This window comes from Lacerta agilis, chromosome 1 (assembly GCF_009819535.1).
Source record: "Lacerta agilis isolate rLacAgi1 chromosome 1, rLacAgi1.pri, whole genome shotgun sequence".
Taxonomy (NCBI): Eukaryota; Metazoa; Chordata; class Lepidosauria; order Squamata; family Lacertidae; genus Lacerta; species Lacerta agilis.
Genome location: NC_046312.1, coordinates 5,081,899 through 5,142,846, shown reverse-complemented (window position 1 = coordinate 5,142,846; position 60,948 = coordinate 5,081,899). Strand labels below are relative to the sequence as shown.

At 45.8% G+C, this 60,948-nt stretch overlaps 4 protein-coding genes across 7 annotated transcripts; 2 read left to right on the top strand and 2 right to left on the bottom strand.

Annotated features, from left to right (window-relative positions):
* Positions 1-3,314: 3,314 nt before the first annotated feature.
* Positions 3,315-7,414, bottom strand: LOC117060345. The gene is made up of 9 exons (XM_033172562.1): positions 6,940-7,414; positions 6,600-6,828; positions 6,271-6,501; positions 5,993-6,182; positions 5,815-5,961; positions 5,101-5,327; positions 4,855-4,982; positions 3,691-3,962; positions 3,315-3,475 (listed from the first exon to the last, which is right to left on the bottom strand). Exons 1-9 carry the CDS (start codon positions 7,379-7,381, stop codon positions 3,374-3,376), a joined length of 1,968 nt encoding a protein of 655 aa, XP_033028453.1. The 5' UTR covers positions 7,382-7,414; the 3' UTR covers positions 3,315-3,373.
* A 2,082-nt stretch (positions 7,415-9,496) lies between these two features.
* Positions 9,497-18,558, top strand: CNIH1 (cornichon family AMPA receptor auxiliary protein 1). Of its 2 annotated transcripts, XM_033165758.1 has the most exons (6): positions 9,497-9,694; positions 11,448-11,516; positions 11,759-11,806; positions 15,316-15,428; positions 16,528-16,671; positions 17,611-18,558. In XM_033165758.1, the coding sequence occupies exons 1-6, from the start codon at positions 9,614-9,616 to the stop codon at positions 17,636-17,638; spliced, it is 483 nt and encodes a 160-aa protein (XP_033021649.1). In that variant the 5' UTR covers positions 9,497-9,613; the 3' UTR covers positions 17,639-18,558. The 2 variants fall into 2 exon arrangements, with proteins under 2 accessions (XP_033021649.1, XP_033021738.1); XM_033165847.1 differs by lacking the exon at positions 11,759-11,806 and having other exon boundaries at positions 9,501-9,694.
* Positions 18,559-20,640: 2,082 nt separating this feature from the next.
* CDKN3 (cyclin dependent kinase inhibitor 3) lies at positions 20,641-30,252 on the bottom strand. 3 transcript variants are annotated; one of them, XM_033165547.1, is made up of 8 exons: positions 30,159-30,252; positions 27,543-27,610; positions 25,181-25,233; positions 24,902-24,946; positions 23,975-24,197; positions 23,135-23,166; positions 21,743-21,843; positions 20,641-20,825 (listed from the first exon to the last, which is right to left on the bottom strand). In XM_033165547.1, exons 1-8 carry the CDS (start codon positions 30,180-30,182, stop codon positions 20,742-20,744), a joined length of 630 nt encoding a protein of 209 aa, XP_033021438.1. In that variant the 5' UTR covers positions 30,183-30,252; the 3' UTR covers positions 20,641-20,741. The 3 variants fall into 3 exon arrangements, with proteins under 3 accessions (XP_033021438.1, XP_033021351.1, XP_033021520.1); XM_033165460.1 differs by having other exon boundaries at positions 21,743-21,846; positions 30,159-30,249; XM_033165629.1 differs by having other exon boundaries at positions 21,743-21,846; positions 27,563-27,610; positions 30,159-30,245.
* Positions 30,253-49,689: 19,437 nt separating this feature from the next.
* LOC117056075 (peptidyl-prolyl cis-trans isomerase FKBP2-like) lies at positions 49,690-50,246 on the top strand. Its single transcript, XM_033166180.1, has one exon. It carries the CDS (start codon positions 49,709-49,711, stop codon positions 50,135-50,137), a length of 429 nt encoding a protein of 142 aa, XP_033022071.1. The 5' UTR covers positions 49,690-49,708; the 3' UTR covers positions 50,138-50,246.
* The last annotated feature ends 10,702 nt before the right edge of the window (positions 50,247-60,948 follow it).

Sequence of the window (60,948 nt, the reverse complement as noted above, 5' to 3'; positions counted from 1 at the left end):
TACCCAGCTCTACCTCTCTTTCAAAACAGAACCAGTGAAGGCGGTGAAGGTCCTGTGTGAGTGTCTGGAGGCGGTTGGAGGATGGATGGCGGATAACAGATTGAGGTTGAATCCTGACAAGACAGAAGTACTGTTTTTGGGGGACAGGAGGTGGGCAGGTGTGGAGGACTCCCTGGTCCTGAATGGGGTAACTGTGCCCATGAAGGACCAGGTGCGCAGCCTGGGAGTCATTTTGGACTCACAGTTGTCCATGGAAGCAACGGTCAATTCTGTGTCCAGGGCGGCTCTCTACCAGCTCCATCTGGTACGCAGGCTGAGACCCTCCCTGCCCGCGGACTGTCTCACCAGAGTGGTGCATGCTCTGGTTATCTCCTGCTTGGACTACTGAATGCGCTGTACGTGGGGCTACCTTTGAAGGTGACCCGGAAACTACAACTAATCCAGAATGCGGCAGCTAGAGTGGTGACTGGGAGCGGCCGCCGAGACCACATAACACCGGTCTTGAAAGATCTACATTGGCTCCCAGTACGTTTCAGAGGACAATTCAAAGTGTTGGTGCTGACCTTTAAAGCCCTAAACGGCCTCGGTCCTGTATATCTGAAGGAGCGTCTCCACCCCCATTGATCTACCCAGACACTGAGGTCCAGCGCCGAGGGCCTTCTGGCTGTTCCCTCATTACGAGAAGCCCAAGCTACAGGGAACTGGACAGAGGGCCTTCTCGGTAGTGGCACCCACCCTGTGGAATACCCTCCCACCAGATGTCAAAGGGAACAACTACCAGACTTTTAGAAGACATCTTAAGGCAGCCCTGTTTAGGGAAGTTCTTAATGTCTGATGAATTATTGTATTTTAATATGTATTCTGTTGGAAGCCGCCCAGAGTGGCTGGGGAGGCCCAGCCAGATGGGCGGAGTATAAATATTATTATTATTTACAACTAATGTAAAATAAATTCAATAAAAATACACATGAATGTTATCAAAAATAAAATTTAATCGTATCGTATCATTGGCACTGAAATAAGGGCAAAGGCTGATGCAAGTCAGGTCTCCTTGGGGAGCACATTCCTTAAATGGGCTATTGCAGATGAGGCAATAGCTCTGTGGCAGAGGGTCTGCCTTGCAAGCAGGAGGTTGCGGGTTCAATCTCAGGGTTTCCCAAACGTGGGGCTCCAGCTGTTTTTGGACTACAGTTCCCACAATCCCTTGCCACTGGTCCTGCTAGCTAGGGTTGATGGGAGTTATAGTCCAAAAGCAGCTGAAGTCCCAAGTTTGGGAAATGAGATGGACCAAATCAGGGGTCATCAGCCTTTTTCAGCCGTGGGCCGGTCCACCATCCCTCAGACCTTGTGGTGGGCCGGACTATATTTTTTTTGGGGGGGGGGAAGAAATGAACGAATTCCTATGCCCAACAAATAACGCAGAGATGCATTTTAAATAAAAGGACACATTCTACTCATGTAAAAACACTTATTCCCGGACCGTCCGCAGGCTAGATTTAGGTGATTGGGCCGCATCCGGTCCACGGGCCTTAGGCTGCCTACCCCTGGACCAAATTGTCTGACTTCCTGTGGCTCATTCTCTCATCACCACCTTCTGGACCGGCAGAAGGACCAGGCGGTTAGGGGCCTCGGGTGGTGATCTCAGGATGGTATGGGGAGAGACCGTATGTGGGGCACACTAGTAACTCACCGAGATGGAAAATGGAAGTCTGTGCATGCTCAGAAGCAACCTGTTCTCACTTTACAAGACCTAGACTTTTGAGATTCCAGGATGAGTCCGTCTCCGCTGTGACTCAGGCTGGCATCTGATTGCTCCCCTGGCACTTGCAAGTCCTTCGATCCAGGGCTCAATTTGACACAGCGGCCTGCGCCGGCAATCAAGACTTTGGGTCCTTCCTTTAGAGAAGTTCTAGGTGAAGTCCAAGTTGGCTGTAAACTTTCCCAGGAAAGAAAGCTTGGCAGGCGCACCGGGAAGGGGAAAGTCGTCCCAGTCTGCTGGGGGAGTGAAAAAGGCAGTGCAGGGAACGCTCCTGCCCTGCTTGAGTTTCCTGCAAGCATCTGGTCAGCCCCTGTAAGAACAGGATGTTGGACCGGATGGGTCTTGGGCCTGATCCAGCAGGACTCTTCCTATGTTTAAGGTAGGATAGGAAGGGCTGTCCTGGGGCAGCTCTCACAATATCTCTTGTCCGCTTTCACTGGCCAGCTTCCAACTGGCACTTACTTTCAAGGTCTTACTCCTAGTCAGTCGTCACCAGTTAGACCTCATGAGCAAAAATATATTGGATTTACTGCCCATTCAATCCTGTTTGGTTACCTGTTTTGGGGAGTTCCTCGCTACACATTCCATTCCGACTCTTATGGCACCCCAAAGATTAACGCATTTACAGCACAAGGGTTTTTTTTTTTGGTACATTGCCCACTGATGAAAAACCTGCTGCATTTATTGTGGCGGCTGAAGGCTCCATTAGTTGGATGACCTGCTTTAAATGAGTTTCCTACATTGCAGGGGGGTTGGGCTAGATGACCCTTGGGGGTCCCTCCCAACGCTATGATTCTATGCTTCCGTGATTCAATCCCTCTCCTCAGCTTCACTGATGTGAGCCACCTCTTGCTAACGGCCAGGGCCGGATTTAGGTTTGATGAGGCCCTCAGCTACTGAAGGCAATGGGGCCCTTTATGTGTCCAGCTGTCCTCTGTCAACAACAAATTGTCGCCGTTTTTTGTGTTGGAATATATGCTATATCGTAATTTATGGATCCAATAGGTATTTGCACATAACAAAATATGTATTTTATCAAAGTACTGTATTTTTCTGTGTATAAGACTAGGTTTTTGTTTTTATTACCAAAAAATTAGGTTTAAATTGGGGCTCGTTTTATACACTGGTAGTGCTGAAGAATGTTTTCTTAATTTGGAGTCCCCCAAAACAGGGGGCGCCTTATACACTGGCTCATCTTATACACGGAAAAATACGGTAATTGTTGAAGTGAAACACCATTAAGAAGTATATTAATAGTGAAATAATTATTAAGCTTTAACTTAAAATAACTTTTTATTCATAACAAACCTAACAATGTAAACACACTGGCATTTGGTAATAACAAAAGTTCCTTTAGAAATGAGCAAACCAGTAATATTTGAGCAGGCTAGCAGGCGGGGCCCATGACTTATACCATAGGTGCCTACACAACACAAAACACTGTAGCTGCATTTTATTTGTTTTTTTATCTTATGTTTTGGAAACGCACATCCCGTTTTCTTTTCCTTTAATTTTGGGGGGTGCCCCCAAGAGAGTGGCGCCCTAAGATATAGCTTATTTAGCTTATATCATAGCTGTCAACTTTCGAAATTTGAAAATAAGGAATCAGCAGCCTCACCTGTCCTCATCCTTTAACACTCTTTTGGAAGGAATGTATTTGTGGGCTGGGCCAGAGTGGTTGATTTTGCACGCAAGCAAAGCATAAACAGTGCTGTTGTCTAATGCAGTGTTTTTCAACCTTTTTTGGGCAAAGGCACACTTGTTTCATGAAAAAAATCACGAGGCACACCACCATTTGAAAATGTTAAAAAAAATTAACTGTGTGCCTATATTGACTATATATAAAGTAATTTTTCAATTTTCCCCACGGCACACCAGGCAACATCTCGCGGCACACTAGTGTGCCACGGAACAGTGGTTGAAAAACACTGGTCTAATGACATCCTATTCTCTGTAACCATCTTTCTCACCGTACTAAGCACCCTTTCAGAACTGGCATTGCTGTGGGGAATACAGAGTAACGCCTTCATTAGTCTTGGCAGCTCACTGAACCTCACATCCTTCCCTAGCAGGCCCCAGAACCTGTCAATTTTTCCTTCTTGAGGGAGTTGCTTATTCTCTGTCAGCTGGTAGTCGATGAGTTCCTCTCTCAGCTTATCTTCATTGAAGCTCAACTGAGGGAGCAGGGCCACTAGGCTTTCCACTGTAAAACAAAACAAGTGTTTAGAGTGAACATTCCTGATCTAAACTATGCACTAACTCAATCAGATATGCTGATGACACAACCTTGATGGCAGAAAGTGAGGAGGAATTAAAGAACCTTTTAATGAGGGTGAAAGAGGAGAGCGCAAAATATGGTCTGAAGCTCAACATCAAAAAAACTAGGATCATGGCCACTGGTCCCATCACCTCCTGGCAAATAGAAGGGGAGGAAATGGAGGCAGTGAGAGATTTCACTTTCTTGGGTTCCATGATCACTGCAGATGGTGACAGCAGTCACGAAATTAGAAGACGCCTGCTTCTTGGGAGGAAAGCAATGGCAAACCTAGACAGCATCTTAAAAAGCAAAGACATCACCCTGTCGACAAAGGTCCGTATAGTTAAAGCTATGGTTTTCCCAGTAGTAATGTACGGAAGTGAGAGCTAGACCATAAAGAAGGCTGATCGCCGGAGAATTGATGCTTTTGAATTATGGTGCTGGAGGAGACTCTGGAAAGTCCCACGGACTGCAAGAAGATCAAACCTATCCATTCTCAAAGAAATCAGCCCTGAGTGCTCACTAGAAGGACAGATCCTGAAGTTGAGGCTCCAGTACTTTGGCCACCTCATGAGAAGGGAAGAATCCCTGGGAAAGACCCTGATGTTGGGAAAGATGGAGGGCACAAGGAGAAGGGGACGACAGAGGATGAGATGGTTGGACAGTGTTCTCGAAGCGACTGGCATGAGTTTGGCCAAACTGCGAGAGGCAGTGAAGGATAGGTGTGCCTGGCGTGCTCTGGTCCATGGGGTCACGAAGAGTCGGACACGACTGAACGACTGAACAACAACAACAACTCAATCATTCTATCAATGGGGAAACTGTCCCAAACATCTACCTGCCCCTGGAGTAATGTCAAGGCGAGCAGCAGGGTCCAGCACTTTCAAGTCCCTCAGGAGTGGGTTGTCGAGGGGAAAGGAGGAGAACATCTCCTGAAGCGCTGCTTCGTAGAATCTTCTCACAGATCTACAACAGCATAAGAGTGGGAAAAAAACTGATTAGTGGCAACATTTTAGGCACACAGCCTGTACTCTTCATACTGAGATGATATCGTGATTACGTAACTGCAGGTTAATATACTCACTGAAAGATTTTCTTCTTGACGGACACAGGAAGCTCTATGCTTCTCATGAACGCCTTTGTGCCTGCTCCGATAAAGAGGTCTTCATCAGCCAGCTGATGTCCTTCTCCATACTCCACCTCCCTGAGAGGTACACCCACGATGGCCCTGGCTGGTACGAGGTAGCCCAGGATTCTCCTGATCAGCCTGCACATCTCCTCTTGGAGCCTGTGAATTTGCACTTCCTCCGACTGCAGAAAATGTCAAAAGACAGAGAATTAGGAATGCTACAATTAGCACAATCCTATTTATTTATAACTATTATTCACACATATTGGTGAAACTCGAAAAATTAGAGTATCGTGGATAGGTTCATTTCTTTCAGTAATTCAACTTAAAACGTGAAACTAATATATGAGATAGACTCATGGCATGCAAAGCGAGATATGTCAAGCCTTTATTTGTTATAATTGTGATGATTATGGCGTACAGCTGGTGAGAACCCCAAATTAACAATTTCAACTTTGGGGTTTTCATCAGCTGAACACCATAATCATCACAATTATAACAAACAAATTATAACAAACAAATTGACATATCTCGCTTTGCATGTCATGAGTCCATCTCATATATTAAACTCCAGTAGCTAATGAAAACAATTGCTTACATAAATGGACTTTTCCACGATATTCTAATTTTTCGAGTTTCACCTGTACACACAATGTCATTGGTACCCACCTGGAAGGCAATATTAAATTCAGATAAAGGCCTAAGGGCAGCAGTCAGGAACAAGAAGTAGATCTTCACGACCGGATCGCCCAGATGGCTGGCCAGCTCACGTAGTTTGGCACTCTTCTCCACCTCCTCAAGGCTGTCGAAGTAGGCCTGCAGAACGTAATTAAAATGAAAACAAAGCATAGTAAAACGTGTATATATATATATCTGCTGCACTTACCACCCTTACCTTTAGTGCGTCCCATTGGTTCAACACTCTCTGGATGCAGCTTAACAGACTCAGCCACCGGGTGCTGCAGTCCTTGAGCTGCTTCAGGTGCTCTGAATCAGTAAAATCTACAAAGTCCTCGTAGATTTCACATCTTTCTGCACTGTAATATAGAAAATAATTTTGTTAGTGGCTGGATATGTATGTGTATGTTTGCGAGGCCTATCTAATAATAATGTACATGAATTCACCTTTCATCAAAGTGGGTGTATATTCTGACCAGGACGTCTTCCACAGGTACCTGTGCGGCTCTGATGGCACAGCCAGCAGCCAGCTGTACTAGGTGGCAGATGCAGCCCAGATCCTGAACGTGGGGCTGTCTGGTCTTCAGTCTGCTGATAACAGAGTTGTGTTTGCCTTGCATGACACTCGCATTGTCAGAGTTAAAGGCTATCAGGTTCTCCCACGGAATGCCTCTTTTTCTATAGGAAAAGAAAAAGAAAAAAAATGAAACAAAACGTCAGACAAAATGTAAGGTTATACTACTGCACACGTCAACAACACAGTGAGGCTTCCCTACCTTAATGCTTCACTCAGCTTTTCATAAAGATTTTCTGCATTTCCAACGTTGCATATGGGCATCTCCAACAATCTGGTAACAACCTGCAGATTGGCCTCATCGTAGAGCCTAGCCATGATGACGAATTCCTTGTCTGCGTTTCTGTTGCTCGATTCGTCACACATCAATGAAAAGGGCTGAGATTGGCATGTTTTGGCCAACTCGTCATCTAGCTCTGCTGCTATGGCACCTGTTGAGTAAGAGCGCAGTAACGTTAGCCAACAATAAGCCGGCAATATTACAGTGGTACCTCAGTTCTTAACCCGAGGTACCATTGTTTTCTTAATTCGAATCAACTTACCTTTTATGATTTGCGTAGTTTTGGTTTCCCCCGCAGAATATTTCCGTGCAATGGCAGAGTCCGGGAACATGCGAGCTACACACTTGTTGAAGTCGTCGCAGAAGGTGAAAGAAACGTTGTTTTTGGCACACAGCATGGCCATTGTAGCCTCTGCATTTATGACCTGGTCAGCCTCTGTGGTATTCCCAGTCACAAATGCGGACACCGTCGGGGCATGTTTCTGTGCCTCTAGCCCGCGCTTGTGCTTGGCCGATATTTTATGCTGAGTGACATCGGTCCTTCCCCCGTGGGAGACACTAAAATCGCAACCGCAAATTGTGCAGAATGCATGACTGTGCCCCATTCTGCTCTTCTTCACAAAGCTAAACTCGCTTTCCCATTCCTCAAGATACTTGCAAAACTTTGCTTTTTTCGAAGGAATGTCTTCTCCACCTCCATCCATCTCTTTCTTTGTTTGGAAAAGAAGAAAAGCAACACATCAGAGTGGCAGCCACACATGCAATTTGCAAAGAGACTGCTCTCCTGCAGCAAGCCTACCTCCTCCACATTCGTACCTGGGGTTTGACTGGAGTAACGTAACACATGACTGGAAAGGTTTGCAGTTCCACTGCACAAACATAGGTGTGCACTGCCTCGAAATAAAAAGTGAACAAAAAGGCTCAGTAGGGTGGGCATTGCTGAAAAAAACATCAACTTTGTAACCAGAGGTTCAACTGAATAGAATCTGAATCACATGCACCACAAGGCCTATGCAGCCTCAACTTAAGATGGCTCACCGGCCTGGCTTTGCAGCAGCACGTGCAACAAAAACAGCGTCCAGCGGTCAAAAAACCCCTCAGCTTGCATTAACTACACAAAATAGAAAATTCTTTTCAGTAGCACCTTAGAGACCAACTGTGTTTGTTCTTGGTATGAGCTTTCGTGTGCATGCACACTTCTTCAGATACACTGAAACAGAAGTCACCCCACTCCCTCACTATATTTAAGGATCTGGTGACTTCTGTTTCAGTGTATCTGAAGAAGTGTGCATGCACACGAAAGCTCATACCAAGAACAAACACAGTTGGTCTCTAAGGTGCTACTGAAAAGAATTTTCTATTTTGTTTCGACTATGGCAGACCAACATGGCTACCCACCTGTAACATTAACTACACACACACACAGGGCAGTGGCAGCCTCCCCCCCCCCTCGCCACAAGATCGCCGCCCGCCATTGTACTCAACCAGCCGCTCCTTCTCTCCCCCCCCCATGTGCCCCCTGCTCCAGACAGACCTTACCCCCGGCAAGGGTGAGTGGGCCATCCATGTTAGTATCCATCCGATCCTGAGCACAGGTACCTTCCGAGCCCCTCGGAGCCAAAGGCCCAAAGGCAGGAAGCCCAGCCAGCAGCCAAACGAAGCCTCAAGCGGTGAAAACAAAGTAAAAAATAAAATAAAAAATTCCTTCCAGCAGCACCTTAGAGACCAACCAAGTTTGTTCTTGGTAGGAGCTTCCGTGTGCATGCATTTCGCATCTGAAGAAGTGTGCATGCACACGAAAGCTCATGTTGTTGTTCAGTCGTTCAGTCGTGTCCGACTCTTCGTGACCCCATGGACCAGAGCACGCCAGGCACGCCTATCCTCCACTGCCTCTCGCAGTTTGGCCAAACTCATGCCAGTCGCTTCGAGAACACTGTCCAACCATCTCATCCTCTGTCGTCCCCTTCTCCTTGTGCCCTCCATCTTTCCCAACATCAGGGTCTTTTCTAGGGCAGTGTTTTTCAACCTTTTTTGGGCAAAGGCACACTTGTTTCATGAAAAAAATCACGAGGCACACCACCATTAGAAAATGTTAAAAAAATTAACTCTGTGCCTATATTGACTATATATAAAGTAATTTTTCAATTTTTCCCACGGCACACCAGGCAACATCTCGCGGCACACTAGTGTGCCGCGGAACAGTGGTTGAAAAACACTGTTCTAGGGAGTCTTCTCTTCTCATGAGGTGGCCAAAGTACTGGAGCCTCAACTTCAGGATCTGTCCTTCTAGTGAGCACTCAGGGCTGATTTCTTTGAGAATGGATGGGTTTGATCTTCTTGCAGTCCATGGGAAAGCTCATACCAAGAACAAATTTTGGAATAGGAATAATTTATTATTGGCTAGTCTTAGTTGGTCTCTAAGGTGCTACTGGAAGGAATTTTATTTATTTTGACTATGGCAGACCAACAGGGCTGCTACCTACCTGTAACCACAAGCGGTGGTTCCCACAGCGCAGAGACCCGGCAAAGAGACGCAGCAGAAAAGGAAGCGTGGAAGCAAAGGAGTCCCCGGGCACAAGGCACGCAAGCTCCGCCCCCACAGTCGTTCTCAGGCTCCTTATTGGTGAGCGAAGCAGCCGCCTTCCCCCCGCTCCGTCCACTCACGTGCGAGATGGCGAAGAAGACGCGCGCGGCGGTGAGGAGCAGCGCGCCAGCGTGTAGCAGAAGGGGCCGGCCGCGAGGGGCCGCTGCGGAGCGCCTTGGAGGGAAGGGCGGGGAGGTGGCCGCCGCCGCCGTCACCCGCGCGTGCGCAGTGGCGCTCCCGTCTCGGCCTCGCCGTCGCTGCCCGGGCTCTTGGCGGCCGCCCTGAATGATCCGGCCCGGCATCCCCCGCGCGCCGCTCGGCCGGGGCCTCCTCTTCCTCCGCCGCCGCCGCCATGGCCTTCACGTTCGCCGCCTTCTGCTACATGCTGGCGCTGCTCCTCACCGCCGCGCTCATCTTCTTCGCCATCTGGCATGTGAGTCGACGGGGGGGAGGGGGCTGTGGAGGTTGGGGGGGTCCGTGGGGGAGAGAAAGGGGGCTCCTCGTGAGGGGATGGAGGGGCTGTGTTAGGGGGCAGCCATGGGGTGTTTGCATGAGGGGCTCATGGGGCGAGAGGGGTCCTCATGGGGGCAGGGAAATGGGGCTTTGGAGGTTGGGGGGTCCGTGGGGAGAGAGAGGGGGCTCCTCGTGAGGGGATGGAGGGGCTGTGTAACAGGGGGCAGCCCTGGGGGAAAGGAGAGCTGGGGGTGTTTGCATGGGAGAGGGGTCCATGGGTCGAAGGGGCTCGTGAGGGGAGGGAGGGGGCTGTGTGTTGGGGGGCAGCCATAGGGAATGGGGGGCTGGGGGTGGTTGCATGGGGGTGTATGGGGCGAGGGGGGCTCCTCATGAAGGGAGGGAGGGGGCTGTGTGTTGGGGTTGAGGAGGAGCAAAGGGGGGTCCTCACAGGATAGAGCTTGGTGTGTGTTGGGGGGGGGAGAAAGAAACAGGTCTACGATCAATGGGGTGAGGTAGAGGGGGGGACGCAGCTTGGGTTTGGGGGTGAAGTGGGAAGGAGGAAGGGCATTCCGGGTGTTTGCATTGGCAGTCGACCCATGGCATTGTATATAGGCAATCCATGGGGCATGGTAGGGGAGAGCAACGTGTGTGTGTGTGGGGGGGAATAGCTACTCTTCCCCGGGAGGGAGAAGGCAAGTGGACTTATAAGTGGTACGTATTTGGGGGTGAGGAGATAAGAGGGGGGAAAGTGGGGTGCATGGGTGATTGCATAAACTTATAAAGTGATTTCAAGGGGGGTTCTGGGTGGGGAGAGAGTGCCAGAGATGGATGCATATTTGGTGTGGGGGGGGGGAATGGGACCTGTTGGTAGGTGGTAAAGGAAAGAGTTGTTATGGGGCACGGAAGTGGTGGGTTTGAGGTATTTGGGTTAATCAGGAGTTGCCAAACCAGAATCTTGCGGCAACTTGCTGTTTTATTTCTCTCCTAATGCTCCAGCCCTGGGGTGAATTAATGTGACTTTGCAAAAGGGAGATGGAGAGCATTTTTTGTTGCCCATCAGAAGTGAGCTTGCTCAGGGGGTTGGAGCCTGATAGAACAAAGGGCACTTTCCTCCCAGACCTCCCCCCCCCCTTCTTACAGTTACTACCAACTTGACACGACTGCAAAATCTGCTTCCCTTCAGCAAATGTTTGGCTGGGGTTACGCTTTGCAGAACTGGGAAGCGTTAACTAAGTAGCATCAGGATAAAATCTGTCCGTGTGGCTGGGTCGTGAGAGTGCTACGAAATAGCTGTACTGTTTTTAGCAATCTTTTGCCTATAGAATAGATGTCGTTATCATATTTCACTGGACTAGCTAATTGTGTCAAGGAGCGTTGCCTACTTCCAAGGTAAAGAAGAGCTTGTATTTTGCCTCTCCTCTTTAACCCCAAATTACATAAACGGGGATGAAGAAACCTGTGAACTGAGCTGTCTTGCTCAGGTCAGGGAGTGGGCCAGGGTAGCTGCTATTGTTTTTGTGGGGACAGGAAATGTCTTTTGAGTTCCTTAACATTGTGTCCAGACTCTGCCTATTTTAAGAGACTAGCTGGCTGGGATCTAACCTTTGGGAGGGTTTCCTCTGAACTTGAAACTAGGATTTTGTCTTTTCAGGGCGTGGTGCTTTTGAACAGGGCTACACATTCCGTTTGAGCTGTTCTCACCCTACTGTCTAACTGTTCTAATTTTATTCTAGATTATAGCTTTTGATGAGCTGAAGACTGACTACAAGAATCCCATAGACCAGTGTAATACACTCAACCCTGTAAGTTTACGTTAGAGAGATCTTTTTGCATTCATTCTTAGCCAGGTTTTTCGTAATTAATATTGACTTACGATGCATTAGTAAAATGTTACTTGATAATATGTAATAGATCTAAGATTTCTTGGCAGATTTCTTTCTCTTTTCCTCTAAGCTTGAAGTTCTGACTTGCTTGTCTGCTGATGATCTTGTCAGCTGTCATACTAACATTCTTTCAATCTGCTTTTTACATTTTCGGCACAAAGACAGTTGAAAAGGTTAAAAAGATTAAGAGAGTCAAAATTGCATTAAAGGTGTGTACTGCTTTTTAGTTTAATGTTTTAATGCCACTCTCTACTTTTCATTTTGTTAGGAACATCTGTATTATTTCTGTTGACTTCTTTTTGTTCGGTGTGCTTGCTCATTTGCCTGTCTTTTGTCTATTCAGGGGTTGTAATAACTTCATGGACTTTGTGCGTTGTGAGTTGGCTTGCTTAATAAGAGATGGGGAAAACTGTTACATGCTTCAATTCTTCTATAACTAAGCCAGGCTGGCAAGAATCCAATAGATTTGACACTTGTTGTTTAACGGGAGAAATGCCAGGTTTCCTCTCGACCAGAGTTTGCAAATCTAGTTCAAAACATGGCTTCAAACTCTGGTTCTGATGTGAACCCCTGATTAGTGTTGGTGCAGATCACAAAACCATAATTATGGGAATTCATGTTGGGGAGTCGGGGGACTGGGATACAGGAGTGTGCTCTTCCAAGGCTGGCCCCTTGATTTTCTTCTTATACATGGGGTTGTATCCAGTGTCAGTCCTACTCAGAGTAAACCCACTGAAATTAAAAGATAAGACCAATTTAAGTCCATTAAACTCAGTGGGTGTCCTCAGTTGGGCTTGCGTCGGGTACAGCCCAGGGTTTGTAGGTAGCTGCTGTTACATTTGCATCAGACCTTAGTGAGAGGCGTAGTCCACGTTCTTTAAAAGATTTTCAGTTTAAACCAGAGCTGGATAACCTGCAGTCTGTGGACTCCTAATTTGAGGTGGCCCTTCCTGGTGGGGGATTTAATCCCTACATTTTGTGACTTAGGAGAAATCGTTGCCACAACCTCAGGAGATGTTACTGGCACTGCTGTTAGCTGTCGGAACAGGTTGCACTGTTTAAATAGAGAGCAAAAGATGGCAGACACTCATTTTATATATGTAGCATTACAGTTGTACATGTACTTGCTTAGCAGATTGGCGAGCTAAAATAAATGAAACAACTTCTCGGGTGTTAACCTCTGCCTTCACTCGAAGTGTTTCCCTTTTGCCTTCAGCTACTCCATTAATCAGGGGTGTGAGAGCAGGAATGGAGAACCTCTGGTCCTCCAGATGTGTTTGGGCTCCATCTCCTATCAGCCCCAGCCAAAATGGCCATTGGGCAGGGATGCTGATGTGAGTTAAAGGCAAGCAGCACCTGGAGGCCAATGAGATGTACACCTCCAAGCTAGATGATTTTTCAGTATTGCCCTGCCAGTATTTGAGCCAGTGGGTGTCAGTGCTGAATGTAAACTGATCAGCAAGAAGAATGTTATGGGCTGTATGGGTACAACTGCTAGAAGCTGCTTCCACAAAGCAGATCCGTGGAAGTGAGAGAATGTAGCAAGCTTGGATAGTGGTTGTGCATGGAACAGTTTACCCTGCTCGGTCATCTCTCATTTGATTTGGGAGGGTGAGAAAATGTTCACTACATGTATGCATTCCCTTATCACAGACTTTTAATCAAAAAGATTCTACCATATGCATGTTGGACAACTATGTTTTAAATATACAGGTGAGATTCTGCAGACTTTCTTGCGACTAAAGAGCGTACTTATAAATGCTTTCCTCCCAGTAGGGATGCAATGGGCTTGAAAGAAGTGTAGGACTCTTAAAAGCAGGATTTACGTGCAAGATTAGGAAATGGCCAGCAAGTTGACAATAATTTTAGCCACAAGCTCTAGTTCAGGCATGTCCAACAGGTATATCACGATCTACTGTAGATCACGGGGTGTTCCTGGTTGATCTCTGGCCCCTCAGCGATCTACTTGCAAAAAAGCAAAAAACCCAACCTTTTGGCTTTGGCTTACTAAAAAAAGCTCAAGCTCCACAACTTTGGCTTCCTAAAAAAAGTTCCACAACTTTGGGTAGATCACTGCCAGTTTTTTTATACTGTGAATAGATTGCATTCTATTGGGAGTTGGACGTCCCTAGTTTTTAATGCTTTGTGGCTGAATGCTTGTAATAACCTTCATGTTTAGGTCTCCTATTCCTTAGCAGACACACAGCTGGAATTTCAACCTGTATTTGGGGACATGCAGATTTGAATAGTCTGTGTTAACTGCAGCACTTCCTCCTTTCATACTGGATACAACAATGACTGCAAGCTCAGACAGAGTGAGGAATATCAGATCGACAGCAGTTTCTGTTACCATCTGTGGTTGATGGTTTCCAGTTTTTGTTGGCTACAAACTGCTGTCTATGATAACAGGCTCCCATATAAACAGAGTACACTGTCTTCGTAGGTTTTCACTGGAAAGCATGATGGTTAAGAAGCGAATATATTAGAAATGTAAATTGCTTTTCATAGAACGTAAGAAATGGGCTCCTATTAAGTTGATTCTAGGCACTGTTTGTTCCCTTCTGCAGAGCAGGATTTGTGCTGTTTATATTTGTGTACATTGTTTATATTAGAGTATTGGTCCTATCTCTGCGCAATTATTTGCAAAGGAAAAATGCTTTTTAAAGAAAACATTTGGTTTATAATATACACAGCACTTTAGAGTTCCAGGATTTAGACAACCAGTAGTACACAGCTTCATCTGAATAGTTTGGGACATCCAGAATTTGTAGAAATGGAGCAATAGAAGGTTAGCAAGGAACTGTGCAGTTGTTGAGTCTTGGTTTGAATACAGAAATTCTCAGGATTTTATGTAAGTTTCTAGTCCTCATAATTTGTAGGTGTAACTGAGGGAGCCTGAAAGTGAAATTTTCTAAAACCACAGAGTGCAGAAAGCAAACAAAGTTCAGAATTGCTTTTAAATCTGCTAGATTGATTTTGAAGGGAGAAGTTCATTGATGAATTTCAAGGAAATAAAACTTAGTTGAGTGAGTGTCCATCTTACTTGATTAAACAATGCAGTGGGCAAGACTTGAGATCTCTGTGTCCACCCCAAATAAAATATAAATGAGATACCAAACATCCTCTTTTGCTGTATGTGTAGACTTGCACAGTTTCCACCATTCCCGACAGTTGGGTTGATGGGAGTTATCTCGAAACAGTTGGAGGGCACCTGGTTAGGTAGCTGAAATCCCACCTGTAAATTGTTGTTTGGATGTAGCTCACTAGAGGTAAGCAGAAATCATTTGGAGGGTTGCAGTAAGGCCATCTGCTGGCCTAATATGAAGACAGGTGGGCATTGCCTGTGGAAAATCTAGCTTTCCCCGGGATGTAAGTTGTAAAATGGAAGATAGATACGTGTCCTCATTTTAAGCAATGACCCTCTCCAAAATATGCAAACTTGCCTTTTTTATTCTCATACCGCCGATTGTATAAATAGTATTCAATGTGAGCAGCGACCAGTTTTATGCAAATTGTACTAAGTATTGTTTGCACGTTTTACACACTCATGACACAGTACGTTGAAACTATTATGTTGGCTTTTCTTGTCTAATGCTGGCTTTGCTTATTGCCCCTTACTTTTTCTTTTGACGCAGTACACCCCCTGTCACCATAACGCAAGTAAAATACACTAAATGTGGAAGCAGAACTGCCTTGACCTGTGTGTCTTCCTTTGCAGCTTGTGCTTCCGGAGTACCTCATCCACGCTTTCTTCTGTGTTATGTTTCTGTGTGCAACAGAATGGCTCACGCTGGGTCTCAATATGCCATTGTTGGCTTACCATATTTGGAGGTAATGCTGGGCATGGTTCAGTCTCAATATATTCATGGAAAGGCACTTCTTACTGTACGGTTGAATGTAGACTTCCTGTGGAAATTAAGCCTGCGGAGAAATTGGGTTAACAATGCAACTGAAGCTTTTTTTTTACGTACGATTGTCAAAGAATGAATAACACAACAGCCAAAGCTGTTCAGTGTGTATGTTGCACATCGATTGGCCTCTGGAAGTCTTGGCCTTTATCTAAAGCAAAACAAGTTTCCACCTCTTATTGTTGGGAGAGAGCAAATCAGAAAAGGAGGCAGACTTGGATCTAAATTAAATCTTCAGTGTCCTACATGGTTCTCTACCATTTCCATGACTTCCGTTTGCAAAGTAGAGGGAGATTCCTTTTTCTGATATGTAAGCACATGGGTAAGGCCTTAACTTAAGTAGATAAACTCTGTAGTTCTGCTTTGAGCCTGCTTTCGCCTTTATAAATGTGTAAAGAGCTGCCCAAGAATTCATCTAGTCCAGTGCCCTGCAAAAGTAGGCAAATTGGATGCAGAGCAGGGTGGAATAACACATGCCTGCTGCTTGTCCCCACTCTCTAGTAATGATAGGTATGTTGTACTTAGCTGTTGTGGATGTATGCAGTATATATACTGTTAGTATCCTGCTTTTTTGGCCCCAAACACCTTGCTTCATGAAATCATTGCAAGGGACATTGTGTTTTTCACTGTGAAACCAATAACAAAAACAAGTCAGGATCAGAGGAATCAGGTCAGTACCTAGTTGTTGAAGCTGAAACGCTCCTTCAGCGTGATCTGGATATGTCAGCGTTGCAGTGGATCACAGGGAATGTTTTGGTTAGGTTGGATTTTGTCATGCACTTCACTAAACTGGTGCAATTCCTTTAGGATTAGGCTCCTTATAAGCTGCCTTGGGCTCCATACTGGAGGAAAGGTGGAATGCAAGCCTAATAAATCGGAAACCTTGAAAGGTGGAAGGAGGTGAAGAGAGATCTTCCAATTCCATGAATGCAACTGCATCTTTATTTCTTCTCATTGCTGAATTTCTGAATGCCACAATTTCTTTTCTTGAACCTTTTAAAAATGCAAATTCGTTTTTCCAGGTATATGAGCAGGCCTGTAATGAGCGGCCCAGGACTCTATGATCCCACAACCATCATGAACGCAGATATTTTAGCATATTGCCAGAAGGAAGGATGGTGCAAACTAGCATTTTACCTTCTATCTTTTTTTTACTACCTATATGGGTAAGTCACAAATTTCATTTTTATTTGTTGCGGAACTTTTCTTACGGTCTTTCCAGCAACTCAGGGTACTTGATGATTTAGGAAAGTCTTAAGATAAGCATTATACAGAATTTGTTATAAAGTATCAATAGTTGGGTTTTAAAAAAATTACTAAAAGCCCAGGCATCTCATACGTGTCTCAAGGTTATCCAGAATTCATCTCATGACCTGCCTCCTTTTCAGCAGGGGACGGGTGGAGTTCCATAATTGGATTAGTGTGACTGAGAAGGCCTTGCCCAGAGACTGCATGAGAGATGCCTCTTGATAAGCTGCAGCCTGGAAACAGGGCCTTGCCGCTAGATCCTAAAAGGCAAAGCAGCTCTTAACTAGAAAGCAAATTCCTTCCACTAAATGCATTTTCTGAAGTTGCTATCTGACGTGGATTTTCTGTTGTACAAAACTTCTTTCTTTTTTAAAAAATGCCATGCTCTTCAGATATTTTGTTGCTTTAAAATGTAAGCAAAGTAAAGTTGTGCACAACTGTTGCTTAAATTGCCAGAAAAGCATGTTTTTGCTACTGCCACTTGAGATTGTCTATTAGAACTGTGCTAGACCCCGGCAAAAGAGACAAGTTTGCCAACCAGAGGCACCAAGTTGTAAATGTCTGTGATGCTTTTACTGGGGGATATGCATGTTTTTGTGTTGAGGGCACCAGGCAGTAAATAACCACTGCAAGCACTCCCATTTATAATAAGAGTGAGTTCCAGCAGCAGTAACAACTGTGTGCAGATATCTACTTCCCTTGTGGTCGCACTAGAGAGTATCTGGCTCTGGCTTATGGTGGTACATAAGGAGCTCAGTGGTAAAGGCTGAACACAGAAGTGTGCAACAAAGCAGAAATATTTCTGCTAAATTTAATAGATATGTCTATATTATTCTGTTTTATCTTTCTTTCAACAGCATGATTTATGTCTTGGTGAGCTCTTAAAAGATGGCGTCCAGCGGACTTGGTTCCAGCGAAGTGCATGCAGAAAAGCCACAAGACGAAAGGATTGTTTTCAAAGAAGAATCTAGTATCAAGATTTAGCTACGGAATCTGACGATCACAGTTGCAACTGGTTGGGGGGAAAGACGACTACCGCATCTTCTTCTCCTGCCCCTTTAAAATTGTGCCCATACTTTAATACTCATGGAAAGACAGTTTCATTTTCTAAATTTTACTGGGATGTTTAAAGTGATGAAAATCACATATAAATTAATGTAAAGCGGTTACCTCTGGCTTTGGACACTTTTGATGCTGCACTCCATAAGGAACAGCTCATTCCCTCAATTATAATAAGTATTAATTGCTGTCCTTAGTATAATAGAATTCTGTTTTTGTTCAATTGACTTCGTAGTGGATCATTTGGGTTGTGGACTGCCATCTAGCTGTCACCTGTAGGTACCAAGTGCTCCCGAAAGACTGAATGCTTTTCTGTATGTTATCTCTTAGGTAACCTCTGTGTGTCTTATAGATGAATACATGACTACAACTGCAGGAAGAATTGTAGTTCTATTTTTTACCGTTTGGATATTACCTCCCTATAATGTGCATGGCTCAAACTTCCCATATTTATGGCAAACAGTGAACGCCCCTTTCTTTAATTTTCTACACTAAGTGGATATGGTAGGGGAAGAGGGAATTACTGGTGAAGAGTACATATTAAAACCACCCTATAAAAAAGAAAATACCTTGTGTAGCGGTCTCAAATTACCATACAACCTGGGTCAAGCGTGGTAATAAAAATAGTTTGTGAGTTTGCAGGTAGGATTGCATACAATTTGAGACACTTGTTCAACGGGTTTGGGTGAATATCCCTGCTGTTCCTTGGTGCAATACAATAAAAACTTCAAAGACGGCTAAAACTTTTATTTTCTTCTACTGCTTTGGCTTTTTCAAAGTGCTTTGGAACTGCTGACTTTAGCCAGCCGCTACTAGGTATCTTATGCCCATTGCTGGTGGAAGTCAACTCTGTTGCAAGAGCTGCTGAGAGGTTCATGCTCCTTGGAACCAAGGACTTCAGGAGCACAACAGAGCTGCTTTTTATTCACAAACAGGCCGGTTTGAAAGCTATTATAGGTCCTAGGAAGACAGCCATGAGCATTGCCGACCTAAGTCCATTAGGGGTGGATGAAATAGGAATGGAAATGACGAAATTTCAGCCAGTCCTCACCTCATATTCTAAGTTTTCAAGATCCTGTAAAACATTTTCTGATTGGATTGTACAGCTATGAAATTTGATTTAAAAATGAATTCAGTGCATCAGGATGCCAAGAAGCTGCAAGTCCTTATTCTGATAGCTGTGTAGTTTTAAAAATAGGTATTTATCTCACTTGGCATATTCAAAACCATCATTATTTATTGGCGACAAGTGTCACATGCTTGGGTAGATTCTGTTCACTTGATCCTGCATCTCTAGCTTTAGTATTTGCTGAAGGATCTGAAATTGTGCCTGCCATAGCACTATGTTAACATAGAAAAGATTACCTATTGCTTTCTGTGTTGTGACTGATATTTTACATGATCTTTATACAGCTGGCAGCAGCACTAGCTTCTTTAAGTACATGTGCTTTTAAGACGGCAAACGAGGTTTTTGCCCATGATGTGTTGCGTAGTATTTATTTTCTACAACTTCCTCTAGGAGAGAAACATTAAATTTGTTTATAAGATACTGGTGCTGTCACCAAACTGCCTCTGCCTCTCTTAAAATATGATGTTGACTTTCATTCAAAGCAAGCTTTGTGGTCCTTTTTTACATATAAGGTACTAGGATGTGAGTGTAGGAGGAACTGAAGAAACTCCGCAGAGAGGTGTGAATCTTTATAATATACAGGCATCCCATAAACATGGGATAGAGATAACGGTTCTTCAGCTCTGATACCTCCTGGGTTTTTTTATTGTGTTGGTTTTTGTTTTGTTTTTTGAAGATCAGGTAGCAGTTGATGGGAAATAACTCTTGAGACCCTCAAGATTGACTGCCAGTCAGAGTAGCCAGCAGTGGACCAGATGGATACACAGTCTGACCTACATATATAGGTATCTCTGAGGCTGAAACAAAGGGGGGGGCATTTCCACTTCTACAGAGCCTTCCAAAGGCTCTAAACAAGCAGCCCACCCATTCTAACATCAACCAGGGTTGCTGCCTGAGCTTACCTTTGATATGGCTGGCTACATCAAATAGATCAATATTGCCCTTGATGATTTCAGACTGGGGGAAATTCAAATGGAACAGGAGGCACTTCTGGTTTAACAGGTACCAGCTGGTTTTTAGAAAGCCTCCATAGCAGTAAATGGTTTCAGGATAGGAGATCACTGGGGGGGGGCAGTTATGGGAACAGCGCATAGGTTTCTAGAGAAATGAACAGGAAAGTAAGGTGCAAGCTAGCAGGGGCAGTATTTTTTTAAAAAATTTTTTTACCCCGGGTGGGCGGCTCTCCGCACTGGGGCAGGGGCAGTGTTTTGTGCAATATTTGTTCAAACCTCATGGAAGAGACACATTTGGAAAGGCAGCCCATGTTAAAGACATCATCCAGAATGTCAGCTATTGCGGGTATGTCCTGACATAACTTAGCAGGAAATCTTTTGACACACCCTAAAGTTTAAAAATGCCAGATTCTGTTTTCTTCTGTAGGGCTTCCCACAAACCAGAGAGATGCAAGAACCGAGAAAAAACACACATGTCCCAACAAAGCACAGAAAACAAGACATGGGATGGAGAGTTAAAAATATGAACAGAAGGTTTAAAACTAATCATATTTATTCTGAATTCAACCACATATTGAGAATGTTACGTTTCAGGAATCCATCGACAAATGTGCCCTTTAAAACACGAATTTATGATGTGAAAACATCACAGTATTGCTCATAGAGAACCCTCACAGCTTACATTTGTTGTGTTTTGCCTCAGACAGCTTGCCAGAGAGACAGTGCCAGGATAACTTGACTAAGTTCCAATGAGACGTTGGAGACAGGTGCATTTTCACCTGCATGCACAAAGCAAAGGCAATGCAGCATGGTCATGTAGGAAGTAGCTCAGTTCCACTGCCCCTGTTTATCGTGATACTGATCTTGTTGCACCTTCTGTTGCTAGATGGACAGCCAGAGTCTCTTGAAAATCATGCAGGTAGTTGTATTGCTGCAAGGGAAAGCAGGGTGGATCAGCTGCAGCATCTGTTCTCTAATCACAGATGTGAAAACGAGCAGAGGACAGTTGTGCTAAGTGGTTGTGAGAATAGATTTCTGAAGGCCCAAAGGAAGTATTCCTGACTCCCTACCAATCCACCTTTTAGCTATCTGTCAAGCAGGCCCCCTTCCTTTCTCAGGTTCTACAAAGTATTGTCTGTTGGAAGTGCAGGTTCCTAGAGTATCTTTCAATTTCTCCTCCCTCCCAGCTGAACTTGCTTAGAGAGACCAGGCCCAGGATCCTCCTAATCCTCCTGTTTACATGTCCTTGATTTTTGCAGTCCATTAAATGGCAAGCTCCCTGAATAAGAGGACAATGGGGAGATGTTGGGTAGGATTCACTAAACCAGCACCATCAGCAGAAGCCTGGTGCAAGGACTTCAACTTGTGCAACAGGGATTTCCTGCCCTCTCCTCCCCCTGAAATTGGCTTCAAGAGGGTCCAGAGAACATCCCACAGAACAGCACATGGGGAGGATAGGAAAGGGGGTTGTTCCATCTGGCAAGCTGCAAAGCTTGCACAGATGGAATGACTGGAAGAGCACAATGTTGAATTCCATCCAGTAATAATAATGCTCTGTAAATATTCAGGGCTTATCCACACTTTCGCTTGTCTCATGCCTAGAAAGCACGTATCTGAGCGGTTTTCTGTAAGGGAAATGCAGGATTCTGGTATAGCCTTGTGGTCAAGAGCAGAGATGGTGAATTATGGATACTGTCACCAGCAGCACGAGATCCTGCTTTAACTCTTAGAAAGCCAGGAGAGATTTTCAGTCCCAAACAAAACACTTGCCTTCAGTCAGCTGTTGCCCTTTAACTTGTCCTCCCACTACCAAGCAAGGCCCATCATGGCCTTCCCTCATACCGGTACCTTTATGGTTTGTATAGCTCCTGAACCTCTCAAGTCTCGCAGGCTGTCTATGGCCTGCTGTGGGCCTATTTTGTCAGATATCTGAAGCAGGAGACAAGCTGCTACTGTAAAAGAAAGAAAGAAAGAAAAAACCCAAGAGATTTTCTGCTTAAGGAAACGAGTAGTATTTAGTGAGGAGGCAGAACCGGCTTGAAATCCTGGGTGAATAATAATATTAATAGTAATGATGGTGATGAGGAGGATGTTATAATTTGTACCCCACCCATCTGCCTGGGTTGCCCCAGCCACTCTGGGCAGCATCCAAAATATAAAAACACAGTGAGACATCAAACATTTTAATCTTCCTTATACAGGGCTGCCTTCAGATGTCTTTTAATAGTCATGTACTGTAGTTGTTTATCTGCTTTTCATCTGATGGGAGGGCATTCCGCAGGGCAGGCGCCCTCTGCCTGGTTCCTCGTAACTTCACATTAACATCTTTAAGACTGCAAATCCTATATGCATTTACCTGGGAGTAAATCCAACTGAACTCAGGGGAGATTACTTCCGATTATATATGCCAGGGATTACCCTGCATGTAAAGCATGAGCAACATCTGGCTCTCCAGATGTGGCAAATTGTTAGGAATGAATGGAGGAGGTCCCAACATCTGGAGAGCTGTAAGTTCTCCATTGCTGCTGTACATGCTCGGAGCACATTCTCTCACCCATCCAGGGTACAAGAATCTTGTGAAGCATTCATTACACTGGTTGAGGCTAAAGCTAAGAGAGTGGCTTGCTTAAGGAGCCCCAGGGAAGTCACAGCTGAGCAACAGGGCAGCACAGAAATATCATATTATACCTTCTGCATTTCATGACCTTTGTCCCCAATGGGTATATAACCTGCCAGCTGAGAATAACTGTTCATGAAAGCTTCTGCCATAATACACCTGTGAGTATTTCAGGTGCCACAACCATCTTTGAGCTTTAAAGCAAGGACTTCCAGCTCCAATCCCATGCTGTTCACCATGACACAGGTCTTGCAAGGAAGTTCCACTTTCCTCTTTTTATTGCCCATCTTGGCTCTTCATGGGCACCTCAGTGATAATAATAAAAATAAAAGATTAATACTTCTCACAACTTGCGGGGGGGGGGGGGGAATTGCACTCTGCCAGTGATGCTCTTCTTCCAGAGTTGTTGTTGTTATACTTAGGGAAGAGAAGGCATGGAGAATTCCTCCAACTCCAGCTGTGAAATAGCTTCTGCCTTTTACATCTGCAAAGATGAGTCTGAGACTACTGGTGGAGAAAATTGTGTGACATACTAGAGGACATAGGTTCACAATCAGATGGATTTATGCAGGAAAATGCCAATATTAAACCGAGTAATGCTTTAAAAAAAAGTATTTACTTACTGAGACAGGATCTTCCAAGCCCTCCATAACAGCTGAAAGGGGGGGGGGGAGAAAGGATTGGGCATGGTTTTTTTTTTTCAAAAACAGAACAAGTACATTGTGGTAGTATCAAAGAGTCACAACGAACCAGCTCTGTCTTGTTCCAGAAAAAGGTTTCCAATCTGATATTGAGAGGTACTCCTTAACACAGCCACCCCAAACCTGGTCCCGTTCAAATGTTTGGGCATCTGACATTCATCAGTGTCAGGTTGGGGAAAGGTGCCCTGACATAGGCTTGTTCAGGGCTCCGTGTAGCTCTGTGTTTCTTGAGCTCCCCTTCAAAAACCCCGTCCTAGTCTACGATGACTGTGTATAAGGGCTCTCCGGTTTTCTTATAATGAACCCTTATTGTTGCATAGGACAGAAGCTTCTCCGTGGCACCATTTTTTTAAGCTAAGCGAATCTGGGTGCCGCATGGGAAAGTGCTGGAAATCTTTTGAATGCTGCCTTTAAGCTTCTTAGAGCAAAGACAGGATAAAATATGATTACTAAGAGTCTACAATCAAATCTTGGGAATGGCACATATCTTCCTTCTCATCCTGACTTCACACGCTCACTGCTCTTTTCCCACTTTCCCCTAAAGCATTCGATTGTAGGATTTTCTTGATTTAGGAAGATTCTCTAGGATGCGGCACATCTGCATTTTATTTTGTCCCACCTACACTGGAATGGTGGCAACATTCGAGGGAGTGGCAGAAGCTGGGAGTCAAGTTTCTGAACTGTGGTGTCAGCAGAAAACTTAGGTTTTGACCATAGTTACTTGTGGAGAGAGGACAAAAGACCTGGCGCACTGGAACTCACTGTATTAAGGTTTTCCGGTCGCATTCGAGGCAGCTCCTCAGTTCCTTTAGAATCAGGCAACATTTGGCTATGTCTGGAGTGTCTCCATCAGGTATAGGGTGATGGTGCACAGCAATCCCTTGGCTCTGATATGCTTCTAGGAGGTGTGGGACTCGGTACTTTGAAAGCTCTCCTCTGGTACAGAGGACAAAGACATCCTGTACCCCGTAGCTCTTCAGTTCATCTGCAAAGGAACGAAGCTGTTTGCCTTGTTAAAATGCTACACGAAACCATACACGCCTTGTGAATCCTAACTCAGAAAACAATTCAAATTGACTTTACAACAAGGAATCTGTGTGTTCCATGACCTGATTATTAGGCAAACCATGGGTGCTAGGCATAAAGCTCGCCTAATTTTAGCAACTGAAATTGCAGCACTGCCCTGGAATTTGATACTCTGGCAGGGTGGAATTAGTGCTTGGCTCAGGATACAAGGAAAATAAATGTTCCAAGGAGAGCAGCAACATTTAATAATTTATTGATTAACTATTTTTTTTAAATGATCAATAAAAAGGTGTCCCCAATTAGACACTAAATTCTTAAAATGCTTAAATCATTTTTTTAATTGTAATTTTCTAAAATTAAAATGTAAAAACAATTCATTTAAAATAAAAATCTTAAATCATTCTTAATGTTATACAAACTGCAGGTGGCAAATGCCATCTTAATAGCTATTCTCTCACGTAAGAGGGAAAAGGAAATGTCTCTTCTGGAACCCTTTATCAGGAAAGATGTTACACAAAGAAGGGAATAAGGAAAAATTAAGAAAACCAAAAATGCTTATCCCAGAATCCTATGCCAGTTGCAAGGCATAAGAAATGGGAAACTTGGAGCAAACGGGCATTGAAGGAAGGCTGAAAGATCCCTAGGGCACTGATATATAATTACCTATATCTTTCTGAAGGCTTCTTCTAATACTTTTGAATCGGCAACCTAAAATGATGCAGTGTGGATGCATGAAAGAACATATCAAGTACTGCTAGAAATATAACAAGTATTTGTTAAATACAAGTCTATTTACCACCAACAGACCACCTTATTCAGTTATATTTCATTTTACCTCACATGTAGTGACATAGGCAGATTAATGTGGGGTGGGGTAAGTTAAGATTCCCCCCCAACAAATGAATGAGCTTTTAAATAAGTTTTTAAGCTGTTATTGCATACCTGGTAGTGAGCAAATTCCCAGAAATTGGGAATAGGTTGGTGATAGGGCTAACCTACAGAAAGAAAGAAAGAAAGTTAAAAACCTTTACAATGGCATTTAAATTTGCAATCAGCAAGTTCTCTTTACAACTACAGGTGTGGTACACCGTCAGCAGGAGAAGAGTTTAAAATCTAGCTCACAACTCCTCTAGATGTCCTTTTCATTGCACATGCATAGTCTGTGCACATGATGCAATCAGGATGGTTACATGTGACCCCATTTTCAACACTGAGCCTGCAACAGTTCTGGGGGCAGTCACACTGCTTCATTTCAAGCCAGTGCACATCACACAACATTCTGCTGAAATCCTGTTACGTTTTATATCCCAAACGTTTTAGTTGATCTTTGTCCCAGTATTGTTGTGCAATAATGTGGAAGGATTGGGGAAGCCGGGTTGACGAGCAGGAATGACTGCGGAGAGGAGTGCTGCAAGAAGAAACGCCATGGTGTATCTGCAGCAGTGCAACCGGGTGCCTTCATCTGCCCCAGTTGCAACAAAACATGTCTCTCCTGCATCAGTTTCTACAGCCACAGCAGGTGCTGTAACACTCCAACCATTTGACTTCACCCTCAAAGGCGCACTCCTCCATTGTCTCCCGAGACAGATGAATGCCAACAACAAATTGAGGAAGCACCACAGAACAAGCTAAAGCAGAATAACACACCCACCCCGTGCACTATTATTGTGCAAAGAACATGTTGCAGAACACACCCACAATAAAAAAGACTAGTCTGGAAAGGCCCTCAGAGATTCTTCAGATGGTTACAGACAGTGAAAGGATTTATGATCCTGACCTGTGAAGGGACATTCAAGCTGCAAAACATAGGGGTATATAGGAAGATGTGTTTAACACAATCTGGAAATTACAAGGTTGTAGCTGATCAATAAATGTGAAATAATTTTGGAAGTGGGAGAACCTTGTGCAGCCACCCAGGTGAATTGTGGGTAACATCTGGGGTACTGCCTATGCTACTGAATAGCTTAAAAGAAGGGAAGTGCCCATTATGATCTAAGAGTTTTCTTGGAACCAACTGATTTCCACTAAACCAATTGATGGCGTACTACTGCAGTTTTCTTGACTTTCTTTTCTGTTACAAATAATATCTGCAGCCAAAAGGGGAAATGTATGTAAGGCATGCTTTGGATGGTTATAAACACAGGGTACCTGCATTCAATGCAAAATGGTAAAGCTGCTATGACTTACCAACTTGTTTGGCAGAATGTGCTCAAAACTGGCCATACTGTATCATACTCATCACAGGGTAGGTTATCCATGCCCCTTGAGAAGGCAGGTTCAGAGTGTAGGGGTTTCTTCTAGATTCAGCACTATCTCTAAAGCACAAGTGACCTCTGTAGCACAGAATGCCTTTTATCAGCTATGGCCAGTTCACCACCTGCGGCTACTTTTGGACAAAAATAGTCAAGTCACAGAACATCTACCCTCATACAATGTTCTGATTGTATTACTGCAATGTGTTATTGTGGAACTGCCCTTGAAGACAGCTCAGAAAGTTTCAAATAGTACAAACTTGTTGCTGTTGGCATCTGTCTATCTCAAGAGACAATGGTGTGTGCCTCAGGGTGAATTCATTAGCAGCACTGAAGTGTCCTCTCTGAGCTGCAGGCCTGGGCAGTGTGTATGGAGGTCCTCAGCTGCCCAGAAGACAAGACACCCCCCCCCTCCTCCCCAGACTCACTGATGTGGTCCAAAGGAAAACAGAGCAAAACGTTTGTCACCAGCTTGGCTGCAAGAGTTGCTGGAAGGAGGCGTACAAGGAGTCATCCAACTGTCTTAGCGGCTCCACTCCGGATTTGTGTTGGGTTTACTTCTTAGTCTTTTCTTCTCCCGAAGATATTCCGGAAGGCAGCGGAGGTTTAGGATCAGTGTTTTCCTTCTCTTATATGGGCTACTTTCACAGATTAATGAACCCCATCTGCCCCTCACTTCCCTCTGCAGCATGTGCAGAAACCCAGTCTTGGTCTCGTCCACCCAATCTGCCAGAGCCTGTCTTTGCATGCAGGGGAAGTCCCTAACTCATCGTGGGTTTGAGACGCATCGGCTACCGTCACCTGGTCGAAGCTGTTCCTGGTGTGTGGCTGCTGTCGCATACTGAAAGTTTCCAGGAGCCACAGGCAAGAGCCGAGTGCAGGGTACAGGGGACCAAAGGTGGACAAACTGCCCCAGAATGAGCACAACTACCCCTCCCCTAACACCCCATATGAAGAATATTAAGAAAGCTATGAAATGTGGCTAGTGGCTAGAATACTAAGCTGCTCCAAAGGGATTCTGGAAGGGATCCCCTGAGGAAATTTGGACCTACCAGGATACTTGAAAGGGTACCTGTTCTTCCTCCGAGGATTCTTCATCCGATGAGTCAAACTCGTTTGCCTGCATTGCAACATTTTGCGCCATCAGCCCCACTTACTGCACACACAACACCTCGGGGTACAAATCAACTTCTCCTTCCCACACATCTATTAAATTGTTGATACCTGTATAGCTGCTCCGTGACTACTGTTCATTCTGGCTGGGCAGGAAATGTATCATGAAAGGCTACAGATAACTGGCTGCCATCCACTAAAATTAGGATTGCAACCTGTCCAGCTGTTGGTGTTTCTAAATGCCTTGACCAGGATTGCTTTTTTTTTAAAAAAAACATATCTCCCTTTATTGTGACATTTAATTTAGTGACATGTCCTCCAGCATTTAAGTTTAAAATAAGGACACAGTGTCATCACAGGGTGGTGGGTGAGGCAATTCCATGCCCATTGCGCAGCAAGGAGAAATGGGCAGAGCCGTTTCAGGGAGCAGGAGATCTTCAGGCGTCAGAGAGTGGAGGAAAGATTACAGAGGACTGTCCTCTATATTGTTTTTAATGTATCTGTGGGTTTTATTGCCTGCTTGGTTGTAAGTCACTTTGGGTTGCCCTGGGCTAAAGCAATTAAGAAATTTTAATAATAATAATAATAATATGAAGCACTGTTTGGTTTAAAGCAGGCATGGCCCTCCAGCTGTTTTGGAACTACAACTCCCATCATCCCTAGCTAACAGGACCAGTGGTCAGGGATGATGGGAACTGTAGTCACAAAACAGCTGGAGGGCCAAGTTTGGCCATGCCTGGTAAAGATAAAGAACCCTAAGAAGGAAGATCATCATGTGCCTTGAAGTTGCGGACATCTGGACAGCAGAACGAACAGGTTCCTTGGGTCACTCACCCAGTTTACCCTCACTAGGATAAAAGGTTACAGTTTCTCCATTTAATTATACTGTCAACTTTCAGATGTTGCAACTGTACATTTAAATGGCCATGTGCAAATGTTACAGTATGTCCTCGTACTTTTTTTTTGGCATTGTGTAAGTGGCCACCCTCCAAATGTAATTGGTGGGGTTGCAATGGGATATAAGAGCAGAGAGACGAGGCCACGAAGGGCTGGGAAGGCAAGAGCTGTGGGATATATCCAGCCTCATATATAACCAACATGCTTATAGGTGGGTAGCCGTGTTGGTCTGCCATAGTCGAAACAAAATAGAAAATTCTTTCCAGTAGCACCTTAGAGACCAACTGAGTTTGTTCTTGGTATGAGCTTTCGTGTTCATGCACACTTCTTCGGATAGCACACTTCTTCAACATGCTTATGGCTAATTAATGGACGGGGTTAAGACCATGGAATAAGCCAGTGTTTTTCAACCACTGTTCCGCGGCACACTAGTGTGCCGCGAGATGTTGCCTGGTGTGCCGTGGGAAAAATTGAAAAATTCAAGAGAATTACTTTATATATAGTCAATATAGGCACAGTTAATTTTTTTAACATTTTCTAATGGTGGTGTGCCTCGTGATTTTTTTCATGAAACAAGTGTGCCTTTGCCCAAAAAAGGTTGAAAAACACTGGAATAAGCTATCCTGCCAGCCTTTGCTAGATCACTTCCCCTCACCTTGCCAGGAAAGTAATAAAGCTCCTTGGGTCTCCCACTTTCCACCTTTGTATGCCTTATTATTATTATTATTATTATTATTATTATTAGGGGGGATTGAGTATTTTCCCTGATTACTCCTCCTGCACGAGCCATGAATCTGTGTTGAAGGCATGGAGTGGATTGTGTCAATGAAATATAAAACTGAGCAGCTGCATATCGTGCATTTCATATAACTACCCCAACCCTGACTTTAATATTAAATGCTTTAATTGTTTTTTTTGTGGGTTTGGTCTTTTACGTGTAAACCTCCCTGGAGAATTCTACCCAAGAGCACAATAGAAAATGCTACAAGAATAACAATTAATAATAATAGCAGTTCCCGCAGAAATGGTTAAAGCAAAAATAAATCCCTTTTCCAAAGGGTGGTTGTTGTTTTTTGCCACTATCCTCCTGGAGGCCATGCCTTGGCACCCCCTTGCTTTCTGCTTTCCTAGAAGCGCCAATAATTTGTGGGTCTTGAGAGTTACAATCTTATAAAGTGGGTAAGGTGCTTTTAATGCATCCCCATCTTGGTTTTCAGGTCCCTTAGGTGGGTTTTTGCTTATCTGTTTACTTGCAAATCACTTTGGGTCGCCTTGGACAATATAAAGCAACCGGCAAATGTAATAAATATTATAAATAAATAAATAGGTCCCACAAGCCTGTGAGGGGCGCATTAACACTCAACAATTTTTGCCTTCTGTCCCCTTTCCCTCCTCCCCTTAATCTCCAATGTGAGGGGAATTCAGTCTGCACGTGCTCAGAAGCACCCTTAAAGCGGTCGGCGTGGAAAAACGAGATTGGCAAGGGGAGGCGGGGAGAGGCTGAGAAGAAAGGGATCCCATTCGCCCCGCGCTCAGTCCGTCACAGGAGAACGAGTGGGGGCAAAGCGCCTTTTTCCCGCCCAAAACACAGAAAACGGCGCAGGATTGGCAGTTCCCCTCCCGCTCTCCTTCGTTGCTAGGATACAACCTCTCCTCACCTCAGCTGCGCGGACTCGCGCCATCCTCTCTGCTGCAAAAACAAACAAACCGCCGCCGGCCGCCAACGGTTTCGAAAGAGAGAGCTCGCGCCGGAGCCGAGAACGGGGATTGGTCCTTTTTTCTACCGCTCCTTTGCCGGCGCCCTATCAGCCGGCGGGGAATAAACAAAGCTCCCGCCTTGCTAGGGCTTCTTGGAAGGACGCTTCTTATTGGACAGTGGCCTTGAAGACCCCGCCCCTGTCAGCTCTTAACTCAAAGGGGTTTACAAGTATAAAACCAAAAACGAAAAGATAGCAGCACGTAATTAAAATCCACAATGAAAAAAAATTCAGTTTCTCACATTAAGTATCAGTGAATTTTTTTTGTTTAAAAGGTAATCACAGCATCACATTAAAATTCCATTAAAAATTTTTAAAAATACATTTCATTATTATTTCATATTTATGATCTCTCATAATTCAGTTGCTGTTATGAAATACACATGATTTTAAGAGACAGTTTCAGGTCCCTTGCTAGCACAGAGGATCTAAGATACAAATAAGGCATTGTGTTAATTCCACGTTTTTATGAATAAGGGATTTATTCCTTGGAGTGCCCCCCTCCTTTCGAAAAATGGACAACGCAGCCCTCTACATGCCTACTCAGAAGTAAGTCTCGCTGAGTTCAACAGAGCTTACTCCCTTGTAAGTGGGTACAGGACTGAGGGGAAAAAAGGGGAGTTTTAGTAAAACACCACTGCAGCAGTAGAGGGCACCCTTGCTTTATAAATGCAAAACACTCTTTTAAAAATCTGCTTTGTAAAAATATGCTTGTTAGCATCACATTATGCACTTGCAAAATAATAATGTGATCAATAAAGCACCACTCACGGTTAGCCTTTTGCACATCATATACTTGAACAGCAGGGTGTAAAAACTGGAATGGTTTATACATACCGATATGAGCCTGTTTGTTTCCTCCTTTGTTAAAAAAAATGTTACTAGAATCATAGCATCTTAGAGTTTGAAGGGACCCCCAGGGGTCATCTAGCACAACCCCCTGCCATGCAGTAAAGCTAAAGCATCCAGGACAGATGGCCGTCCAAACACCTCTGCTTAAAAATCTCCAAGGAAGGAGAGTCCACTACCTCCTGAGGGAGACTGGCAAACAGCTTTTCCTGCCAGAAAGCTTTTCTGTATGTTTAGTCCCCTTTCTTGCAAATTGAAGCCATTGGTTCGAGTCCGACACACTCCAGAGCAGGAGAAAACAAGCATGTTCCCTCTTCCATGTGACAGCTCTTGAGATATCTGAAGATGTCTATCTCCTCAGTCTGCTCTTTCCCAGGCTAAACATACCCAGCTCCCTCAACTGTTCCTCATAGGGCTTGGTTTCCAGACCCTTGACCATCTTGACTAGGGGTCAGCAAACTTTTTTAGCAGGGGGCCAGTCCACCGTCCCTCAGACCTTGTGGGTGGGGGGGAGCGGACTATATTTTGAAAAAAAATAATAAACTAAACCCTATGCCCCACAAATAACCCAGATATGCATTTTCAATCAAAGGACACATTCTACTCATGTAAAAACACGCTGATTCCAGGACCATCCGCGGGCCAGATTTAGAAGCTGATTGGGCCGGATCCAGTCCCCAGGCTGTTATGTACTGAAGTTCTCATCCTAGGCCACTAGGGGTGTGTGTGTATATAGTTCATGCTGCTGCAGTTCTCACTCAGGTCTGCACATGCAAATGAGAGATTGAAAGTGACGTTCAGGGATTGGGTAACTACAGAAAGTTGTTACTGTTGCTTGTAGCTGAGTTCTATATAAGCAGGCTGCTGAGCCCTTCAGCTCAGTTCTGTTCCAGCCTGAGAATAAACAGAGCTGCTTGAAGAATCACTGTGTCGTCTGCTATGTCCACCCACTATTTAATACAGGCCTTAGTTTGCCTACCCATGATGTTGACTGTCTTCCTCTGCTCACACAGAATCGGCAAAATCTCACCCAAAATCGCTGCAGATGGAGGCAGCACTTCTCTGTCATGGTGGATGCAGCAAGGTGGCACAGTGTGATGCAAAAAAGGCTAACGCTATTCTAGGCTGCATCATCTGAAGTCTAGTGTCCAGATCAAGGGAAGTAATAGTACCACTCTATTCTGCCTTGGTCAGGCCACACCTGGAATACGGTGTCCAGTTCTGGGTGTTGTGGTTTCTGTTGTGCCTACTAGATCAATGCCATCAGGTCCTGTATACCTGAAGGATCGTCTCCACACCCATCGTTCAGCCCGGACACTGAGGTCCAGCTCCGAGGGCCTTCTGGTGGTTCCCTCCCTGCGAGGAGTGAGATTACAGGGAACCAGGCGGAGGGCCTTCTCGGTAGTGGCGCCTGCCCAGTGGAACGCCCTCCCATCAGAGGTCAAAGAGATAAACAACTACCTGACATTTAGAAAATACCTGAAGGCAGCCCTGTTTAGGGAAGTTTTTAATCCGTGATATTCTAATGTATTTTAATATTTGTTGGAAGCCGCCCAGAGTGGCTGGGGAGACCCGGCCAGATGGGCGGGGTACAAATAATAAATTTTTTTTATTATTATTATCTTCTAAAAACAAGCACTTCAGTAATGGTGGTTCGGAGGATTCTAGCATTAGTGTATAAACACTTGATTGATTGATTGACTGGCTTTTCTTAAATGTTGTTTCTCCAGAAGGAGTTGTGTCCAAAGCAGCTTACTGCAAACATTCAAAACATTAAAAGAGAGAACATTGAAAATGCAAATATACAAAATGCAGAGCATGTCAGTAAATTCAAAAAGTAACAAAAAAACAACAACACTTGCATGCAGTCTCTCTCTTCAAGTGTCTTTGGCGCTTGCGTTGCCAATGGAAGTATTCTGGGCTACCGAAATGGTTAACAATACCATAATCTCAAGTCAGCAAGCATAAAATTGACTTGAGCTGTGGATGTGATTTCCCAGTTTGCAAGGCTTTTTCGAAAGGAGTGGAAAAACCATCCAAATCTGGCCATCCGAGTGAGGGAGGCAAGGAAGGCGAAAGAGAAACAAAAAACCGATAGGATGATCTGAAGTGTTTTTAAGGGCACGTGCTTTAAGAATCTGTTTGAAATAGTTGTGCTATAATGTGCTTAAACCCAGGGCTGAAAATGGTGTGCAAAGTTATTTTCAGAGAAGAGATGAGCGAAGTATTTGGAAACGGAAAGGCTTTAAAACGGTACCCTCCACAAATACCAGAGAGATCACAAATAATGCACAAAAGACATGTTGTAAAGAGAGCTCAGAGTAGGCGATAAATCACAATCCTGTTCTCCATCCTTCTTGCCTCTGAGGTCAGCTTTGATTCCCAAGCCCCAAATCCCAAAGGATGGCCGATCCTTCTGTTGGCAAGTCTGCATCTTCATTCCCCCAGGCTGGCTCTGCCAGTCCTGCTGTCACCATCACCCATTCTTATCTTAATCTCTTTTACTGCCTTAGGTTGCTTCTTCCTGGAACCATTGGGAAATATAGAGCAAGGGCTGAGATGTGGGAGGAGGGGGCAGGGGGTGCCCCAGAGAAGACAATTGCAAGCAGATTAATTCCCAAAGATGCTTATCAAGGAAGGTCATCTGCAGTAATGGCTCCTCCACCTTCGCAGGGACCCCACTGGCTTTGTGCATTCATCAGCAGGTGAGACATTAGAGCCCTTTTCAAATACAAATCATATGTTTCAAAATCTGTTTGTCTTTTTTTTTGGGGGGGGGGAAGGTTGGTTGGTTGGTGGAATCATACAGATTTCATTTGCACTATTGAAGAATACTCTCTTTCTTTCCGAAGCATGCTTCATCCCAAAGGCTAGGCTATTATTATAATTTGTTTTATATAATTATTATTCATTAGACTTCTATACGTCTATACCATCCTTCCTCACAAGATCTCAGGGCGGTTCGCAGGATAAAACACAAGGTAAAAACACAAGTTAATAGTTAAAACAGAAACAACGACACAATAACCCCCCTTCCCACAAACGCATTTAAAAGGCTGCAGAGTATTCTTATATTTCTCCCTTCCCACCCCAAATAATCACAATCCTAGAATTTGTTAATTTTTATATTTATCCTAAGTCTACAACAATGTTAATCAGCCCAAGGCCTGGTTGAAGAGGAATGTTTTTGCCTGGTGCCTAACGATATATGAATCCCAAACCGGAATTAAGATTGCCGAAAAAAAATATCAACAACCTCAGATATGCTGATGATACAACCTTGATGGCAGAAAGTGAGGAGGAATTGAAGAACCTTTTAATGAGGGTGAAAGAGGAAAGCGCAAAATATGGTCTGAAGCTCAACATCAAAAAACCTAAGATCATGGCCACTGGTCCCATCACCTCCTGGCAAATAGAAGGGGAAGAAATGGAGGCAGTGAGAGATTTCACTTTCTTGGGTTCCATGATCACTGCAGATGGTGACAGCAGTCACAAAATTAGAAGATGCCTGCTTCTTGGGAGGAAAGCAATGACAAACCTAGACAGCATCTTAAAAAGCAAAGACATCACCGTGCCGACAAAGGTCCGTATAGTTAAAGCTATGGTTTTCCCAGTAGTGATGTATGGAAGTGAGAGCTGGACCATAAAGAAGGCTGATCGCCGAAGAATTGATTCTTTTGAATTATGGTGCTGGAGGAGACTCTGGAGAGTCCCATGGACTGCAAGAAGATCAAACCTATCCATTCTCAAGGAAATCGGCCCTGAGTGCTCACTAGAAGGACAGATCCTGAAGTTGAGGCTCCAGTACTTTGGCCACCTCATGAGAAGAGAAGACTCTGTAGAAAAGACGCTGATGTTGGGAAAGATGGAGGGCACAAGGAGAAGGGGACGACAGAGGATGAGATGGTTGGACAGTGTTCTTGAAGCGACTGGCATGAGTTTGGCCAAACTGCGGGAGGCAGTGGAGGATAGGCGTGCCTGGCGTGCTCTGGTCCATGGGGTCACGAAGAGTCGGACACAACTGAATGACTGAACAACAACAACAATGATATATAATGACGGCGCCAGGTGAGCCTCCCTGGGGAGAGCATTCCATGAACAGGGAGCCACTATAGAAAAGGCCCCGTTCTGGTGTTGCCTCCCCTCCGGACCTCTCATGGAGGAGGCACACAAAAGAAGGGGCCTCAATGGTGAACACAGAGTCTAGGTAGGTTCGTAGGGGGAGAGGGAGTCCTTGTGGTATTGTGGTCCTGAGTCATTTTTTTCTTTTTTCTTTTTAAATAATTTTTAAATTAAATTTTCTGTTTAGCAATTTAAAATACTCATTGACTTCCTTTCTTCTCTTTCCATGATTCATTTTACGTAACATAAATCCCTGCATATTTTACAACAGGCATAGGCAAACTCGGCCCTCCAGATGTTTTGGGACTACAACTCCCATCATCCCTAGCTAACAGGACCAGTGGTGATGATGGGAGTTGTAGTCCCAAAACATCTGGAGGGCCGAGTTTGCCTATGCCTATGCATAGGGACGCGGGTGGCGCTGTGGGTTAAACCACTGAGCCTAGGGCTTGCTGATCAGAAGGTCGGCGTTTCGAATCCCCGCAACGGGGTGAGCTCCCGTTGCTCGGTCCCAGCTCCTGCCCACCTAGCAGTTTGAAAGCATGTCAAAGTGCAAGTAGATAAATAGGTACCACTCCGGCGGGAAGGTAAGCAGCGTTTCCGTGCGCTGCTCTGATCGCCAGAAGCGGCTTAGTCATGCTGGCCACATGACCCGGAAGCTGTACGCTGGCTCCCTCGGCCAGTAACGCAAGATGAACGCCGCAACCCCAGAGTCGGACACGACTGGACCTAATGGTCAGGGGTCCCTTTACCTTTACCTTTACGCCTGTTTTACAAGAAAGAAACCATTCAGTATTCAATTATTACATCCATCTAAACTTATTTACACTGTTGAATTTATCTTAATGCTGCCAGTGTTTTCAGGTGTACACAATTTCCACCCATATATTCAATAAACATTTTCAAAACTTCTCTAAATGTATTTTCTTCCTGCTCTCTTATTCCACATGTTAAGTCTGCGAGCTGCATATATTCTGTCAACTTAAGTTGCCATTCTTCTGTCGTTGGGACCTCGCTTGTTTTCCATTTTTGGGCTAACGAAACACAGGCCGCAGTGGTAGCATACATAAATAACTTTTTGTGACACCTGGGAATTTCAGTCTGCATTATTCCCAACAAAAAGGACTCTGGTTTTTTTTTGAAAAGTACTTCAAAACATTTTTTTTTCAATTCATTATGCATTATTTCCCAATACTCTTTTACCCTTTTTAGTCCTGAGCCATTTAAGACTTTGTAGGTCAAAACCAGCACTAGGATACAACCCCCACCCCCTGCCACAAATAAAACCCAGGGGGGACCTATCAAATCATCAGATTAAAAACATAAGACGAGCCTGCTGGATCAGGCCAATGGCCCATCTAGTCCAGCATCCTGTTCTCACAATGGCAGACCAGATGCCCCGATGGAAAACCAGCAAGTGGGATCTGAGACAAGAGTATCTCTCCCCTCCTGTGGTTTCCAGCAACTGATTTTCAGAAGCATTGCTGTCTCCAACTTTGGAGGTAAAGCTTCTTCTTCTTCTTCTTCTTCTTCTTCTTCTTCTTCTTCTTCTTCTTCTTCTTCGATTACTTGTAGCCGAGTAAGATTGTCTACCATAAACACGGTTTTAACAGTGACTGTGGAGGCCAATTCTGGATCCACACGTCCTTCCACAGTGGAGACATTGGTTTCCGGGCGGGAGTTGATCCTGGTGAGGGTTTGCCAAGTGTGCCTTCCTCTTAGCGCGTTTCCCCCTTGCGTCCTGAGTTCGAGCGTCTTCAAAGCCCATGACACCTTTGGTCAAGGCTGTTCTCCAACTGGAGCGCTCGCAGGCCAGTATTTCCCAGTTGCTGGTTTTTATACTACATTTTTTTAAGATTTGCCTTGAGAGAGTCTTTGAACCTCTTTTGTTGACCACCAGCATTACGCTTTCCATATTTAAGTTCGGAATAGCGTAGCTGCTATGGAAGACGATGATCACGCGTCCGCACAACATGACCAGTCCAACGAAGTTGATGTTGAAGAATCGTTGCTTTGACACCGGTGTTCTTTGCTTCTTCCAGTACACTGGCATTAGTTCGCCCGCAGCCAATGTGGTTCGTAACCCTTGAGTGAGCTAGTTGGAATAATGGCTTTGTTGTTTACACGTGTCCGACTCTTCATGACCCCATGGACCAGAGCATGCCAGGCACTCCTGTCTTTTGAATACAGTGGTGCCCCGCTAGACGAATGCCTCGCTAGATGAAAAACTCGCTAGACGAACGGCATTTGCTAGCGGAAGGCTGCCCCGCAAGACAGAAATGTCAATGGGGCTGCCTCGCAAGACGGGAAAAAAAAAATTTCGTCGCGAAAACCTCCGCTCTGCATTGCCGCTTCGCTAGACGAAAAATTCGCTCTATGAAGACACTCTTAGAATGAATTATTTTCGTCTAGCGGGGCACCACTGTAATGGCTTGACCCAGAACAAAACAGTTCTCCTATGTCTGGAGAACCTTATTGAAAAGCCTTGACAACAAGAGAGCGTGCACACCCCGCTAGATGGTGCCGGACTCCATTCTCCGCAGCCTCGCGCTGGAAGCAGGACGCATGTTCGTTTAACGTTATTGCAATTAAGCTTTTGCCACCATTTCCCCTCCCCCCGCCGGGTGCCGTGTCATTCAAACCATGCTCACATAGACTGTGCAGCCCCTTCTCACTCGGCAGACACCAAACAGAAGAAGAGAGGGACAGGGAGAGAGCACCAACAATAAACCAGCCATGATAAAAGGCCTCCTTCCATTTACAGCTTTCTAAGAAGTGGGAAGCGGCTTTATGTCACTTTCCTGGCAAAAGACCCAGGAAGCCTCTTCATTAATGAGCGAAATGCTTCTCGTCCCTTGAAGCTTTGCTCTGGTTTTGCAATGACAGAAGACAGGCCCAGGGGGAACTCCCCAGGGAAATTCCACCATACCATATTAATTCTTCTTATTATTATTATTATTGCTGGTGTGTTATAGGGAGTATTCCCTCCCTCCAAAATATATATATATAGCTTAGGGGCCAAAATTGATGCTTTTGAATTATGGTGCTGGAGGAGACTCTTGAGAGTCCCATGGACTGCAAGAAGATCAAACCTATCCATTCTCAAGGAAATCGGCCCTGAGTGCTCACTAGAAGGACAGATCCTGAAGTTGAGGCTCCAGTACTTTGGCCACCTCATGAGAAGAGAAGACTCCCTGGAAAAGACCCTGATGTTGGGAAGGATGGAGGGCACAAGGAGAAGGGGACGACAGAGGACGAGATGGTTGGACAGTGTGCTCGAAGCTACTAACATGAGTTTGGCCAAACTGCGGGAGGCAGTGAAGGATAGGCGTGCCTGGCGTGCTCTGGTCCATGGGGTCACGAAGAATCGGACACGACTGAACGACTGAATAACAACAAAGGGGCCACTTCCTAATTAATCCACCTACAGTGGGATGGCTGAGGGAAGAGAAACCCCGTAGCACTTTGCCAGAAGAGGCAGCCACGGAGCTTTCCATCTGGGTGCTAAATGAGGGGAATATAGCAGGATCACAGGATCACAGAATTGTCGGGTTCGAAAGGGGCCAAATCTAGTCCAACCCTCTGCAAATGCAGGATGACATGGAACGGAGGAGGAAGGAGATCACACAACTCTCGCAAAAGGGGTGCAAAAGTTGTGATCGCACGGAAAGAGACACCGAAGGCCACCGACCTGGTTTCAGATCCTCTTTTGGAGGATCAAATTCATGGAGGAGAGGCTATCAGTGGCTATGAGCCAGGCTAGCAACGTTCTGCCCTCCACAACCGGAGGTAGCAAAGCTTCTGAATGCCTGCCTTCCGTCCTTTGTGGCCGTGGAAATCCTCTCGGCTGATATAAGTGCCCCAATCTTAGAACAGTCGGAGCAGGGCCGTCTTTATCTGAGGGTACTAGGGGTGCGGGGCATCTGGGCACTGAATTTTTTGGGGGGGTTGCCCAATGCCCAGCACTGAAGCCACCTAAGCTCTTAACTATCTACCTGTTATGAAATAATAAATAATTTTGATCAAGGTAGAAAAACAAAATACATATATACCTAGGTATTACCGAAATGTATAATATAATAATAATAATAATTTATTATTTGTACCCGGCCCATCTGGCTGGGTCTCCCCAGCCACTCTGGGCGGCTTCCAACAAATATTAAAATACATTAAAATACCTACTGTTTCACTAAAGGACTTTCAACTTTGTGCGCTCATTTACCAATGATGCGCCGCGCTTGTCATTCACAATGGCGCCGTGCACGCAAAATTAACTCTTACATCAAAATATTATGTTACCTTTTTGGTGCCAATTTAGGGGCTAAATTAAATTTGGGAGCACTGGGCAGATCTTTGCACCCCAGCGGCGCATATGCTAATGACAGCGCTGAGTCGAAGGGCTCTGGATAAAACAGGAAACATCCACACGATGCGTTTAAAGCACTATGTTCCCACTTTACCTTCCACCAAGGAATCCTGGGAGTTGTAGTTTGTTAAAAGAGCGGCAAGAGTTCTTAGGGGACCCCTGTCTTCACGAGCCACAGTTTCCAGAGCTGTTTAACAATCAATCCTTCTTTCCAGGGAAGTCTGGGAATTGTGGCTCTGTGAGGGAAACGGAGGTCTCCCACCACCAACGCTGAGCACCCTTAACAAACTACAGCTCCCAGGATTCTTGGGGGGGGGGCAAGCCACATTTGAAATGGCATTGTAGCGCTTTAAACGTATACCAGTGTTGGTATACATTCACCAGCGTTGAAGCAATGATTCTTCAACATCAACTTCGTTGGACTGGTCATGTTGTGCGGACGCCTGATGATCGTCTTCCAAAGCAACTACTCTATTTCGAACTTAAAAATAGAAAGCGTAATGCTGGCGGTCAACAAAAGAGGTTCAAAGACTCTCTCAAGGCAAATCTAAAAAAATGTAGTATAAACACCGACAACTGGGGAACACTGGCCTGCGAGCGCTCCAGTTGGAGAACAGTCTTTACCAAAGGTGTCATGGGCTTTGAAGACACTCGAACTCAGGACGCAAGGGAGAAACGTGCTAAGAGGAAGGCACGCTTGGCAAATCCATATTGTGATCAACTTCTATCCAGAAACCAATGTCCCCACTGTGGAAGGACATGTGGATCCAGAATTGGCCTGCACTTACGGACTCATTGTTAAAACCGTGTTTATGGAAGACAATCTTACTCGGCTACGAGGGATCGCCAAAGAAGGAGAAGAAGAAAGTGTGAATGAGTCCAACGAGCACCTTGTTGGTGCGCATCAAATTTGTCACCTGCCTCTGCTGCTTTGGATACCGAACGAGAACGAGTGGAAAGTGTGCAGCCTTTACCTGGAAATGGATAGCCAAGAGGTGCGGGCTTCTCCTTGGGCAGAAAATGGGTCTGGCCGCCACATGTTCTTCCCCTCCTCGGGTGTGATGATTAGGATGAAAGATGTCACGCCTGGAAACTGCAGTCGAGAGAGATACACGGACCGCATGCCACATCTTTCAACAAAGAACATGGATTCCAGCGTCAGCCAAGCCTTGAAACCCACCTGTTTGGAAAAAAGACACCTGCAGACTCCTTAGGGGGTGGCGGTTCAAATCTCTCTTTACACAGCCATTTCATGCTGTCAAACCAATGGGAGCTTTAAAAAAATAAAAATAAAAATTTAAATGGGATGGGTGAGCCACAGCTGTTGGCTGTCCTGTTTTGGCATGGATGTCCACACCCACCAAGCACTCTAATTACCACAATTTATTTCCTACAGATTCGGGCTTATAACTGCCAGGGCCTCTTTGCACCTTCCACAGGGGCTCTTCTGGGTAGGGTTAATAGTTATACAGCACTGTGTTCGAAACACTTCACAAGCACTCCTTTGTTACGCAGCCATGAAGCAGGTGAAGGAGGCAACACGATAGAAGTCTGATGCAGAATATTATAGAATATAATTCATTTCAGCAGCTGAAGACATTACAAAAAAGCAAGACCAAAGCGTTCCAAAACCAAGGCGCGCTTTCCCATAGAGAGTAATGCAAAACGGATTAATCCGTTCCCGACTTTTAAAAACAACCCCTAAAACAGCAATTTAGAATGGATTTTACTATCTAATGAGACCATTGATCCATAAAATGAAAGCAATAATCAATATAAAGGTAAAGGGACCCCTGACCATTAGGTCCAGTCGTGTGCGACTCTGGGGTTGCGGCACTCATCTCACTTTATTGGCCGAGGGAGCCAGCATACAGCTTCCGGGTCATATGGCCAGCATGACAAAGCCGCTTCTGGCGAACCAGAGCAGCGCACGGAAACCCCGTTCACCTTCCCGCTGGAGCGGTCCCTATTTATCTACTTGCACTTTGACGTGCTTTCGAACTGCTAGGTGGGCAGGAGCTGGGAATGAGCAACGGGAGCTCACCCCGTCATGGGGATTTGAACCGCCAACCTTCTGATCAGCAAGCCCTAGGCTCTGTGGTTTAACCCACAGCGCCACCCGCGTCCCTGAGTCTATATTTGCCAGTAAACTTTATCAAACCACCATCCTCTCTTTCTCCCTGCATTACCCTCCGAGTCTTTTTTAAAATTATTTAATCAGGTTTCAACTGGTGTTGACTTGAATTGCAGCCCGCTTATTTGAAAAGCTTGGACAGCCGATAACTTAACTGCCCACTTGTTCTTATCTCCATGAGGGCCAGGAATCTGGCAAGTTGCTCTCTTCTGAAGAGGATCTGGCAGAAGTAGGGAGTTCGCTTCCCCCTTCACTGCTGTCATCCGCTGAGAGTGGCATGTGAGGGTACGTTGGGGGGGGGCTTCCTCTTCTGGGGCTAAGAGAGCAATCTCCTGGGTATTCCTGGGGAGATAAGTCCCTAAAGAGATGTGGAAACAGAGGCAACTTCTTCTGGAATGTTTTAGACTAAAATAGGGAGAGCCAAATATAAAACAAAAGGTGTGCAAGCCAACTCACTTACATAGGAAGCTGCTTTATTTATTTTATTTTATTTATTTTATTATTGCATTGCATCGCATTTATAGCCCTCTTTTTGTTGGAATACTCAGGACAGACAAAGCAAAGGACTTATTCATACAGCACGTAGTTTGACTGTGGAACTCCCTGCCACAAGAGAAAGCGGTGCCCACGAACGTGCAGGATTGGACACATTGGAAATAATATTGTCAACGGCTATGCCCTGACTCCACAGTCGGAGGCAGCCATGCTTCTGTATGCCAGTTGCTGAGTACTGCCGGAAGGGAGAGTCGCTTTGTGCCTGGACTGTGCTTCCTGGTTTCCTACAAGCCTCTGACTGACCACAGGACATTTTGGACCAGATGAGCCATTGGCCTGATTCAGAAGCCTCTTCCTATTTCCTTCTGAGCAGCCTCCGCTGATTAAGACATGGCATTGCAATGCAAATGGATGCCGGGAATGAGCTCTGAGCTCAGTGTCAAAAGGATTTCACCATTCCCAGTGGTGGTGTGATTCCGGAAAGCGCTCTGGAAAAGTGGGAAGGCGGCTTATGCCAAGTCCTTCATCACTCGCCTGCAATGCAGCTTCCTTCCTGCTTTGTATAAATGAGTTTCCCATGGCAGATCAAGGGAAAATATGTCACTCTGACAACCAAAACAGATAAGCATATGTAGAGCAGCAAACCCAGCTGGGCTGCAAAGTTTGGCTCGTCGGAGGGAGCGTGGAAAAAATATATTCACGGGCTCCTTTAAGTGAGTTTTCAGATCCTCCAATCAACCTCGGGACAAAGGTGACAAGTTGAGCACTTCTCGGTCAGGGCTGCCTCGAAGCAAAACACAGGAAGCCACAAGGCGAATTATCCTTCTGAGCGCATCGACTATGGCAAAATATCATAACACCAGCAGGCTCTCTCGTGAAGCTAGCCTGAAGTCCTGCTCAGTTGCAACTCACGAGGTCCAAAGTGAAATGTGCTTGATCCTGCTAACACCCCCCTGAATTTTCATGTTGAATATTCTCCAGATGGGCTCTGGGTGTTTGAATATTTTCCCCCAAGCAGCCATCAGATATTTCACATCTTATGATTTTTGTGTGTGTGTGCCAGTTACCTGTTGAATATTTCCCCCTTTTTTGCAATGTAAGCTCCTGGGGGGCATATATTGGTTCACATTCTTCCTCTTTACTATGGGCTGGATCTCGGATTTTGCCTTGTGCAAATGAAAAAGGCTGCTTGCACCCACAGAAGGGTTTTTGATCTGGGGGAGGAATGCCGCTGTTAGAATAACAGAATTGGAAGGGTCATCTAATGAAAGAATTACACCTAGAGAAGGGTGTGTGACTTTTATTTATTTACTTACTAATTTTTAAAGCAAGCTTGTTTTCTCCTGCTCCGGAGGGTAGGACTCGAACCCATGGCATCAAGTTACAAGAAAGGAGATTCCGACTAAACATCAGTAAGAAATTTCTGACAGTAAGGGGGTTGGACTAGATGACTCATGGTGTCCCTTCCAACTCTACGATTCTATGATTGCCTTAATTGCGTTCTTCCTAGCTGATCTTTGTTCCTTCCACTGTGCACGGAGGAACGGCAAAGACATTTATGAACGACGTCTCCGTCCACATTCCTCACTGGCTAATTCTTGCTCAAAGCCCCCTGTGAGATTGTTTTGTGAATAGGAAAAGGCAAATCCTACATGTGGGATAAAATACAATACTAAGTGGAGCTAAGCATCGTATAAACGTGCACGGTAGATTTCACTTCATCTGGCGCTCTTGGAGAAAGAGCTTGGCTCCCTGAGGGTGTTTATAAAGCTGTAGTGACCTGCAGTTCGAAGGCCTCTGGCCTGAAAGATGAGGGGAGATCGAGTTTTGCCGGCCCAATACACATGAGCAGGCGAAGGAGGGAGTGTGAGCCAGGGCAGCTTCTTGGTCAATAAAGACTAAAAATAAATGTTTAAAAAGCGCCAGAGGAAATGATTCATTTGTCACCAGTTGTTTCAGGTATTTTTTTTCAAAAAAGCTCCCTGAACCTTTTCCTAGAAAATGAGGTGGAGAATTAGAAGGGAGCATCAATGTGGCCTTTAAGAGAGAGGGAAAAACCCACACAAGTGTGATGTTCATTGTTGGGAAGTAAACAAGATCCACATTTTCATTAGGGGAGTAGACGGTGGGCAGAAAGCGTAAAAGCGAGGCTGGTCCAAGATGTTTTGCCGCCTGAGGCAAAGGGGAAAATGATGCCAATGGCAATTGAATCTTACTTCATATCCTCGGTTGCACCTGAGCTGAGATCAGCTTAGGAGGGGCAGCATATGCCACAAGGTGTATGCATGCATAGCTCTGTCCATTCACCACCCTCCAGAATCTGCCGGCCGAGGCAGCTACCTCACTTTGCCTCCTGGGAGGGCCGGCTCTGTCTACAAGGCCTTCTAACAAACATTTCCTTCATCCCCTTCTTTCCTCATGCAATTACATCAGAATGCTGATACTGCATTTAAATCTCCTATTGGTTCATCTCTTATTGGTTTGTTACTGGAAAAGAGGAGACTGAGCGGAGATATGTTGTTGTTGTTGTTTATTCGTTTAGTCATGTCCGACTCTTCGTGACCTCATGGACCAGAGCCAGACACTCCTGTCTTCCACTGCCTCCCGCAGTTTGGTCAAACTCATATTAGTAGCTTCGAGAACACTGTCCAACCATCTCATCCTCTGTCGTCCCCTTCTCCTTGTGCCCTCCATCTTTCTCAACATCAGGGTCTTTTCCAGGGAGTCTTCCCTTCTCATGAGGTGGCCAAAGTACTGGAGCCTCAGCTTCAGGATCTGTCCTTCCAGTGAGCACTCAGGGCTGATTTCCTCCAGAATGGATAGGTTTGATCTTCTTGCAGTCCATGGACTCTCAAGAGTCTCCTCCAGAACCAGATATGTTAGCCATCTTCAAATATCTTAAGGGCTGTCACATGGAATCATAGAATAATAGAGTTGTAGTGTTGGAAGGCAGATCCTAAAGTTGAGGCTCCAGTACTTTGGCCACCTCATGAGAAGAGAAGACTCCCTAGAAAAGACCCTGATGTTGGGAAAGATGGAGGGCACAAGGAGAAGGGGACGACAGAGGATGAGATGGTTGGACAGTGTTCTCGAAGCTACTAACATGAGTTTGGCCAAACTACGAGAGGCAATGAAGGATAGGCGTCCCTGGCGTGCTCTGGTCCATGGGGTCACGAAGAGTTGGACACGACTGAATGACTGAACAACAAAAAGAGTTTGAAGGGACTCCAAGAGTCATCTAGTCCAAACCTCCTGCACTGCAGGAATCTCAACTACAGCATCTATGACAGATGGCCATCCAACCTCTGAGTAAAAAACCCTGCTCTGGAGGGTAGAACTCAATCCAGTGGATTTGTTACAAGAAAGGAGATTCCAATTTAACATCAGGAAGATCTTTCTGACAGTAAGAGCTGTTTGACAGTGGAACGGACTCCCTCTGGAGGTTATGGACTCTCCTTCCTTGTAGGTTTTCTAAGCAGGGGTTGGATGGCCATCTGTCATGGATGCTTTAGCAGAGATTCCTGCATTGCGAAGGGTTGGACCAGATGACCCTTGGAGGCCCCTTCCAACTCTACAATTCTATGATTCTATGGTTCTATTGTTAGCAGCTGTGCTTGTTATATATAGCTTGGGCTCAGGCTACCTGAGAGACCATATCTCCCTATACAAACCTGCCCGGGTGCTAAGATACTCAGGTGAGCACCTTTTCTTGCTCCCATTTGTTGGGGTTGTGGGGTATATGCGCTGTAGAAGCTCAGTCAAGTAGTTAAGCTCACCACAAAAAACAGCTGTTTAGCACAATTGTCTTTAGTATGCCAACACCAGCATGCACCACTAATATACCACTATTTACAGTTGTTAAAAATAGTCTTTCCTTTCTCTGATTCCAAATAGGGTTCTTTGCTTCAAAATCCTTGCTGTGATAAAGTCCGCAGCTGAGTCCTAAGTTGAGCTGCTTTCAAAATCCTGCAGCTGATAGAGTTATTGGAGTTTTAAATTGTTGTAGCCCACTCTGGAACCTTAGGATGAAGGGAGGATAAAGAAGAAGAAGAAGAAGAAGAAGAAGAAGAAGAATGCTGAAATGCTAATTTACTTATGCCCATTAGCTTCAATTGGTATACTCTGAGTAGAACTTAGAACTTAGTTGAATATTACCCTTTATCCCCAAATAAGCGGCCATTTCTTGTTGGGTACAGAAATGTGCTTTGCACATGCTCTAATGGCAGCCATCACCCTTTCCTTACACATTCTGTGACTGAGCCCTGACACAGAAAACAGTTCCTAACCCGGAGAAACATGGGCGTACCCAGGGGGGGGCAGGGGGGCACCTGCCCCCCCCCAGAAGCAAAAAAAAAAAAAATTAAATGGTTATCGGCAGCCTAAAAGGGAAAAAAAGCTCAAGACTGGTCTTTCTCCCCCTCCCAAAATCTCAATAACAATTGAGCTCTTGCCCTCTTGCCGAGGCCACTGTGTGTGTGTGTTTTGTGCCGGCTGTTTCCCCCTCCCTCATGCCAACAAAGAGCTGGCGTACCTATCAGAGACCGGATCCTAGCCTGCACCCTGCTTGGTCAAATGGGGATGCAGGCTGAGACTTGGGCAGTGTCAGGGGGCGAATTCATCGTTGCCGGGATTCATCGTTGCAAGGGAGCTTGGCAAACTGAGTTCCCTTGCATGGTGAGTAGTTCCTTTGCGAGGACTGAGGATCCTGGGAAACTGAGTTTTTCAGCCATTTGGGGCTTTCTGTTTGGGGGGGGAGGCTTTTCTGTTTTTTGAAGCTGTTTTTGTTTTTGAACCTGAACGACCATGGCTTGGCCCCCCTAGTTTTGATCCTGGGTACGCCCCTGCGGAGAAAACAGGTCCTGTACTCAAATTAACATCCTTTCTCGTGGGTCTTGTTAGGAATGATTCCCTTTCGGCGAGACGCACTGATAGAAATTACTCTTCGCTGCATCATTGCCTTTGAAAACAGGGTTCCTGGACTGAGCCAAGCCTTGCATTTCAAGCCCACTGGTGCCATCCATCATTAGAGTTTTGAGGAAATAAGAAAAATAAAAATCCCTGATGGTCATGGTGGGTGGTGGGTCTTCTCAGAAAAACTCGTCACTCGGAGAAGTTCGCAGACAGGCCCCAAATCCAGAAGGGCTCTCCGTTCAGCTGCTCAACTTGTTAAGTGCCTCAGCTCTCCTAATAGATTTACCATCCTAACCGCAACAAAGAGCTGGAGTTTTGAAAGAAATGTTGCTCTACCTTTCTCAAATGAGAAGCCCGGTGGACCAAACATTTACTCCAATAGCTCTGTATTTTCATTTTGTACTATTTTCATTTTAAAATATCTGGCTGGTTTTCCAAGTTTGGACTCAAAACTGTGCCCTCGAAATAACTCTCAATAAAATAAAACACAATAATTTGTTTTTTTCTAACTTAAATCGCAGCACGGAGACCAAGGATCCAGCTAAGGTTCGCTTAGAGTCGATCCAGTGAAATTAATGGACTTAAGTTAGTCATGCCCATTGATTTCAATGGACCTACTCTGAGCAGGGTGAATGTTTGCAGAAGAACGTTTGCGGACAACCAATGCACCTCTCTCTTTCAACAAGACTTCAAAAGGGAGGATTTTGCTCCAGTCAGCCTCACTATTGGATTCAAAGTTGTTTTAATTGCATTTACATGTGAAATTAGGGATGCGGGTGGCGCTGTGGTCTAAACCACAGAGCCTAGGGCTTGCCGATCAGAAGGTCGGCAGTTCGAATCCCCGTGACGGGGTGAGTTCCCGTTGCTCGGTCCCTGCTCCTGCCAACCTAGCAGTTTGAAAGCACGTCAAAGTGCAAGTAGATAAATAGGTACCACTCCGGCAGGAAGGTAAACGGCATTTCCGTGCACTGCTCAGGTCATGCTGGCCACATGACCTGGAAAGCTGTTTCTGGATTAGAATATCGTGGAAAAGTCCATTTATGTAAGCAATTGTTTTCATTAGCTACTGGAGTTTAATATATGAGATAGACTCATGACACGCAAAGCGAGATATGTCAAGCCTTTATTTGTTATAATTGTGATGATTATGGCGTCCAGCTGATGAAAACCCCAAAGTTGAGATTGTTAATTTGGGGTTCTCATCAGCTGGATGCCATAATCATCACAATTATAACAAATAAAGGCTTGACATATCTCGCTTTGCATGTCGTGAGTCTGTCTCATATATTAGTTTCACCTTTTAAGTTGAAGTACTGAAAGAAATGAACCTTTCCACGATATTCTAATTTTTCGAGTTTCACCTGTATATATGGGATCTGCATTCATCTTCTCCAAAAGCTTCTTGAAGTATTTTGATTCCACTTTAGGTAAAGGTAAAGGAACCCCTGACCATCAGGTCCAGTCGTGTCCGACTCTGGGGTTGCGGCGCTCATCTCGCTCTATAGGCCAAGGGAGCCGGCGTTTGTCCGCAGACAGCTTCCGGGTCATGTGGCCAGCATGACAAAGCCGCTTCTGGCGAACCAGAGCAGCACACGGAAACGCCGTTTACCTTCCCGCTGGAGCGGTCCCTATTTATCTACTTGCACTTTAATGTGCTTTCGAACTGCTAGGTGGGCAGGAGCTGGGACCGAGCAACGGGAGCTCACCCCGTGGCAGGGATTCGAACCGCCGACCTTCTGATCAGCAAGCCCTAGACTCTGTGGTTTAACCCACAGCGCCACCTGGGTCCCTACAGCGCCACCTGGGTCCCTGATTCCACTTTATCTGCTAACAATTATTCGATATTTTCCGATTATTCGCTATTTTCCTTTTTTTTATCGCCTCAGCTATTATGCCACCCTCGGGGGAGAAAACCATTAACTAATTTAATAAATCTGGGAGGAACGGGGAGTCTTGGTGGGCACTAAAGGGGTTCCTGGGGGCACCGTGTTGGGGAAACAGTCGCACACCTATTTAGCAGTCCACATCTGTGACGGAGGTCAGTACGAGAGCTGTGCAGGCTGGGCCACTGCGGGGCTGCACCAGGAAGACTTTCTTGAAAACCCTTCGCTCACCTCCAGTCTGGAAGCATGTCTGAGAACCCAGCTGGTTCCTGCTGACATTGCGCCACTGAAGTCACCAGCTGGGAGCACTGAGGCAAGACTTTTAAGGAAAACACAGGTGTTAGGTACGCCGTGATGAGAGGTCAAACTAGCTGCGATCACAGAGAAGTCTTTGCAGGCCATGTGAACATCACCTCTTTTGACTCTCACACACACCTATCACCGGGCACACAGGCGAGGTGGGGATCTAAGAGCATTTTGACCCTTACTCGCCCAAGGTGGAGTTGCAGCGCACAATGAGAGCGGTCAGGGGCAAATATCTCAAGTCAAGGTTGTTGGTCCCCTAGCTGCAAAACCTGAGCAGTTCACCAGCTTTAACCCGCTTCACTCCAGGAAGTGGCAATATTCAATCTCGGTACAATAAGAGTATAGAATTGCTCTGCCCTGGAGGGGGGTGGTATCCGTTGAGGAAATGAGAGGAGCTTATGCGATGCAGGTGAGCCAGGGAGCAGCGTTACTCGCTCTGGCGCTGTGTGCAGTCTTCTCGCTAGTGCTGGGCACGGAAGGCAAACGGAAGCTCCAGATTGGGGTCAAGAAGCGGGTGGACAACTGCCCCATCAAGTCCTGCAAGGGTGATTATACGGGCAAGCTGGAGGATGGGACAGAGTTCGACAGCAGCCTGACTCGTGATCAGCCGTTTATCTTCTCCTTGGGGACTGGACAAGTCATTAAAGGCTGGGATCGGGGCCTGCTTGGGATGTGCGAGGGTGAGAAGAGAAAGCTGGTCATTCCCTCTGAGCTGGGTTATGGGGACCGGGGAGCGCCACCCAAAATCCCAGGTGGCGCAACCTTAATATTTGAAGTTGAGCTGCTGAAGATTGAGCAAAGGCAGGAATTGTAGCGACATCTCTTCGGGGGAGGGGGCACACAGGGAGGGGAGGTAATATTGAGACGCGACTCAGTATTTGTTGATACCGATGGGCCAAATAAAAGCACAGACCAGAAAAAAAGAATTGCTCTGCCCTAACTTTACACATACCTAAGGGACCGCCCTCGTACCTAAGGGACCGCATCTCCTGGTATGTCCCGGGTAGGACCTTAAGGTCCTCAAATAATAACTTTTTGGAGGTCCCGAGCCACAAGGATACTAGGTTGGCTTCAACTAGGGCCAGGGCCTTCTCAGTACTGGCCCCGACTTGGTGGAACGGTCTGTCACAAGAGACCAGGGCCCTGCGGGATTTGGTATCTTTCTGCAGGGCCTGCAAGACGGAGCTGTCCACCTAGCCTTTGGGTTGGTTTCAGTTTAACCCTGATGTTTCATTCTTTTGGTGTGGTTGGTGGGCTACTTAAAAATGAGGCTGCAGTCTAGATTAAATCTTAAATTGTATTTTAACCTGTATTTTAATGAATTGTTTTATGTTATTGTTGTGATTTTATTGGTGTTAGCCGCCCTGAGCTCGGTTTGGCGGGGAAGGGCGGGGTATAAATAATAATAATAATAATAATAATAATAATAATAATAATAACAACAACAATAATAATAATTACACAATCTTACTTCACACATGTGGAGACAATGGATAAATGGGTAGGATTGTGGTGTGTGTGTGTGTGTGTGTGTGTTTGTATGTGCTTTGTCTTGGCTGTGCGTATGTAGATAAACAAATTTTCAGGCTTCCTTTAAGTTTTTTCCCGCTCTTACTGGCTTTGTCACTTTTTAATTTTGAATGTAAATACTGATTTAGTTAAATGGTTTTGATTTTCTTTCACACACAAAGGTCACAGGAATTAAAACGAGGTAAGATATATAAGTTAGTTAGGAAAATGTCATAATGCGGCATTCGCCTCCCCCCCCATTAGTTAAATAAAAACAAATCACCCAAGATTCAGTTTCTCATTTGTTTTTCCTTGGGAAGTCCATGATCATTTTTCTAAATAATGCAAGAAGAGCTCTGCTGAATCAGACCAAAGACCTATCCAGTCCAGCATCCTATTCTCACCATGACCAAACAGATGCTTATGGGAAACCTGCAAGCAGGACATGAACTCTGCAGTGCTCTCACAATAATTCACCCCTATCAACCGGAGCTCAGAGCCAGAGGATGGCATGGTCCATGGCAGGCTAGTGTTCATGAGAGGGGCATGAGACCTGAAAGATGGACAACTTTTGAAATTTGCACTTTTCTGAATTTTGCAATGCAATCTCCCAGCCGAGTGATAATTTTGAGATGTTGTAAGGAGATGATGATGATGATGATGATGATGATGATGATTATCAGCTTGGAGATTCCCATGGGCTGCAAGAAGATCAAACCTATCCATCCTTAAAGAAATCAGCCTTGAGTGCTCACTGGAAGGGCAGATCCTGAAGTTGAGGCTCCAATACTTTGGCCACCTCATGAGAAGAGAAGACTCCCTGGAAAAGACCCTGATGTTGGGAAAGATGGAGGGCACAAGGAGAAGGGGATGACAGAGGATGAGATGGTTGGACAGTGTTCTCAAAGCGACTGGCATTAGTTTGGCCAAACTACAGGAGGCAGTGGAAGACAGGAGTGCCTGGCATGCTCCGGTCCATGGGGTCACGAAGAGTTGGATATGCTAAACGACTAAACAACAATAGCCTGGCATTTTCAATGGGAGGACTGTGCCCCAACAACCTTAGTGGACCCTCCTCTGAGATGCATCTTTAGCTTGATCTAGCACACTGGTTCCAAACCTTTTTTTGGCCATGCCCCACCTAAGCATCTCTAAAATCCTGATGCCGCCCCCGTGACATATCATTCTTATTATTCAAAAAGTGAACTCCTATTCACGTCGAGGAAGCCTAAAAAAAGGCTAAGGTAAAGGTAAAGGTACCCCTGACCGTAAAGTCCAGTCGCGGACGACTCTGGGGTTGCAGCGCTCATCTCGCTCTATAGGCCGAGGGAGCCGGCGTTTGTCCGCAGACAGCTTCTGGGTCATGTGGCCAGCATGACTAAGCCGCTTCTGGCGAACCAGAGCAGCGCACAGAAACTCTGTTTACCTTCCCACCGGAGCGTTACCCATTTATCTACATGCACTTGACGTGCTTTCGAACTGCTAGGTGGGCAGGAGCAGGGACCGAGCAATGGTAGCTCACCCATCATGGGGATTCAAACCACCGACCTTCTGATCGGCAAGCCCTTGGCTCTGTGGTTTAGACCACAGTGCCACCCACGTTGAGGAAGCCTAAAAGGCTATTTTCATTGTTAATAACTCATTCTTCGATTTGCCCCCCTTAAAAATCAAATTGCCCCCCTGTGGGGTGTGTGCTCCACATTGGGAACCACGGATCTAGCAGGTGAAATTTTCCCTCTGCTTTTCTAGGAAGCAGATCATGAATGCAACAAAACAAATATTACGCAAGTTTCCTTATCCCAGGAAGCCTCAACGTATTCCCAAAGTGCTTCTCTCTACCCTTTCGCCCTGTAGCGAGCTTTCCTCCCATCCTGACTCTGGTTGAGAGAAGCAGATGATTAAATTAACAGGAGAGAGAGAGAGAGAGAGAGGGAGAGATTGCCTGTTGTGACCACCTATTTTTTCTGCGGTGCAACTGCACTGGGGGGCAATGGGGGAGAGTCGGAGTGACCCATCGCACATGTGGCTCCATTTCCCCTTCTTATTTGGAACACGCAGGCCTAAATGAGTAACAGTTCCCTCCAGGCTCCTGAGGGGCTCTTGATAATAATAAGAGCTGCCCTCTTTGGGGGGTGGTAGATACGTTTGCCGGCGGAGGAGCATGGGGCCCCCCCCACGCAAGCCAGAAAAAAGGCTCTCCGGGATAGATGCACTTGGTTCCTGACCTTTGTTCAAAGGCACCTGTGTCAGCTATTAAAACCCCACCGACTGCAATTATCCACTTTTGACATGAAGTGTTTAAACCCCGGACCACATTAATGGAGCTTAACGCGTAGGCATGTCATTGCAGACTTCCTGATCGGGTGGGCGGGGGGCAAGGAGGGGCATGAGAGAGAGAGAGAGAGAGGCAGAGAGAGAGGGATGTCTTCTTGACGCAGCTGAAAGAGAGTTTGGGGATGGAACAGGAGATGAATCGGCTTCTCCATCCTGACAGCTTCAGACAAAAGGGGCCTTTTGAGCCACCTGGTCTGTGTCTCCTGCACCTGCACAGAGGGTGGGGAGGGGGACGGTGACACAGGGGGCTTTGTGCTCTCTCCCCTTGATCCTTTTGTTTGCAGGTATCTGTCTGCAGCCACCCTGGGTCACTTAATAGCCCTTCAGAGGGAGACAAAAGTCGGGAGGATTCACAATGGATAATTATCTCCTCCCCTCCCCGTACACCCACCCCACCCCACCCGCCCGCCTGACATGAAGTGATAACCTTTTTTTCTGCAGACTTACGTGGGTTTGTTTTATTGCTGGGGGGTGGGAGTGAGGAGCTGGATGGCGGAATAAAGGAGGGATCTCGTTTGGTCTGGCATCTTCCCTTTGTAGGTGAGGGAATCCTCATGGGATATCTCCGTCTGGCGAGGCAAGTGCACCGACTCAAACGGCACCAAGTAGCGCATTATGTGCATTTGCACAATGCATTCCAAGCTCTACGGCACCACTTTAAGCAGTCCCAAATAATCCTGGGAACTGTAGTTTGTTAAGGGCGCTGAGGGTTGTCAGGAGACTCCTCTTTCCTCTCCCAGATCTACAGTTCCCCGGGCGGTTTAACAATCGATCCTCAATGATACATCGGGGAATAGATATCAGACATATCAGTGCTGGATATATGTATAAGCTAAATAAGCTACAGCTTAGGGCCCCACTTTTTGGGGGGCTCCCAAAAAATTTAAAGGAAAATAAACAACTGGATGTACATTTCCAAAATATAAGATAAAAAACAAATAAAATTAAACCTACATACAGTTAGAGCTTAATAATTATTTCACTATTAATATACTTCTTTTTAATTGTATTTCACTATTAATATACCGGGTACTTCTTCTTAATTGCATTTCAGTGCAACAATTACTTTGATAAAATACTGTTTATGGTCTTCCAAAGCAACTTCTCTATTCCGAACTTAAAAATGGAAAGCGTAATGCTGGTGGTCAACAAAAGAGGTTGAAACACTCTCTCAAGGCAAATTTTTAAAAATGTAGTATAAGCACTGAAAACTGGGAAACACTAGCCTGTGAGCGCTCCAATTGGAGAACAGCCTTTACCAAAGGTGTCATGAACTTTGAAGATGTTCAAACTCAGGACGCAAGGGAGAAACATGCTGAGAGGAAGGCATGCTTTGCAAATCCACACCGTGATCAACTCCCGCCCAGAAACATATGTCCCCACTGTGGATGGATGTGTGGATCCAGAATTGGCCTTCACAGTCACTTACAGACTCATTGTATGGAAGACAATCTTACTCGGCTACAAGTGATTGCCAAAGAAGAAGAAGAGTTTGGATTTGATATCCGGCTTTATCACTACCCGAAGGAGTCTCAAAGCGGCTCACATTCTCCTTTTCCCTTCCTCCCCCACAACAAACACTCTGTGAGGCGAGTGGGGCTGAGAGACTTCAGAGAAGTGTGACTAGCCCAAGGTCACCCAGCAGCTGCATGTGGAGGAGCGGAGACACGAACCCGGTTCACCAGATTACGAGTCCACCACTCTCAACCACTACACCACTTGTTGTTGTTGTTCAGTTGTTCAGTCGTGTCCGACTCTTTGTGACCCCATGGACCAGAGCACACCAGGCATGCCTATCTTTCACTGCCTACTGCAGTTTGGCCAAACTCATGCTAGTCGCTTCAAGAACACTGTCCCACCATCTCATCCTCTGTCGTCCCCTTCTCCTTGTGCCCTCCATCTTTCCCAACATCAGGGTCTTTTCTAGGGAGTCTTCTCTTCTCATGAGGTGGCCAAAGTACTGGAGCCTCAACTTCAGGATCTGTCCTTCCAGTGAGCACTCAGGGCTGATTTCTTTGAGAATGGATAGGTTTGATCTTCTTGCAGTCCATGGGACTCTCAAGTGTCTCCTCCAGCACCATAATTCAAAAGCATCAATTCTTGGGTGATCAGTATCCAGCTCTCACTTCCATACATTACTACTGGGAAAACCATAGCTTTAGCTATACGGACCTTTGTCGGCAAGGTGATGTCTCTGTTTTTTAAGCACACCACAGTGGCTCCCCCCAAAAGAAGAAGCTATTTCCTTTTCTTAGAAAGCATGCACCACTATAGCTCCCCTTTCATTCGATGGGATGAAATCCTGACAACTGCCCCCATGCTACCACCAGCACTGCAGCAGCTCAGGCCCCCAGAGATGATTTGGGCCAACTCCAAGAGATATTAGCAGCTTCGGCGAATTTCTCGGATCAAATTGCCAAGGCCGCTGAAAGCTTTGGCTGGCCGTTTCAAAGGGATTGACAACATCTTTCTGGGTCTGGGCTTTTTAAAAGCATTTCTCATGTCGAAAAACAAAACGCTCCAGCTGCTGGCCCTTGCGCAATCCCCATATGCTGCACCTCGAGGCCTGCAAATGCTAATGCATCCCAGGGCAGCCTCTCTTTTTGGGGAAAGTGCGCCGGGCCTGATTCCGACAGGGAGGCAGAGAAAGCTCTGTGGACCGAGTGCCAGGAACGCCTCTCGAGAAGGCCAGCTCATTCATCCCTCCAAGATTTCTCCAGTGAAAATGGGGACATCCTATTCCACATCAGGAAGCTGCTTCCACGATGGATCTCGCCGAACACATAGACATCATCTTCTTCTTCTTTGCTGGTCCCTCGTAGTTAAGATTGTCTTCCATGTACACGGTCTTAACAGTGAGTCCATAAGTGACTGTGGAGGCCAATTCTGGATCCACACATCCTTCCACAGTGGGGACATAGGTTTCCAGGAGGGAGTTGACTCATTGTTAAAACTGTGTTTATGGAAGACAATCGCCAGAGAAGAAGAGTCTTCCCATCGCCACCTGCTGCAACCTTCTCTGCCCCCAACCACCCCCTATGCTGCCTCAGCCTCCTCCTGCTCCTCCACGGTTGTCCAAAATATCTGCAGGGGGCATCATGCTGAGAACAACTGTGGGAAATAGTTAGGGTAGCCCCCCTCCATCCTCTGATGGCAAGAGTTTTCCTACTTCAGAAGCATGGGTGGTTCCCCCCCCCCACCTTCCCTATAAAAAGAACGCACCACTTATTTCATATTTCATATCTTCCTGCCTCTGCTATTGTTCAGACAACTTTTGGCAGATCCTGCCATCCCGTTGTAAATAATAGATGTTTAATTTGCAAGGAGCAAAGCTCTCCTCTCCGACTCCTGGCCGGCTCTCTGCATCAGCTGCAATTCATCTGACTGTAATTCATCCTGCTGGCTCTGTGTCCGGACTGGCAGGCTGTGTTTTCTCTCCCCTTCCCATGCTCAGTGCGCCAAACTCCATCTCTGCACACCTCGCCGCACTGCGGAAGGAGGAGGAAGAGCAAGAGGGTGGCATTGGCAGTGTTTGAATGATGAATAGAGCCCGTGCTTTTTTTCTTTAAAAAAAATGTTTAGGGGTGCCCAAGAAAATCACCATTTTAGGGTTCAAATCGGGAAAAATAAATATGGTAAATTGACCATGGTAAAAAGATTCACAAAATGTTTAGGGGTATGCGTATGCCCGCATGCCCCCAGAAAAAAGCAGTGGATAGATCTGATGGTCTTCTTCTTTGGCGATCTCTCATAGCTGAGTTACAGGTGGGTAGCCGTGTTGGTCTGCCATAGTCAAAACAAAATCGAAAATTCTTTCTAGTAGCACCTTAGAGACCAACTGAGTTTGTTCCTGGTATGAGCTTTCGTGTGCATGCACACTTCTTCAGATATGAGCTTTCGTGTGCATGCACACTTCTCATAGCTGAGTAAGATTGTCTTCCATAACACGGTTTTAACAATGAGTCTGTAGGTGACTGTGGAGGCCAATTCTGGATCCACACGTCCTTCCACAGTGGGGACATTGGTTTCTGGGCAGGAGTTGATCACGGTGAGGGTTTGCCAAGCGTGCCTTCCTCTTAGCACATTTCTCCCTTTCGTCCTGAGTTTGAGAGTCTTCAAAGCCCATGACACCTTTGGTCAAGGCTGTTCTCCAATTGGAGTGCTCACAGGCCAGTGTTCCCCAGTTGTTGGTGTTTATACTACATTTTAAAAAAAGATTTGCCTTGAGACAGTCTTTGAACCTCTTTTGTTGCCCACCAGCATTACGCTTTCCATTTTAAAGTTCGAAATAGAGTAGTTGCTTTGGAAGACGATCATCAGGCATCCGCACAAAATGACCAGTCAAACAAAGTTTAAAACTTCCCTAAACAGGGCTGTCTTCAGATGTCTTCTAAAAGTCAGATAGTTCTTTATGTCCTTGACACCTGATGGTTCCACAGGACTGACCTGATTCCACAGGGAGGGTGCCACCACTGAGAAGCCCCTCTGCCTGGTTCCCTGTAACCTCACTTCTTGCATAGAGGGAACCGCCAGGAGACCCTCGGAGCTGGACCTCAGTGCCCGGGCTGAACGATGGAGGTGGAGATGCTCCTTCAAGTCTACTGGGCCAAGGCCATTTAGGGCTTTCAGGGTCAGCACCAACACTTTGAATTGTGCTCGGAAACGTACTGGGAGCCAATGTAGGTCTTTCAGGACTGGTGTTATATGGTCTCGGCGGCCACTCCCAGTCACCAGTCTAGCTGCTGCATTCTGGATAAGTTGCAGTTTCCGGGTCACCTTCAAAGTCAGCCCCACGTAGAGCTCATTGCAGTAGTCCAAGCGGCAGATAACCAGAGAATGCACCACTCTGGCGAGACAGTCTGTGGGCAGGTAGGGTCTCAGCCTGCATACCAGATGGAGCTGGTATACAGTGGGCTGTGCAGGCTGGCCCTGGCTGCAGACCTGCAGAAACAAGTTGCCTTCCCTTCTGGGCAGCCTTTCCCAAGCTGCCGTCCTACAGCTGTTTGGGGCTACAACTCCTGTTAGGATTTTGTGTAGCCTCTGCTGCTTCAGCTTGACTATTGTGATTAGTATAAATCGCATGAGTGTCTGAGAGAGAGAGAGAGAACGGAAGACTGTCTTATCTCTGCCGCCTAAGAGTGTTATTGTAAGTTAGTTTCACTTCTGCTGTGTCACAGTTTGCTTCTTGTTCTGCCAGAGCTTGGAGGACACAGACGTGGAAATGGATTCTCTGTATATTGACTGTAAATAAATGTAGTTTAGATCTATGGATGTTTCCTTCTTCTTGCTGCGTGATGCTAGAAGACTTGTGTGCTCTTCTCATAAGAGAAGGGTCGCAGATATAGGCACTCTGGACTGAAGGGACATGCCAGCCAGAGAGGGCCTCCTGGGGGACGTTCAGGGGTCTTGGAGTTCACCGCCTCTGAGCCAGCGTCATTCCCAACAACTCCCCTCATCCCTGGCCGGCATGGGATCATGAGCATTGTCATCCGAAACAGAGCTGGAGGAATGGTGGCTTGGCTGGAGGAAAGCGGTCTCTGGGTCGCCTTTGGCAAGTAGTTCTTCTGCTGCCCAACCACCCTTGCAGGGGTGCTTGGAGGATAGAATGCCACCATGAGCCTCTCAAAGGAAAGGGTGGGTGGCAGAAACTCCTCTCTTGCTGTTCTCACTTGCTTTCCAGGTTAGCACTGCCTGTCTGTCACTCTTTCTCCTGTCCCACTTCTGCAGACAGCACACATCTGCCCTGGTCTCGAGGCTCTGGAGCAGGCATAGGTAAACTCGGTCCTCCAGATGTTTTGGGGCTACAACTCCTATCATCCCTGACCACTGGTCCTGTTAGCTAGGGATGATGGGAGTTGCAGTCCCAAAACATCTGGAGGACCGAGTTTGCCTATGCCTGCCCTGGAAGAAGGCTCTTTCAGTCTCGGTGAAACTGCAATGTTTTGCAATGTTCTGTTGCTGTCATCTCCCCCCTAGGAATGGGGGAGAAGATGGATTCAGTTTTTGTTTAAAGTCGGACTTCCCAGATCTACATTTTTCGAAAGATTCTGCAAACTGAAACCACTCTCCTTTGAAATTTGCACTTTCCGAATCCTGCAATGCAGTTGTCCAGCCAAGTAAGACACACATACAATGGTCAAGTCTGCATATAGATGTGCACATTAGGAAAAGTAAAATATAAAAGTGTGTTAAATGTGAAAACATGTGTATATTCTGAAAATTCACACAAAAATGCTTTTTCATGAGGACTTTTCTTTCTTAAATAAATGCATAAAATGACGTAGTGATGAGAAAAGTTTAAGACTGGGAAAATGAGAAATTGAGAGAAGACCAAACAGGCATAATTGCCCATCTCCGCTCCCCTCTGAGCAATTAGGATGTTTGCGAACATTCCATGATGTCACAGCAGGTCAGCCAATGGCAGTAAGGAGAAGGCAGCCTCTTCATCGGTTGCATGGAAAGCCCTAGGCTTACCGGTACTTTACTTTCCACCTGCTGACATTGTGTTTGCTCCCTGCCATTTAGCAAGCAGCTCTTTCTTTTTCATTTTGCCTGGTGTGGATGAGGGCACACACACACACACACACACACTCCACAGAAAGATGCACATCCCCAGATGTCCGCTGTGCATGACATCAGCACGGGTGGAGCCTACCCTGGGACAAAACAACATCCATGCAGCGTACGAGAAGTGTTCCTGCTGCACCCCTCTGCTGAGCTTTGAGCAACAAGCGCCTTAATAATAGACTCCTCATGCTGAGATCACTCTCCTTTTAACCTCTCGCTGCCAAGGCGGGTTCTAAAATAAGCCCAGCTGTGGCTGCTAAGTCCATTTAACGGAGGGCTGTTTTGCATTTCCGAGCTCACCCCTCCTGCTTCGTGCACCCACCCTGTCCTTCCTCCGGGCCTGGCTCTCTTTGTTTGGAATGGTCCTTGTCACGGCGGAAGGTGCCAGAACCCAGCTGTTCCTCCCCAGACTTCTGGGAGAAAGAGAGGGCGGGTGCCTGAGAGGCCTTGTGGCCTCAGCTCGTTCCCGTAAAATGCAAAATCCAGTCCGGACGAGTCCCTGAGCCGGGCCGGTCGCAACGCCCGTGGCAAGATTGTCATTGGAAACAGGCGTTGGGGGGGGGGGAAACGTGTGGCGAAGAGGCCAAAGAGCATACCGAGACCCTCAAAACACCTCCTCAGGAAGCCCGCCTGGTGTGAGAGGAGGAGGAAGAGGAGGAGGAGGAACACAGTGTGTGTACTCCAGCCAGAGACGTGTCCCCGCCGATCGCTCTTGCTCCCGAGCCAGGCTGAGACAGAGGACAGCTTAGAGGAACGGCAGATGTGGCTCTTCCCTCCATGGCCCCTTCCCCAAGGCATACATGTCATGAAATGCCTTTCTAGTATCTGGTGAAAAAAAAACACCATATTTTTTGCACATTTCCTTCTTATTTGTGGTGCATGGTTGTATGCCTAGCGCTCCAAGACATTTTTTTATTTAAAAAAGTGGTGTTTTTTGCACCAGGGACAACATAATAATAATAATAATAATAATAATAATAATAATAATAATAATGATTTATTTATACCCTGCCCATCTGGCTGGGCTTCCCCAGCCACTCTGGGCGGCTTCCAACAGAATATTAAAATGCAACAATCTATTAAACATCAAAAGCTTCCCTAAACAGGGCTGCCTTCAGATGTCTTCTAAAAGTCTGGTAGTTGTTTTTCTCTTTGACATCTGGTGGGAGGGCGTTCCACAGGGCGGGTGCCACTACCGAGAAGGCTCTCTTCCTG

Excerpts from the sequence above, each read along its gene's own strand:
- CNIH1 (XM_033165758.1), top strand. The coding sequence starts at position 9,614 with ATGGCCTTCACGTTCGCCGCCTTCTGCTACATGCTGGCGCTGCTCCTC. Across the intron at positions 11,807-15,315 it reads GAGTCAAAATTGCATTAAAG|CTTGTGCTTCCGGAGTACCT; the intron begins GTGTGTACTGCT and ends CTTCCTTTGCAG. Across the intron at positions 16,672-17,610 it reads TTTTTTTACTACCTATATGG|CATGATTTATGTCTTGGTGA; the intron begins GTAAGTCACAAA and ends TTCTTTCAACAG.
- CDKN3 (XM_033165460.1), bottom strand. The coding sequence starts at position 30,182 with ATGGCGCGAGTCCGCGCAGCTGAG. Across the intron at positions 27,611-30,158 it reads CGCGAGTCCGCGCAGCTGAG|GCAAACGAGTTTGACTCATC; the intron begins GTGAGGAGAGGT and ends GTTGCAATGCAG. Across the intron at positions 21,847-23,134 it reads GCTTGGAAGATCCTGTCTCA|TAGCAGCTTGTCTCCTGCTT; the intron begins GTAAGTAAATAC and ends TTTCTTTTACAG.
- LOC117056075 (XM_033166180.1), top strand. The coding sequence starts at position 49,709 with ATGAGAGGAGCTTATGCGATGCAGGTGAGCCAGGGAGCAGCGTTACTC.
- LOC117060345 (XM_033172562.1), bottom strand. The coding sequence starts at position 7,381 with ATGGATGGAGGTGGAGAAGACATTCCTTCGAAAAAAGCAAAGTTTTGC. Across the intron at positions 6,829-6,939 it reads AACTACGCAAATCATAAAAG|GTGCCATAGCAGCAGAGCTA; the intron begins GTAAGTTGATTC and ends CTTACTCAACAG. Across the intron at positions 3,476-3,690 it reads AGAATAGGATGTCATTAGAC|AACAGCACTGTTTATGCTTT; the intron begins CAGTGTTTTTCA and ends ACTGCATTAGAC.